Below are 72089 nucleotides of genomic sequence, written 5' to 3' on the forward strand. Positions count from 1 at the left end.
GAGAGAGAGAGGGGGGGCAGCAAGTGAGAGAGGCAAAGAGAGAGGAGGAAAGAAAGTGATAGCGACTGAGGCAGAAAGACAGAGCAAGAGGCAGAGAAAGGGAGAGAGGTAGAGAAGCAGAAAGAAGTGAGGCAGAAAGAGAGGGAGAGGGGCAGACAGAGATAGGGAGCCAGGAGGGAGATGGCAAGAGGGAGAAGGAGATGGCAAGGGTAATAATGAGGGAGAGGGAAAGTAAGAGTGGCGGAAAGAGAGATGGAGAAGCATAAAGGGAGCGGGAGACAGGCAGGAAGTGAGAGAGAGGGAGAAAGAAAGACAGAGGGAGGCAGAAACAGACAAGTAGCAGAAAAAGAGAAAGAGTACCAAAGAGAGAAAGGGATGAGAGGTCAATACGAGAGAGATAGGAATTCGGGGGGGGGGGCAAAAGAGAGAGACACGGAAGGAGAGGGGGAGAATGAGAGGAAAGCATAAAGTGTGAGGAGGAGAGAAACACTGTGAGAGAGTGGAAAACACTGGAGCAAAAAGTGATGGGGGAGAGAGAGAGAGAGAAAGGGTAATAAAGAGAGAGGCATGGGGGGGGAGAATGAGAGAGGCATAACGTATGAGAAAGAGAGAGGCAGAAAAAGAGGGAGATGTCTTGGTCCAGTCCGTGAAGTCTGCATTCCGATTCACGGTCCGGTCCATCGACAGTTGCTCCAGGTTTTCCTGTCTACCCTGTTTCTGTTCTTGTTGAGCTAATTGAGGCAGCTGATGCTCGTTGGGGCTAGCTGCATAAATACCTTCAGAGGCCAGGGCGTGGCTGCTGGATTGTTCTTGTCCTTACTCCTTGTATCCCTTCCCCTGCCTTCTGTTTCCTCACCTGAAGCCCTGCCTTGTCTTGCCAGTAACTCTCACCTCGCCTGAAGTTCTGTCTTGCCTTGCATTGCCTGAAGCCTTGCCTTGTCATACTGTCTTGTCCTGGAGCCACCCTGTACCTAGCTCCCTTCCTGTCCCTTGCCTCCGCCGGGTAAGTCAGGCTGTCTTGCCCTTACCCTGCAGCTGGTTCTGTCCCTTCCTGTCCCTAGCCTCCGTCGGGTAGGCCAGGCCGTCTTGCCGTTACCTGCCGTTGGTTCTGTCCCTTCCTGTCCCTTGCCTCCGTCTGGTGGAGTACCGCGCCCTGCCCAGGAGGAGCCTCCAGCCTCAAGCCTCGCCTCCAGTCTCCAGCCTCATGCCTAGCCTCAAGCCTGAAGACTCCAGCCTCCAGCTTCCTGCCTAGCCTCAAGCCTGAAGACTCCAGCCTCCAGCCTAGCCTCAGCCTGAAGACTCCAGCCTAGCCTCAGCCTGAAGACTCCAGCCTCCTGCCTCCTGTCTAGCCTCAAGCCTGAAGACTCCAGCCTCCTGCCTCCTGCCAAGCCTCACCTCGAGTCTCTAGCCTCTAGCCTCAAGCCTGAAGACTCCAGCCTCCTGCCTCCTGCCAAGCCTCGCCTCGAGTCTCTAGCCTCTAGCCTCAAGCCTTAAGACTCAAGCCTCATCCTTGCCTAGTTCTGGGGTCCGAGCCAGAGGCAAGATCCAGGTACTGGGTCCTTGTCCAGTCTCTGACTCGGAGTCCAAGCCCGGGCTCCTAGCTCTCTTATCCAGTCCTGTTCCGGGTTCCCAGTTTTTGTGTCCATGTCCTTGCTCTCACCCTGTATCCTAGTCCTGTCCCTAGTACTTCAGTGTCTGTGTCTTGCACTTGGGTCCATTCCTAGCCACCGTCCTATGACAGGAGAGGAGAAAAGAGTGGAAGAGGGGCAGGAAGATAGAGGCTGTGAGAGAGGCAGAGAAAGAGAGATTGAGAAAGGCAGAAAGAGAGGCAGGAATAGACAAGGAGAGTGGCAGAAAGTGAGGGGTAGAAAGAGAGAAGGCAGAGAGAGAGAATTCGGCAGAGAGTGATAGAGGCAGAAAGAGAGATAGGTGCTGGAAAGAGAAGAAGAGAAGCTGAAAGACATGGGCAGAAAGGGATAGAGAGTGAGTAGTTGAAAGAGAGAGAAGCAGAGGGGGAGGTAGACTGAGAGAGAGGGGGCAGGCAGAGAGACAGAGAGAGAGAGGGATAGAAGCAGAAAGAGAGATGGGCAGAAAGTGAGAGAGGCAGAAAGGGAGAGAGCGGCAGTGTAAGAGAGAAAGCTGATGGGAGAGAGAATCAGAAAGAGAGAGAGTGGGACAGAGAGTCAGAAAGAGAACAAGAGAGTGAGGCAATTCAGAGAGCAGCACAATGTGAGAGATTGGGCAGAAAGTAAGAGAGCGAGAGGTGGAAAGACAGAGTAAGAGGGATAGTGGAGGAAGCAGATAGAAGCAGAAAGAGAGAGGGGACAAAGAAAGAGAGGCACAAAGTTAGAGAAAGTGAGATGCAGAAAGAGAGATGTAAGGAGAGCGGGAGGCAGAAAGATAGCAGTAGAAAGAAAGAAGCAGAGAGATAGAAAGTGAGAGAGAGAGAGAGAGGAAGACAGATATAGAGGGAGAGATGGGGTCACAGAGAGAGAGAGAGATAGAGAGAGAGAGAGGAAGACAGATATAGAGGGAGAGATGGGGTCACAGAGAGAGAGAGAGATAGAGAGAGAGAGAGGAAGACAGATATAGAGGGAGAGATGGGGTCACAGAGAGAGAGAGAGAGAGAGAGAGAAAGATTAGATTAGATTATGAGGACACTCAGTCCTCATTTATTGTCATTTAGAAATGCATGCATTAAAAAATGATACAATGTTCCTCCAGAATGATATCACAAAAAAAAGACAAACCAAAGACTAACACTGACAGAAACACATAATTATAACATATAGTTACAGCAGTGCAAAGCAATACCATAATTTGATAATGAGCAGACCATGGGCATGGTAAAAAAAAGTCTCAAAGTTCCGATTGACTCCCGATAGTCCGCGATAGCAGGCGGCAAAAGGGAGAAACTCTCCCTGCCATAAACCTCCAGGCGCTGACAACTGCCGATGCATTGGAAGTACCCAACCACAGCCGACACTGAGTCTGTCCGTCTGAAAACTTCAGCCTCCAACCAGCCCCTCTGATACAGCCTCCCAAGCACCACCCTCTGCCGAGCGCTTCGACCCTGCCCCAGCTGCCGAGCAGCAAGCAAAGCCAAGGACTCAGGGCCTTCCCCTCCAGAGATTCTGGATCACACAGTAACAGCAGCGGCGAAGAAGGCATTTCAGAAGTTTCACCAGATGTTCCTCCGTGCTCACATCTGTCTCCATCAAATCAGGATTATGCATGGCACCCTACTTGACAAATAACAGACATGATTCAGCGGAGTGGCCGCTGCGCACTGCATCACGCCGCCATCTTCTCCTCCTCAGAGAGTGAGGCAGAAAGGGAGAGAGGCAGAATAAGAAAGAGAGAAGGCTGAAAAAGAGAGAGATTTGTAGAAAGAGAGGGAGAGAGAGGGACAGAGAGAGAGAGTGGGGCTGATCAAGAGTGGGAGGCAGAGAGAGAGAGAGAGGCAGAAAGAGAATGAGAGAGAGTGAGGCATATCAGAGAGAGGTACAAAGAGAAGGAGAGGCAGAAGGTGTGAGATATTGGGCAGAAAGAAAGAGTGAGAGGAAAAGTAAGAGTGAGAGAGGTGGAAACAAAGTGAGAGGCAGAAAGAAAGAGTTAACGAGAGGAAGAAAGAGAGAAGGGGTGAAGAAAGACTGGCACAAAGTGAAAGGAGGAGAGAGGCTGAAAGAGAGAGACAGAGAGGCAGAAATAGATAGTGGCAGAAAGAGAGAGGTAGAAAGAGAGAGAAGCAAAGAGATATAGGGAGGGAGAGGCAGAGAGAGGGGGGCAGACGGAGACAGAGGAAGACAGGCAGGGCAAATAGAAATGGGGGTGGAAAGGAGAGCACAAGAGAGGGGCAAGAAGAAAGAAAGAGGGAGAGAGAAAGGCAGAAAGAAAGAGTGATGGTGCAGAAAGACGGAGCAAAAGGCAGAGAAAGAGAGCATGAGAGGCAGGAAGTGGGAGGAAGTGGGAAGAGGAAGGGGCAGGAAGAGGCAGAGAGAAATACAGTCAGTAGTAGAAATACAGAGAGACGGGGGGAGAAGCAGAAAGAAAGAGAGAGGGGATGGACTGAGTGAGTGAGGAAGATGGAGAGAGGGAGGAAGCAAAAAGAGAGAGAGTGGGGCAGAGCAAGAAAGAAAGAGATGGGCAGAAAGAGAGAGAGGTGGAAAGAGAAGAAGGCAGAAACAGAAAAATGGGGGCAGAAAGAAAGAGCAAGAGTGAACGAGAGGCACAAAATTTCTGAGTAAATGAGGAGAAAGGGAGAGGCAGAAATAGAGAGACAGAAGGAGATGGGAGAATGAGAGAGAGGCAGAAAGTACAAGAAAGAGAGGCAGAAAAAGAGGGAGAGTGGCAGAAAAGAGTGTCAGAGGCAGAAAAAGAGAACAAAGAGAGAAAGATAGAGGGAGAAATAGATAAGGAGAGTGACAGAAAGAGAAGGTAGAAAAAGAGAGAGAGAAGCATAGAGAGAGAGGAAAACACAGAGGCCGGCAGGGAGTGATAGAGGCAGAAAGAGAGAAGGGGGCAAAAAGAGAGAGCAAGAGAGGCTGAAAGAGAGAGAAAGCTGGGCAGAAGGTGATAGAGAAGCAATGGGAGGCAGACAGGTGGGGGAGCAGACAGAGAAAGGGGGAGAGGGGTAGAGGCATAAAGGGAGATGGGGGAGAAAGAGAGAGACAGAGGGAGAGACAGGAAGAGAGACGGGAAAGATAGAGGGCAGATAGAGAGAGGCAGGCTGAAAGAAAGAGAGAGTGAGAGAGGCAGAAAAAGATAGGGAGCGAGGTGGAAAGAGATCGAGAGAGAGTGACACAAATCAGAGAGAGGCACAAAGAGAAAGGAAGGCAGACAGATAGAATGAAAGAGGCAGAAAGAGAGAGAGAGTCAAAGACACAGAGGCAGAAATAGAGCGGCAGAAAGAGAGAGGGGTAGAAAGAGTGAGAAGCAAAGAGAGATAGAGAGGGAGAGGCAGAGAGAGGGGGCGGACAGACAGAGAGGAAGACAGAGAGACAGGAGGGCAATGAGTGATAGTGGCAGAAAGAGTAAAAGATGGTACAGAAAGAAAGAGTGCAGACACAAGGAAATCTGCAGATGCTGAAAATTCAAGCAACACACATAAAAAATGCTGGTGAACGCAGCAGGCCAGGCAGCATCTCTAGGAAGAGGTATAGTTGACGTTTCGGGCCGGGACCCTTCGTCAGGACTAACCTGAAGAAGAGATAGTAACGGATTTGAAAGTGGGGGGGGGGAGATCTGAAATGATAGGAGAAGGCAGGAGGGGAGGGGTGAATCTAAGAGCTGAAAAGTTGATGGGAAAAGGGATACCAGGCTGGAGAAGGGGGGAGGAGAGCCCGGAGGATGGAGAGCAGGCAAGGAGTTATAGTGAGAGGGACAGAGGGAGAAAAAAGAAAGAGAGAAAAAAAGGGTGAAAAAATATATAAAACTATATATATATATAAATGCCCCTCCTCCCCTTCAAACCCCATCCCTTATTTGTTTATTTAATACATTTTTATATATTTTTTTATTTTTCCCCCTTTTTTCCTCTGTCTCTCTTCTTTCTCCCTCTGTCCCTGTCACTATAACTCCTTGCCTGCTCTCCACCCTCAAGAAGCACATATTACAATGTGGGTTTTATATTACTCAATTATTTTGTTTTTTATTCATTCATTCACTCCTTTCTCCCCACCTAAATGAGAATATATACATGGGAGGAATACACAGGGAAGTCTTTTCTGTGTAATGAACACTGCTTTTTTTCACTTACTTTTATGGGTACTGCAGTGGGGGCCCTCAACTCACAGGTAGAAGAGGCTAACCCCCACGGCTAGACCTTTCCTCTAGCTCAACTCAGGGTTATCTACTAGAGACCTCAGCCTTGGAATCACACCTTTGTTTCCTTTTTCCTCATTCGTGTTTTTTGATTCTTATTTGTTCAGGGAGTAGATTGATTAAGTTTTATTCTGCTGATTTATTCTGCTATAGTTGGCGGGAGGAGAGAGAGCCGCGCGTCTGCAGCCCTCCGGTGAAAAAGGATATCGTATCCGTTAAATAGGGGCCGTGGACAATTCTGGTTTGATGGAGATGGACGTGAAAGCACAGAGGAACATCTGGAGAAATTCCTGAAATGCTCCTTCGCTGCTGTCGTTACTGTGCGGTTGGAAATCTTCCGGAGGGAAGGCCACTAAATCCCTGGCTTTGCCTGCTGTTGGCGACCGAGATTGAGGTCGAATCGTTCGGACAGAGATGGCGCTCAGTACTCGGGGTCGGAGAGCTGATTCGGAGGCTTGAAGTTTTCGGATGACTCAGAGACGGATTGTGGTCGGGCGTGGCAGGGAGAGTTTTTCTTCCTTCTCCCATCTGCGTGAGATGTGGAACATTTGAGAAACTTTGAACTTTTTACTGTGCTCATGGACTTCTTCATCAAGTTATGGTATTGTTGCACTTTTGTAACTATATGTTATAATTATGTGGTTTGTCAGTTTTTTCAGTCTTGGTCTGTCTTGTGTTTTGTGATATCACACCGGAGGAAATATTGTATCACTTCTTAATGCATGCATTACTAAATGACAATAAAAGAGGACTGCGTGTCTTCATAATCTAATCTAATTTCAACGATATACTGACAGATAAATACACATGGCTAGGGACAAAGTAAAATTCATTCTTTTAATGTCAATGGGCTGTTGAATCCAGTCAAACGCAGTAAAATTCTATCAAAAATGAAAAAAGAAGAAGCCCATGTGGTATATTTACAGGAAACTCACTTAGTGATAATGAGCATGGAAAATTAAAGAGAATGGGCTTCACTAATTTGTTTTTCTCCTTATATAAATCAGGACATAGGAGAGGAGTTGCTATTCTCATCTCAAGCAAGCTAAATTTTGAAAATAGATTTGAAATGGGAGATAAGGAGGGCAGATATATTCTGGTAAGGGGGAATATAGACAGAAATTCAGTTACTCTATTGAATATATATATGCACCCCCGGGAAGTGATATTAGTTTCTTCCAGAAAATTACTAATATTATGGTAACGGAAACAGAAGGTCTCTTGATATGTGGGGGAGACTTAAATTTACAATTACAACCAAAGTTAGACTCTTCCAATAGAAAAACCTATGAAACAAAGTCCTTACATAAGAAAGTTAACACACTTTTTGAGGATGTTGGTCTAATTGATATATGGAGGGACCTTTTCCCCGACGGAAGGAATTACACTCATTATTCTACCCCCCATTCTTTATATACAGGAAAAGACTATTTCAAAACATTTGGAAAAGACAAAATAAACACCTGTGGAATTGGGACAATAGATGTAAGTGACCATGTACCTATATATTTATCTGTTGATTTTGACCTACAACCAAAGAATACTATTTGGAAACAATTCAAGTCCACTCAATGATCCCTATTTTAAGGAACAAATTAAAAAAGAAATTGGTCTTTACTTAGAATGCAATGATAATGGAGAGGTTTCACCTCCCATTCTCTGGGATACTCTGAAGGCTGTCTTAAGAGGGAAAATTATAGCAATATCTTCATATAATAAAAAAAAGGAATAAAACATTACAGGAATTACAAAATAAGCTGAAGGAACTAGAAAAAAACACAAATTGAGTTTGGCACAGGATACGTTAGAGGAAATTTAAAAACTTAGGATTGAAATTAATAGTTTGGCTACACAAGAAATCAGGAAAAATCTAATGTTTCTGAAACAGAGACACTATGAAAGAGGATCTAAATCTATGAAAATACTGGCGTGGAAACTGAAAAAAAAGATAGTAGAAAATACAATTCATAGAATTAGGGATCTAAGAACAAAAGTGATAAAAAAAAATAAGCTAAGTGAAATTCAAGAAGCTTTTGAAATGTTTTACAAAACTCTATATTCCAAAGTTCCGGGGGAAGCACAACCCAAATTGACACCTTCCTGATTTCTATAGAGTTACCCACTTTAAGCAAAGAACAAAATAGAAAGATGACTGCTGACATAACTGAAGCTGAACTAAAAACTGCAATTAGTAGGCTTAAATTAAGCAAGTCACCAGGATCAGATGGATATACAACAGAGTGGTATAAAGGGTTTAAAAATGAGTTAATTCCTGTTTTACTCCCCACACTGAACTGGGCTCTAAAAAAGCCGCAAATGCCTCCCAGCTGGAAGGAGGCGATATTCTCAGCCATACCGAAAGAAGGCAAGGATAAAATGGAATGTGGATCACTTAGACCAATATCTGTTCTTAATGTAGACTATAGATTATTTACTTCCATCATGGCAAAACGATCAGAAGAGTTTCTACCCACACTGATATATAACGATCAGACAGGTTTTATACAACAATGCCAAACACAAGACAATATACGAAGGACACTTCACATTATGGATCATATACAAAAAAAATTGAAGCAGTAGTGATAAACGTGGGACGCTGAAAAGGCATTTGATTCGGTTAATTAGAATTTTCCTTACAGAGTTTTACATAGATTTGGTTTACATGATACAATTACTCAAACTATACAGGCACTATAATGACAATCCTACTGCTATGATTAAAATCAATGGATATTTATCAAATAGTTTTACCCTAGAAAGGGGCACGAGACAGGGTTGTGCATGGTCACCGCTATTCTTCGCATTATATCTGGAACCATTAGCTCAATACATCAGACAAAATGAAGATATCAGGGGAATTACTATTAAAGGGACAGGGCATAAATTGGCTTGTTAAGCAGATGATATTTTGATCTATCTATGGCAACCAACACACTCTTTACCTAAATTGATGCAATCCTTTGAACAGTAGGGTCAATTATCAGGATACAAGGTCAACATAGATAAAACCCAATTACTTTCATATAGCTATAGCCCACCAAGAGAAATTGAAAGTAGTTATCCCTGGGCATGGCAAACAGAGTCCGTCAAATATTTGGGCATCATTATGCCAAAAGATTTGGCAAAATTATCAGAATGCAATTATCTGCCTATATATAAAAAATTAAGGAAGAAATAACGAGCTGGAACCTAATTCCTTTTTTTAGTCTCAGTTCAAGGACTGAATCTATTAAAATGAATATACTGCCCAGACTACTATATCTCTTTCAGACCCTACCAACAGAGATTGACCAAAATCAATTCAATGAATGGAACAAGATGCAATCAAGATATATATGGCAAGGTAAAAGGCCTAGAGCTCATCTCAAAACTTTGCAGTTAGCCAAGGAAAAGAGGGGATGGGGCCTACCTTCTCTTCGAGATTATTATTTTGCAGCGCAGATGAGAGCTGTGATATGCTGATGCAACCGATCATATGATGCTCAATGGAAAAACATTGAGGAAAGGATACTTTCCATCCCCATACAGGCAATTTTGGCTGACAACAACCTACAAAGTTACATAAATACTATTGATAACCCATGGGTGAAATGGACTCTTAAAACATGGAAAACTATTATAAAAGAATATAAACTAGAGGGAGATATTGCAATTCTTAAATGGCGTGCATATGACTCAGATTTTACGCTGAATAAACTGGATACTAGATTTAAGGACTGGACAACTAAAGGAATAACAGTTCTTTGCAATTTAATGAAAGAAGGAACACTGTTCAGTTTTGAAATGCTTAAGGAGAAACACATATTAGAAAAACAAGACTTTTATCGGTATTTGCAGATGCGACAGTATGTTCATTGAAGGGTTAAAAATATAACCAAGGCAAGTGGGACAAAAAGCATTATCAAGGATGCATCTCACCCTAACCATGGACTTTTTACTCTCCTCCCATCCAGTAGGTGCTACAGGAGCCTCCACTCCCGCACCAGCAGGCACAGGAAGAGCTTCTTCCCTGAGGCTGTGACCCTGCTGAACCTCACATCACAGCGCTAAGCAGTATTGCACCCATATTGTACTGTCTCAGTACTTTTACATTTGTGTGCTGTAGCACTTACTTTTTATTCACAATTATTTTGTAAATAACACTATTCTTTGCATTTCTGGTTAGCTGCTAACTGCATTTCATTGGCTTTGTATCTGTATTTGGCACAATGACAATGAAGTTGAATCTAATCTAATCTACATGTTTGATAGAGCTATTTAGAAAAGCATATAATTCAGATAATAGTAGTAAAATCGAGCGTGTATAAGGGTTTGTGAAATCTTAAAACATTCGATTTCATACATTAAAACAAAATAGGAGAAGGAAGGAGGGATAATTATATCTGAGGAAGAATGGACAATAATATGGAGGCATCAATGGAAGTCAAGTCAAGTCAAATTTATTCATAAAGCACATTTAAAAACAACCCATGTTGACCAAAGTGCTGTACAATCCATAACAGGTAGCTAAAATCACAAATACAAGAAACACACATATAAACAACAAAGCACACAGCTTATAGGCATAAAATAAACAACACATGAGCCTAAGCACAAGCCAAAATTTGGCCACGTCAGGAAGACTCAAACGCTAGTGAATAAAGGTAAATTTTGAGCCTGGATTTAAAAGAGTCGATGGAGGGGGCAGATCTGATAGGGAGGGGAATGCTGTTCCACAGTCTACGGGCTACAAAAGCAAAGGCACGGTCACCCCTGAACTTAAATTTAGATCGCGGGACAGCCAGGAGCCCCAAGTCAGCTGACCTGAGGGACCTGGAAATAGAATAAAGGGTTAGAAGGTTTGTGATATAAGGGGGGGGCAGCCCATTTAGGGCTTTATAAACAAACAGGAGAACCTTAAAATCAATTCTGAACCGTACTGGCAGCCAGCGGAGGGAGGCCAGGATAGGAGTATATGATCCCTCTTCTGGGCACCTGTCAGGAGCCTGGTTGCGGCGTTCTGGACCAGTTGCAGACGGGACAGGGGCGACTGACTAATCCCAGTATACAGGAAGTTGGAGTAGTCCAAACGGGAGGATATAAGGGCGTGGATGACTTCCTCGAGATCTTTGAAAGAGAGAAACGACTTGATTTTAGCAATAGTACAAAGCTGGAAAAAACTGGCTTTTACTACTGCATTAACTTGCTTGTCAAACCTAAAGGCGGAATCAAATATGACACCAAGGTTTTGACATGGGGTTTGACGAGGGTGGACAGGTTACCAAGACTGTTGGTAATCACTTTGATGGAGTCAGGGGGGCCAAATAGGACAACTTTAGACTTGCCTTCATTCAGCTGCAGGAAATTTTGTGCCATCCAACACTTTATGTCCTCAAGGCAGTTCATGAGGCTGGCTAGAGTTGACTGTTGTTTGGTTTCAAGGGGAGATAAAGCTGTGTGTCGTCAGCATAACAATGGAAGGAAATGTCATGTTTTTGAATGATTTGGCTGAAGGGAAGCATGTATACACATAGAGAAAAGAATGGGACCTAGGTTGGAACCTTGTGGGACCCCACAGGAAAAACTATCTGGAGAAGAGGAAAATTTGCCTATGTTGACAGTGCAGCTTCTATTTTTGAGGTAGGATGTATACCAGTTCACAGAAATGGAGGGAGTTTGGATGGAAAAACTTGCTAAGATATTTTATTACACCCTCCCAGAAATTCCATTATGATGGTAACCTCCCTGTTTGCTGGAGAAATTGTGGAAATCAAAATGCAAACCGTTATCATATTTTCTGGGATTGCCCTGTTATCAAAGACTATTGGAGTGGGATACACAATGTCCTACAAGACATTTTTAAATGTGAAATACCCTTAGAAAGTAAGACCATATATTTTGGGTATATACCTCAAGGATGGTTGAAAAGAGATAAATATTTAACGAATATACTGCTGGTGGCTGGTAAAAAGGCTCTTACCAGGAAATGGTTATCACAAGAGAGCCCAACATTAAACGCATGGATGGAAATTACAATGGACATTTACAAAATGGAGAAGATAACAGCCTCTGCTAATCGTAAGTTGGAACAATTTGATTCATTCTGGGAAAGGTGGATTAACTACATAACACCTCATGGGCCTGATTTTATTCTCACAAATCAATGAATATGTTGTAAAAATAAAAGATCACTCCCTACTTGTACACAGTTTTCTCTTTTTGCTTGTTCTTTCTTTCCTTTCTTTTCTATAAGTATATACCTCAGATAAATATTATGTGGAGATTTGTGACAAATATGAATATATGATATATATGTACAGTGTCTGAAATACATCATATGGAAATGTGTTTGATGATGAACTTCAATAAAAAATAAATTACAAAAAAAAAGGAAGGGCATTCAGCATGGTGTGTCACATTAAGACAGAATTCAGAAGGCAGCTGTCTCATAAAACACTTGTGAATCTGATGTCTTGCAAAATTAACAAATTCATTGATACAGACTGCTATGAGGTTGAGACTTCTAGCAAAATGCTCAAATCTGCCAAGTAAGCCACATCACAGTACAAGGAAAGTTTGCAAAAGAAATAGAAACGCTATTTGCATTGAGACTGCCAACAAAATACTCAACAAGGAATATATATGTGTGTGTGTGTGTAAATAGTTTCAATATGTAATCAAATATATTGTTTGTTCTTTCATAATCAAATGTCCTGTATATATACACCCTTGGAGATCGACTGGGGGAGGGGATATGGGGGTTGCGGGGAGCGGGGGTGGTGGTGCTACCTCCCTGAAATGAGTTTTTGCAGGGTGGGATGTCTACATGAGGCATGAGGAAACCGGTGTTTGCAGAATCCATTAATGGCATCTTGCTTACCCAGGAACCTCCATGCTTCATAATTCGCCGTTAATGACCCAGCGATCAAATGCGCAGGCGCGTCGCCGTAGGTACAGAAATGCGCGTGCGCACCGCGGAAAAAAAGGCTCTGGAGAATCGGCAGTAGGTAGGAGTGGGATTTCGGGTGGCGATTTTTCTTAAATTATAAAATTAACACCCGCTTCCGCACTGTGTTTGAGGGACAATTGCTGCGAGCTTCGCACACACTGTGGTCTGTCAAACCCGGCGTAGTGATGGTCTTTTTTTCTGTCGAAGGCTACGACCCACAGTCGGGCCCCAGGTAGCTTTCTGCGTTGGGCGTAGATGCTGGCGCCATTTGTGGGGCGCATGCGCATCGATGGGTAGCGATTAGATGGGTATCTCCTTCGTGGGGATTTCTGGGTACATAGGCAGCCATGGCTCTTTGCTGTCCTGTTTATAAGGCTTGTTTTGAAGCGCAGGGGGAAGGAATGGGAGTGCTTGTATCTGTCTTCTCCTACCGAGTTTCAGCTACCTAAATCCAAGGATTAGGAACTCGAAACAAAAATACAATTCTGTGTTAATCTCGGATGAAGAAGCTACTTCCAAACAATGCGAATGTCATGAGGGAAAAAAGCCTTTCACCAGCTTTAGTTCTTGAGATAATCATCTTTGTCTTAGCTCCTCTTGTTCTCTCTGATATAATGATATCAACCATCTTTGTCCTGGGTAACAAGTGACCTGCAGCTTTCACATCACCAAAGTGCCACATTCCATTGAAAAACACTGCTGCCCTTCCCTTCAGTTTCATTGGCATTGCCATTGATTAGTTCACTGCCATAAGTCGCCGGAAGCAGAGGTCAGGTAGTTACAAAGTCTCCAGGATGTAATATCAGTCCAGGTGAAAGGTCTTGGCCTGAAACATCGACTGTTTACTCTTTTCCATGGATGCTGCCTGGCCTGCTGAGTTCCTCCAGCATTTTGTGTGTGTTACTTTGATTTCCAGCATCTGCAGATTTTTCCTTAACTAGAAACATAGAAAATCTACAGCACAATACAGGCCCTTCAGCCCACAAAGTTGTGCCGAACATGTCCCCACCTTAGAAATTACTAGGCTTACCCATAGCCCTCTATTTTTCTAAGCTCCATGTACCTATCCAAAAGTCTCTTAAAAGACTCTATCATATCTGCCTCCACCACCGATGCCGGCAGCCCATTCCACGCACTCACCACTCTCTGAGTAAAAAATTTATCCCTGACATTTCCTCTGTACCTACTCCCCAGCACCTTAAACCTGTGTCCTCTTGTGGCAACCATTTCAGACCTGGGAAAAAGGCTCTGACTATCCACACGATCAATGTCTCTCATCATCTTATACACCTCTATCAGGTCAAGTCTCATCCTCTGTCGCTCTTGTATGTAATATGTGCTCTTTTGTAGTGCTGTGGGTCATGAGCAGTACTTGAAACAATATTAATGGTGAGAGACAAACTGAGCCAATGTCACAGTTTGAAGAGGGAAAAAAGGCCCATTCTGATATAGTCAGAAATGTAGATAACTCAATGGTCAGTCTGGATGCCTGTGCTGTGCCCAGTTAGAAGATCAGGAGCAATTCCTCTAACTTGGGTTGAACCTCAGTAAAACAGTGTGATGTCAGAGCACACCACAGAGGCTAAAATGATCTCATCTGAAATGCAATCCTTCACTCATTGATGCCTTTTGTAAATCTTTTTACAGGTTAGAAATGGCAAAGAATTTGCCCATGGGAACATCAAACATCACAGCACATCACTTTTGCTGTCTCCGTCCAGATACTTCCTTTGAAATGCCAATATAAATGTTGTCGATCCTTGGAGAAGAAGAACTACCTCATCCCAGATGGGAAGGTGCTCTGTGTCTGAAATGAAGTTTTATGTTGTAACTCAGTGAAATCCACTGGAACCGGGGTGCTGAGAACACACCAGCACTTGTTCACTGGAGATCGGTTCTTCAACTGCATTGACACTGCAAGGGATTCACTGCATCTGACATCAGACTTGATGAATCACCCGAGAATTGGTAGTAGAGAGATATCAGTTACCTATTCTTTGTATGGGAGGGATCTACTCAGTCATTTGCCGAGAAGACACATCAGCAAGTTCACTCCATAGTGAGATTGTTCACCTGTTCTGACTACGGGAAGCAATTCATTCTGTCATCCAAGCTGAGGATACATCAGAAAATTCACACCGGTGAAAGCTGTTCACTTGTTCCATGTCCGGGAAGAGATTCACTCACTCATTCTACCCACAGACAGACCAGTAAGTTCACAAGGGAGAGGGACTGTTGCGTGTGTGGGAAGGGATTCCTCAGCCATCTGATCTGCTGACGCATTTCACACTGGGAACAGGCCGTACATCTGCTCAGATTGTGGGAAAGGATTCACTCACTAATTCCACCTACAGACACAGCAGTCTGTTCACACTGAGGAGATGCCATTCACCTGCTCAGACTGTGGGAAGGGGTTTCTTCACTCATCTCAACTGAAGGTACATCAGCGAGTTCACACTGGGGAGAGGCCGTTCACCTGCTCAGACTGTGGGAAGGGATTTCCTCATTCATCTCAGCTGAAGGTGCATCAGCGAGTTCACACTGGGGAGAGGCCGTTCACCTGCTCAGACTGTGGGAAGGGATTCACTCAGTCATCCCACCTACAGAGACACCAGCAAGTTCACACTAAGGAGAGACCATTCACCTGTTCCGTGTGTGGGAAGGGATTCACTCAGTTATGCAACCTACATGCACACCAGTCAGTTCACACTGAGGAAAAACCATTCATCTGCTCAGACTGTGGGAAGGGATTCGCTCGGTCATCTCAGCTGAATGTACATCAACGAGTTCACACTGGGGAAAGGCCATTCACCTGCTCAGACTGTGGGAAAGGTTTCTCTCGGTCATCTGACCTATTGGCACACCAGTCAGTTCACACTGGGGAGATGCCGTTCACCTGCTCGGAATGTGGGAAGGGATTTCCTCGGTCATTTCAACTGAAACTACACCAGCGAGTTCACACTGGGGAGAGGCCGTTCACCTGTTCCGAATGTGGAAAGGCATTCAGTCAGTCATCTGACCTATTGGCACACCAGTCAGTTCACACTGGGGAGAGGCCGTTCACCTGCTCAGACTGTGGGAAGGGATTCACTCGCTCATCTGACCTATTGGCACACCAGTCAATTCACACTGGAGAGAGGCCATTCTCCTGCTCAGACTGTGGGAAAGGATTCTCCCGGTCATCTCACCTACAGATACACCAGCGAATTCATACAGGGGAGAGGCCATTCACCTGCTTAGACTGTGGGAAGGGATTCACTCGGTCATCTCACCTGCAGACACACCAGTCAGTTCACACTGGAGAGAGACCATTCATCTGCTCAGAATGTGGGAAGGGATTCACTCGGTCATTTCAACTGAAGGTACATCAACGAGTTCACACTGGAGAGAGGCCGTTCACCTGCTCACACTGTGGTAAGGCATTCACTCAGTCATCCAGCCTGCAGATACACTGGCGAGTTCACACTGGGGAGAGGCCATTCACCTGCTCTGAATGTGGGAAGGGATTCACTCAGTCATCCACCCTTGTGGCGCACTATCGAATTCACACTGGGGAGAAGCCATTCACCTGCTCTGAGTGTGGGAAGGGATTCACTCATTCATCCAACCTTGTGATGCACTATAGAGTTCACACGGGGGCAAAGTTTAAATAAGCTGCACGCTGGATATTTGACCATCACAGTTGCTCAATGGAGAAGCAACTTCAGAAGTGACTGCTGGTGTTGCACTCTGCAATTATTGCTGCTGTTCAACACACCCATTTCTGCACCTTGGCCACTGGGCACAAAACAAGTTTGTTCTGATAATGTTCACCTTCAGTGGGAGTGGAGTTTCTGGATCTGGATCTGTTCCACGATAGTCCTTTTAAATCCTTCCCTACTGTTCACTCCTAGCTATGATGATGCTCACCACTCTGTGGGTGAAGAATTTTAATTTTCCTTTATTTTCCTGCATGTCTTTCTGCGGACTGAAGAAGATGAGCTGACTGCATTTATGCCTGAAATGTTCTTCATCCCTCAAATCTCTGCGCTGAGGCAAAATTACATTGGTAAAGAACCCCATTATTCCCTGCTCTTTTCAATGTTATAGGTCATTCTCTAAGCTTCTAAAGGGTGTATCTCACACTGCTGAGTTGTTAGGATACATCATTGTCCTCTAATGTCTGAAAGCATTAGTTGGGGAACCTTCAGCTGGATATTGAATGGAGCAGGGCCAGAAATCAGAGACGAGTCAGTGCAGGGCAGAGTTTTTGGGCATGTGATGAGGAGTGTGGAAACAGCCAGGGGGTGGGGGAAAAGGTGTGGCAATGAGAGATGGAGTAGCAACATTTGGAGGCTGACAGAGGCAAAAAACTTGGTTAATTTGACTACTGACACACAATGCCTGTTAACAGTGAATATATTAATATAGAAACATAGAAAATAGGTGCAGGAGTAGGCCATTCGGCCCTTCGAGCCTGCACCGCCATTTATTATGATCATGGCTGATCATCCAACTCAGAACCCCGCCCCAGCCTTCCCTCCATACCCCCTGACCCCCGTAGCCACAAGAGCCATATCTAACTACTCCCTCTTAAATATAGCCAATGAACTGGCCTCAACTGTTTCCTGTGGCAGAGAATTCCACAGATTCACCACTTTCTGTGTGAAGAAGTTTTTCCTAATCTCGGTCCTAAAAGGCTTCCCCTCTATCCTCAAACTGTGGCCCCTCGTTCTGGACTTCCCCAACATCGGGAACAATCTTCCTGCATCTAGCCTGTCCAATCCCTTTAGGATCTTATACGTTTCAATCAGATCCCCCCTCAATCTTCTAAATTCCAACGAGTACAAGCCCAGTTCATCCAGTCTTTCTTCATATGAAAGTCCTGCCATCCCAGGAATCAATCTGGTGAACCTTCTTTGTACTCCCTCTATGGCAAGGATGTCTTTCCTCAGATTAGGGGACCAAAACTGCACACAATACTCCAGGTGTGGTCTCACCAAGGCCTTGTACAACTGCAGTAGTACCTCCCTGCTCCTGTACTCGAATGGGTTCTCATAAACATATTGACTGCATTGGTACCATTTGACAAAGGGGAGTCAATGCTTGCAAATGCTTTCAATAGCAATGTTCTTACCCAGAAATCTGAGCTTCAGAATGTACTATCACTGCAAATCGAGTGTGCAGGTGCCGAGAGTCCCAAGTTGTGTCACCCTGCCATAGGAATAGGAGTAGAATTAGGCCATTCAGCCCATTGAGTCTGCTCCATCATTCCATCATAGCTGATCCTGGATCCCACTCAACCCCATACACCTGCCTTCTTGCCATAACCCTTGATGTCCTGACAATCAGGAAATGATCAACTTCCATCTTAAATATACCCACAGAATTGGCTTCAACCACATTCTGTGGCAGAGCATTCCACAGATTCACTACCCTGGCTAAAAAAAAATTACTCATTACCTCAGTTCTAAAAGGTTGAGGCTGTGCATTCTAGTTCTGGATACCTCCACCATAAGAAACATCCTCCCTACATCCACCCTATTAAGTCCTCAACATTTGGTAGGTTTCAATGAAATCCTCACGCATTCTTCTAAATTCCAGTCAGTATGGGACCAAAGATGCCAAACACTCCTCATATGTTAACCCCTTTCCCAGAATCATCCTTGTGAACCTCCTTCGGACTTGCTCCAATGACAACACATTCTTTCTGAGATATGGGGCCCAAAACTGTTGACAATACTCCAAGTGTGGCCTGACTAGTGTCTTAGACTCAGCATTGTCTCCTTGCTTTTATATTCTCTTCCCCTTGAAATAAATGCCAATGTTGCATTTGCCTCCTTACCACAGACTCAACCTGTAAGTTAACCTTTTGGGAGTTTTGCACAATGATGACTCCTAAGACTTCTATCATCCAAATCATTGACAAACAATGTGAAAACTAGGGGTCCCAATACTGACCCGTGAGGAACACCACTAGTCACCAGCAGCCAACAAGAAACTCCCACTTGCTGCCTCCTGCCTGTCAGCCATTCCTCTATCAATGCCAGTATCTTTCCTGTAACACAGTAGGAAAGTCCAGGTAAATGATACCCACTGCCTCTCCTTTGTCCACTCTGCTTGTTACTTCCTCGAAGAACTCTAACGGATTTGTCAGGCAGGAATTCCCTTTACCATGCTGACTTTGACTTATTTTACCATTAGTCTGCAAGTACCTTGAAACCTCATCCTTGATAATAGACTCCAGCACTTTCCCAACCACTGAGGTTCGGCTAACTGGCCTGTAATTTCCTTTCTTTTGCCTTCCTGCCTTCTTAAAGAGTGGAGTGACATTTGCAACCTTCCAGTCCTCAATCAAGTGCCAGAATCAAGAGATTCTTGAAAGATCATAACCATGGCATCTTTTATCTCTTCAGCGACCTCTCTCAGGACTCTGGGATGTAGTCCATCTGGTCCAGGTGACTTATCCACGTTAAGTTTGCCTAGCATGTTTTCCTTTGTAATAGCAATGGCACTCACTCCTACTCCCTGATATTCACGTACCCTGGCTCACTGCTAGTGTCTTCCACAATAAAGAAAGATGCAAAGTATCCATTGTTCACCTGCCATTTCTTTGTTCCCCATTACTACCTCACCAGCATCATTTCCCAGTGGTCTGATACCAACTCTCACCACCCTTTTACTCTTTATATAACTGAAAAAAATTTTGGGCTTCCTGCTTTATATTATTGGCTAGTCTGCCCTCATATTTCACCTTTTCTTAAAATTTCTTTTAGTTTCCTTTTGTTGGATTTTAAAAGCTTCCCAATCATCCAACCTCCCATGCACTTTGCTATATTATATGCCCTTCCCTTGGCTTTTATGAAGTCCTTAATTTACTTGTCAGCCACGGTTGCCCACCCCTGCCATTTGAGAACTACTTGTTCTGTGGGACATATCTATCCTGCATCTTGTGAGCTATTCCCAGAAACTTCAGCCTCCGCTGCTGTGCCATCATTCCTGCCAGTATCCTCCTGCAATCCACCTAGGCAAGCTCCTGTCATGCCTCTGTAATTCCCTTTATTCCATTGTGATATTGACACGTGTGACTAGAGAGAGAGAGAGGCTTCTCCCTCTTAAATTGTAGTATGAATTCAACCATATTATGATCACTACCTCCTAAGGGTTCCTTTACACTAAGCTCCCGTATATAGACAATAGACAGTAGGTGCAGAAGTAGACCATTCGGCCTTTCGAGCCTGCACCGCCATTCTGAGATCATGGCCGATCATCTACTATCAATACCCGGTTCCTGCCTTGTCCCCATAACCCTTGATTCCCCTATCCATAAGATACCTATCTAGCTCCTTCTTGAAAGCATCCAGAGAATTGGCCTCCATTGCCTTCTGAGGCAGCACGTTCCACACCTCCACAACTCTCTGGGAGAAGTTCCTCCTCAACTCTGTCCTAAATGACCTACCCCTTATTCTTAAACCATGCCCTCTGGTACTGGACTCTCCCAGCATCTGGAACATATTTCCTGCCTCTACCTTGTCCAATCCCTTAATAATCTTATATGTCTCAATCAGATCCCCCCTCAATCTCCTTAATTCCAGTGTGTACAAGCCCAGTCTCTCTAACCTCTCTGCATAAGACAGTCCGGACATCCCAGGAATTAACCTAGTGAACCTATCTGCACCTCCTCCACAGCCAGGATGTCCTTCCTTAACCCTGGAGACCAAAACTGCACACAATACTCCAGGTGTGGTCTCACCAGGGCCCTGTACAAATGCAAAAGGGTTTCCTTGCTCTTGTACTCAATTCCCTTTGTAATAAAGGCCAACATTCCATTAGCCTTCTTCACTGCCTGCTGCACTTGCTCATTCACCTTCAGAGACTGGTGAACAAGTACTCCTAGATCTCCTTGTATTTCTCCCTTACCTAACTCCACCCCATTCAGATAATAATCTGCCTTCCTGGTCTTGCTCCCAAAGTGAATAACCTCACACTTATTCACATTAAACGCCATCTGCCAAGTTTCTGCCCACTCACCCGGCCTATCCAAGTCACCTTGAATTCTCCTAACATCCTCATCACATGTCACACTGCCACCCAGCTTAGTATCATCAGCAAACTTGCTGGTGTTACAATGCCTTCCTCTAAATCATTGACGTAAATCGTAAACAGCTGTGGTCCCAATACCGAGCCCTGTGGCACCCCACTAGTCACCACCTGCCATTCCGAGAAACACCCATTCACTGCTACCCTTTGCTTTCTATCTGCCAACCAGTTTTCTATCCATGTCAATATCCTCCCTCCAATGCCATGAGCTCTGATTTTACCCACCAATCTCCTATGTGGTACCTTATCAAATGCCTTCTGAAAGTCAAGGTACACCACATCCCTTGGATCTCCCTCACCTATCTTCCTGGTTACATCCTCGAAAAACTCCAATAGATTAGTCAAGCATGATTTGCCCTTGGTAAATCCATGCTGGCTCGGCCCAATCTTATCACTGCTATCAAGATATACCGCTATTTCATCTTTAATAATGGACTCTAGCATCTTCCCCACTACTGATGTTAGGCTAACAGGGCAATAGTTCTCCATTTTCTCCCTCCCTCCTTTCTTAAAAAGTGGGATAACATTAGCCATTCGCCAATCCTCAGGAACTGATCCTGAATCTAAGGAACATTGGAAAATGATCACCAATGCATCCACAATTTCCAGAGCCACCTCCTTTAGTACCCTAGGATGCAGACTATCTGGACCTGGGGATTTGTTAGCCTTCAGTCCCATCAGTCTACTCATCACCGTTTCCTTCCTAATGTCAATCTGTTTCAGTTCCTCTGTTACCCTATGTCCTTGGCCCATCCATGCATCTGGGAGACTGCTTGTGTCTTCCCTAGTGAAAACAGATCCAAAGTACTTATTAAATTCGTCTGCCATTTCTCTGTTTCCCATAACAATTTCTCCCAATTCATTCTTCAAGGGCCCAACATTGTTCTTAACTATCTTCCTTCTCTTCACATACCTAAAAAAACTTTTGCTATCCTCCTTTATATTCCTAGCTAGCTTGCGTTCATACCTCATTTTTTCTCCCCACATTGCCTTTTTAGTTAAGTTCTGTTGCTCCTTAAAAATTTCCCAATCATCTGTCTTCCCACTCACCTTAGCTCTTTTATATTTCTTCTTTTTTAATGCTATGCTATCTCTGACTTCCTTTGTCAACCACTGTGGCCACTTTCCCCCCTTTGAATCCTTCCTTCTCTGGGGGATGAACTGATTTTGCACCTTGTGCATTATTCCCAAGAATACCTGCCATTTCTGTTCCACTGTCTTTTCTGCTAGGATATCCGACCAGTCAATTTTGGCCAGCTCCTCCCTCATGGCTCCATAGTCTCCTTTGTTCAACTGCAATACTGACAGTTCTGATCTGCCCTTATCCCTCTCAACTTGCGGATAAAAACTTATCATATTATGGTCACTACCTCCTAATGGCTCCTTTACTTCAAGATCACTTATCAAATCATGCGTTCAGTGGACAAAAGGATCCACACATCAGTGTGATGGACCTCCTAGCACAGCTGAGATCTTGCTATCAAAACCTTAGGAATTGGGACTCAGATGAAAGATAATAGTTCTGAGTTTACCTTGCATCCGGAACTCATATTTATCCTTCAGATAAATAGATACATAATTTTCTCCCATTTGAAATGGAACATAGCAATCAGGTCTGTTGTCCAGAAGCAGCTGATGTCCGTACCTCGGTAGATAACTAGAATAGTTAAAACTAAGGCCTGAAAGAAGAACTGCATTCAGCACCTAATGAGGAAGTGGAGGGATGGGTTAGTAGGTTTGCTAATGACACAAAGGTTGGAGGTGTTGTGGATAGTGTGGAGGGCTGTCAGAGGTTACAGCGGGACATTGATGGGATGCAAAACTGGGCTGAGAAGTGGCAGATGGAGTTCAACCCAGACAGGTGTGAAGTGACACACATCAAAGTTGCTGGTGAATGCAGCAGGCCAGACAGCATCTCCAGGAAGAGGTACAGTCGACGTTTTGGGCCGAGACCCTTCGTCGGGACTAACTGAAGGAAGAGTTAGTTAGAGATTTGAAAGTGGGAGGGGGAGATCCAAAATGATAGGAGAAGACAGGAGGGGGAGGGATGGAGCCAAGAGCTGGGAAGTTGATCGACAAAAGGGATGTGAGAGGATCATGGGACAGGAGGCCCAGGGAGAAGGAAAAGGGGGAGGGGGGAACCCAGAGGATGGGCAAGTCAGAGGGAGAAAAAGGAGAGAGAGAGAGAAAGAATGTGTGTATATAAATAAATAACGAATGGGGTACGAGGGGGAGGTGGGGCATTAGCGGAAGTTAGAGAAGTCAATGTTCATGCCATCAGGTTGGAGGCTACCCAGACGGAATATAAGGTGTTGTTCCTCCAACCTGAGTGTGGCTTCATCTTTACGGTAGAGGAGGCCATGGATAGTGTGAAGCGGTTCATTTTGGTAGGTCAAATATGATGGCAGAATATAGTATTAATGGTAAGACTCTTGGCAGTGTGGAGGATCAGAGGGATCTTGGGGTCCAAGTCCGTAGGACGCTCAAAGCAGCTGCACGGGTTGACTCTGTGGTTAAGAAGGCATACGGTGTATTGGCCTTCATCAATTGTGGAATTGAATTTAGGAGCCGAGAGGTAATATTGCAGCTATATAGGACCCTGTTCAGACCCCACTTGGAGTACTGTGTTCAGTTCTGGTTGCCTCACTACAGGAAGGATGTGGAAGCCATAGAAAGGGTGCAGAGGAGATTTACAAGGATGTTGCCTGGATTGGGGAGCATGCCTTATGAGAATAGGTTGAGTGAACTCGGCCTTTTCTCCTTGGGAGCGACGGAGGATGAGAGGTGACCTGAGAAAGGTGTATAGATGATGAGAGGCATTGATTGGGTGGATAGTCAGAGGCTTTTTCCCAGGGCTGAAATGGTTGCCACAAGAGGACACAGGTTTAAGGTGCTGGAGAGTAGGTACAGAGGAGATGTCAGGTGTAAGTTTTTTACTCAGAGAGTGGTGAGTGCGTGGAGTGGGCTGCCAGCGGCAGTGGTGAAGGCGGATACGATAGGGCCTTTTAAGAGACTTTTGGATAGGTACATGGAGCTTAGAAAAATAGAGGGTTATAGGTAGGCCTAGTAATTTCTAAGGTAGGGACATGTTCGGCACAACTTTGTGAGCCGAAGTTCCTGTATTGTGCTGTAGGTTTTCTATGTTTCCATGAGTTAAAATGTCAATTAGAGCTGAAAGGGGAAAATGCAAACTCCTTCCTTCACTTTGGTTCTTTAGCAAAACACTTTTGCTGAATGTCATCTAGTTCTGGATCCTTCTGCCAAGCGAGACTTTTGTTTCACCTATTCTCTCTGGTTGTATAATGATAATCGACCCCTCTGTCTTGTGTAACAAATGACCTGTAATTGATGATCCTTGGAAAAGTGGGCATATCTCATCCCAGCTTGAAACGTGTATCTGCTTTGTGTCTGAAATGAAGTTTTCTCTCACAACTATTCAATGAAACCCATTGGATCCCTGAGAACACTCCAGCATAACTTCATCAGTGATCAGACACTTAACTCCTTGAAGCACTGGGGTAGGAAATTCTTTATGTCATCTTACCTGATGATGTACTAGAGAGTTAATAGCAAGGAAAAATCATTCATCTGTTCAGATTGTGGGAAGGGGTTCAGTGTTCATCCAGCCTGCAGACCTACAGTGAGTTCACAGTGGGAAAAAGTTTGTTCACCTGCTCTGTGGGAAGGGATGTAATTCAGTATTTCGTCTAGCAGAATCACCAGCGAGTTCATGCTGCGGAGAGGCTATTCTATTGCTAGTTGTGTGGCTGGGCATAAACTGAATCATCCTACCTGAAGGTATATCTAGAAGTTCGCACCACCGAGAGAGAGTATGCTGCTGTGACTGCGGGAGGGGGTTAATTTGGTTGTCCAACCTGAAGACACTTCAGAGAGTTCAGACTGGAGGGAAGCCATGATCCTGCTCCATCTGTAGGATGGGATTCACTCAGTTATCTGAGCTGTTGACACATCAGAGTTTACAATGGGAAGAAGCTGTTTGGCTGCTCTTTGTGTGACAGAGTTTCCTTACTTTTCCCACATGCAGATACACTAGCAAGTTCACAATGGGGCATGACTGTTTATCTATTCCGTCTATGGGAAGCGACTCACTCAGTCCTCTGTTGATATGCACTGGGGAGAGACCGTACTCCTGCTCAGACTGTGGGAACAGATTCGCACAGTTATCTCACAGCATGAGGCAGCGAGTTCACACTGAGAGGCTGCACACCTGTCCTTTGTGAGCAAACAGCTTTGCTCAATCATCCCACCTGCTCTAACGCCAACAAATTGAGTTTAAAGAACTCTATGTTAAATATTTAACCATCACGTTCAGTGAATCCATTTGCAAGTTCAAGAGTGACTGTTGGTGCCAGTTATTGCTGCTGTTCATCACACCTGGAACTGAACCCTGGTCACTGAGCACAGGAGGGATTTGTTTTCATGACATGAGCCTTAATTGGACTGGAGTTTAATATTGTGGTTCTGTCATAAATAAATAATTTATATTTTAAACCTCATTCTTTAAATCAGTTCTTTCTGTTGTTTTTAAATTGCATGTAAATCTAAACAAAACTGTGCACAATTTACATGCAAATTGCTGGAGACAGCATATATGGAGGGCGATAAGCAGTTTGACCTTTTGATCTGAGACCCTTCATCACCTGCTCTCTGGGTTTCCTTGTTCTCCCACTTCACCTCAGCCTCTTGGTTACACTTCTTGCCAGTCCATGCCTCACATTTCAGATTTCTTCCCAGCCCTTTCTTCAGGTTGCTTATTTTCCTCTCCCCCACATCTCTGGATGCCCCCCAAGTTCCTGCCTCTGGGCTGCCCCCATTCTTTCTCACCCATCCTCGATTCACTAGATTGCTCAGTTCCAGCATGCCCACTGAATTTGGGACTCCCCAACCACTTCACCACTGCCTTCATCTCTTCGACCACTGGGTTACCCTACCACTTTTAAATCCATGTTTACCCCTGACTATGGGTCACCCCTCCCCATCCCCTTTTAATCAGTCACCCCACTCCCACTCAGTGTTACCCTCTTCACCCCTCCTCCTCTTGGCTCCATCCTGTATCCCACAGCCATATCCTTCAAGCTCTTTTTGGATAGTCACCTCCCTATCCTTTGGTACCCCGCTTCCCACCCCTAACTCACAGTTGCCCTCTCCCTCCATCTGCCCTTACTCCCACCTGACCCACTGCATTTGGATTGCTGCATTCTTCCCCCACCTTTGTGTTGGCCTCTTCCCCAATGTCACTGGGTCACGTCTTTTCTCCCCTTTCTGCTACTCATCCTTCCACACATTACTCATGGTCTCCCATTACTCCCTCCCCTTTCCCCTGTCTCCAAGTCTCCCTCCTTCCACAGTCTCTGAGATGGCCCCTTCACCCCATCCCATTTCCCCACATTCACTCCATGTTCTCTGCACTCCCTCCTTATCTCCAGGTGACCCCTTCCCACTGACAATGGAATGTCCCCTTCCTCCTCCTATTAACCCTAATGCCATCTTTGGACACTGAATCCCTTCCCATCTTAGGAAAGGACCACTCCCACTGTTTTTTTTTGGAACCTCATTCTCTCTTGAGACTACCAAGCACCTTCCTTTTCCAGGACGCAACCCCCTCCCCATCTCTGGGACATTACCATCACTCCTTCCCTGCGTCTCTGTATTTGTCCTTTTCTTTCTCCCCCGCCCGTCTCTGGGACATCCCTTTCTCCCCCCGATCCATGCCTGTGATGCCTATTTCCTCTCCCTTCAGCACCCCCTCCCACCCACCATTTGTATTTCACCCAACCTATAATCATCTTCCACCATTCATAATACCTGGCCGGGGGCGCCCCCATCCCTATACATCATTACTTTCCACATACTGTATGTAGAAGCCCCGTTTCCCACTGCTCCTACCAGTTCCCCATTCTCTGTGACGTACCATTCCCTCATCATCCTACCCTTGAATACCTCCTTACTCACCCCCTTCTCCTGTCTCTGGCTTCAATCACCTGCATTCCCCTCCCCCACTCCCTTTCTACCATCTCTGGATCACTATCTTACCTTTCCTCCAACTAGGGTCCCATCTCTGGGTTGCCCCTGCACCGTCGCCTGTGGTACATAGCTTTCCATCTTCACTTTATCTCTTGTGGCCCTCTATCTATGGGATGCCCACTCCCATTCTTCCGTATCTGGGACACCCTGCCTACACTCATTCCTCCAACTCTGGGAAGTCCTATTACCCAGACTATACCACATCTCAACACACCATCCTCACACCCTCGCCCCCACTGCTGAGATGCCCATCCAGTCGTTTCTGGGTCATCCCCTACCCCTTCATCCGTCTGCTTTCCCCCCTCCTCAGCATGTTCCCTCAACCCCATTTTCCTCTTCCACACTTCCAACCCATCTACCTCCAACTCTGATGCAGCATTTCTCCTCTGCTCCCTGTCTTTAGGACACCCGTTTCTCCCCACTGTTCTCTGTGATGCTCCATTCCACGTCCATCTGTGGGATGCCCCTTTCTCTCTCCCCACTCCATTTCTTGAATTCCCCCTTCTCTCCCCTCCAACACCCATCTCTATGATCCCTCATTCCATCCTCCTTATCCATCCTTTTCACTCTCAGTCTCTGTCATGCCCCTACCTTGTGTGAGATGACCACTTCACCATCACACCTCATTCCCCTGTCTCTTCAATGCCCACACCAAATCAGCTGCCCTATTTCTGGGATGCTATCTTCCCACCTCAGCCCCGTCCTCAGGGACGCCCACTTTCCACAACACTATAATCCCCTGTTCCCCCTTTGTTCTGTACACTCATCTATGTTACACCTCTTTCTCCTTCCTGGCTGAGAAGATCCCACCTTACCGTCCCTGTGATATTCCCTTCCTCCTCTAAAACCTCGCATCTCTGAACATTGTGTACGTCTCCTGTTTCTAGCACATCCCCTAAACCCCCTCCATTCCTGGGATGCACATTCCCACTTTCCCTGTACCCAATGTCGACTGGCAAGTCTTCTTCCCCTACGTTACCTCCACACTGATAAGCACACACATGCATGCATACCCCAACATATCGACACTCGTACACATACACCATGAAGCATGTACAACCACCTGCCACATGTGAACATGCCGACATACACACAGGCGTAAACTTACACAGATGTTGGTGCAGCCTCTCACAACACTCTTAAGTCTGATGGCATTTCTGACCTCAGAGCTGGTTAACTAGGGAAACTTCCCTGAACACATTTGACAAACTTTATCTCACCCAGTCCTTTGACAATATGGGAGTCGCTGTCAATATATGGAAAGTTAAAATTACCTACCATCACAACCTGATGTTTTTGCAACTGTCTGCTAACCTCTACGTATTTCTAAAGGGGCTGGTGAGCAGCCAGAAGTCTTGTTACATATTGGCACCAATGACACAAGTAGGAAAGCAAGAAGGTCCTCAGGAGAGAATTTAGGGAGGTAGAAAGATGGAAAGTAAGACCTCCAGGGTAGCAATCTTTGGATTGCTGCCTGGGTCACGCGCAAGTGAGGGTCAGAATAAAATGATTTCACAGATGAATGTGTCACTTGAGAAAATGGTACTGGGGGCAAGTTTTCATATTTCTGAATTATTGGGATGTCTACTGGGGAAGGCATGACCCGTACAAAGAAGATGGGTTGCATCTGATCTCGAGGAGGACCAATATAATTGCAGGCAGGTTTGCTAGAGCTGTTGGGAGACCTCAACAGCTCTAACAAACTAGGGTTTCCCAACATTTTTTAATGCTGTAGACAAATACCATAAAGCAAGGGATCCATGATTTGGCAGGGTGATGGGGACTAGAAACCATGAATTGTGTTCTTTATTTTCTCTTGTGCATTGGGTATTGGTCTTTTTATTTTTATTCTTTTTTTCTTTAAGTGGGTTATTTTGGGTTTCTTCCTCTGTGACTACCTGTGAACAAACAAATCTCAAGGTTGTGTAATTTATACATTCTTTGACAATAAATGTACTTGAGTCCTGATTATATGGTCATTTAAATTTTTTAATTATTAATTGTACTCTGTTGCTGCTGCAAAACAATAGGTTTCATTACATTTGTCAGTGCTATTAAACCTTATTCTGATCTTTTACCACAACCATTCCACTGTCTGCTCTGGCATTCTGATTCCCATCCCCTTGCAACTCTAGTTTAACCCCTCCCTCCACCTTACATCACTAGCACAACTTCCCACTAGGATATTAGTCCCCTTCAGTTCAGGTGCAAATCGTCCTGTCTATACAGGTTGCACCTTCTCTGATAGAACCCAATGATCCAAAAATCTGTAGTTCTTCCTCCTTTCGCCATCTCCTTAGGGTTGTTATAGCCAGGGGTGGTTATGGGGACAGGTTCTCCATACCTTTTAAATGCTCCCAAGGGCATTCACCTCAAATAGTCTCTGACAACCAAGTCCAGCTCCTGACCTTCACGTACAGCTTAGCTACTAAGTCTGGCGGAACCCTTTCTACTGAGGCAAAGGTAGGTTACTGGTGCCTTAAAATCAGTTGACTTGGCAGGTGGCACTTGTCAGCTGTGGTTGGCAGCTCATCTAGGAAAAGGAAAACTCTGATCTCAAACCTCCGCTGCCTTGATAAGGGCCTAAACCTTCTCCCAATTCTCCAAGTGAGGCCTCACCAGAGCTTTAAAAAGTCTCAACATTAAATCCTTGCTTTTATATTCTCGTCCTCTTGAATTGATTACCTCACACAGACAACCTGCAAATTAATCTTCAGGGAATCCTGTACAAGGACCCCCCATGTACTTTTGTGCCTCCATGCTTTTTATTTTCTCTGCATTTAGAAAATAGTCAACCCTTTCATTTCTTCTACTGAAGTGCAACAGACCATACATTCCCCGACACAGTAATTTAGAATTTTCACCTCTTTGCCCATTCTCCTAATCTTCATATTGCTGCAAGCTTTGCAACAAAGTCATCAATCCAATCATACAAATAATTAACATATAACGTCAAAATAATTGGTCACAATATAGACCCTGTGGAACACCACTAGTCACCGCCAGCCAAACAGCCTTTCTACTTCCTGTCCCTCCACCTGTCTTCGTATCGTTCACAAACTTTGTATCAAAGCCATCAATTCCATCATCCAATTCATTGACATACGATGTTAAAAGAAGCAGTCCCAACAAAGAGCCCTACAGAACACCACTAGTCACCGGCAGCCAATCAGAAAAGGCTCCCTTTATTCAACCAACACACATCAAAGTTGCTGGTGAGCGCAGCAGGCCAGGCAGCATCTCTAGGAAGAGGTACAGTCGACGTTTCAGGCCCAGACCCTTCGTCAGGACTAACTGAAGGAAGAGTTAGTAAGAGATTTGAAAGTGGGAGGGGAGGGGGAGATCCAAAATGATAGGAGAAGACAGGAGGGGGAGAGATGGAGCCAAGAGCTGGACAGATGATTGGCAAAAGGGATATGAGAGGATCATGGGACAGGAGGTCCAGGGAGAAAGACAAGGGGGGGGGAACCAGAGGATGGGCAAGGGGTATAGTCAGAGGGACAGAGGGAGAAACAGGAGAGTGAGAGAAAGAATGTGTGTATAAAAATAAATAACGGATGGGGTACGAGGGGGAGGTGGGACATTAGCGGAAGTTGGAGAAGTCAATGTTCATGCCATCAGGTTGGAGGCTACCCAGACGGAATATAAGGTGTTGTTCCTCCAATCTGAGTGTGGCTTCATCTTTACAGTAGAGGAGGCCGTGGATAGACATGTCAGAATGGGAATGGGATGTGGAATTAAAATGTGTGGCCACTGGGAGATCCTGCTCTCTCTGGTGGACAGAGCGTAGGTGTTCAGCAAAGCGGTCTCCCAGTCTGTGGCGGGTCTCGCCAATATATAGAAGGCCACATCGGGAGCACCAGACGCAGTATATCACCCCAGCCGACTCACAGGTGAAGTGATGCCTCACCTGGAAGGACTGTTTGGGGCCCTGAATGGTGGTAAGGGAAGAAGTGTAAGGGCATGTGTAGCACTTGTTCCGCTTACAAGGATAAGTGCCAGGAGTGAGATCAGTGAGGAGGGATGGGGGGGGACGAATGGACAAGGGAGTCGCGTAGTGAGCGATCCCTGCAGAAAGCGGAGGGGGGGGGAGGGAAAGATGTGCTTAGTGGTGGAATCCCGTTGGAGGTGGCAGAAGTTACGGAGAATAATATGTTGGACCCGGAGGCTGGTGGGGTGGTAGGTGAGGACAAGGGGAACCCTATTCCTAGTGGGGTGGTGGGAGGATGGAGTGAGAGCAGATGTGCGTGAAATGGGGGAGATGCATTTGAGAGCAGAGTTGATAGTGGAGGAAGAGAAGCCCCTTTCTTTTAAAAAGGACATCTCCATCGTCCTTGAATGAAAAGCCTCATCCTGAGAGCAGATGTGGCAGAGACAGAGGAATTGCGAGAAGGGGATGGCATTTTTGCAAGAGACAGGGTGAGTAGAGGAATAGTCCAGATAGCTGTGAGAGTCAGTAGGCTTATAGTAGACATCAGTGGATAAGCTGTCTCCAGAGACAGAGACAGAAAGATCTAGAAAGGGGAGGTCCGTGTCGGAAATGGATCAGGTAAACTTGAGGGCAGGGTGAAAGTTGGAGGCAAAGTTAATAAAGTCAACGAGCTCAGCATGTGTGAAGGAAGCAGCGCCAATGCAGTCGTCGATGTAGCGAAGGAAAAGTGGGGGACAGATATCATAATAGGCACGGAACATAGATTGTTCCACAAAGCCAACAAAAAGGCAGGCATAGCTAGGACCCATACGGGTGCCCATAGCTACACCTTTAGTTTGGAGGAAGTGGGAGGAGCCAAAGGAGAAATTATTAAGAGTAAGGACTAATTCCGCTAGACGGAGCAGAGTGGTAGAGGGAAACTGATTAGGTCTGGAATCCAAAAAGAAGCATAGAGCTTTGAGACTTTCCTGATGAGGGATGGAAGTATATAGGGACTGGACATCCATGGTGAAAATAAAGCGGTGGGGGCCAGGGAACTTAAAATCATCAAAAAGTTTAAGAGCGTGAGAAGTGTCACGAACATAGGTAGGAAGGGATTGAACAAGGGGGGATAAAACCGTGTCGAGGTATGCAGAAACGAGTTCGGTGGGGCAGGAGCAAGCTGAAACAATAGGTCTGCCAGGACAGGCAGGTTTCTGGATCTTGGGTAGGAGGTAGAAACGGGAAGTGCGAGGTGTGGGAACTATAAGGTTGGTAGCAGTGGATAGGAGATCCCCTGAGCGGATAAAGTCGGTGATGGTGTGGGAGACAATGGCCTGGTGCTCCTTCGTGGGGTCACGATCGAGGGGTAAATAAGAGGAGGTATCTGCGAGTTGTCGCTGTGCCCCGGCAAGGTAGAGGTCAGTACGCCAGACCACAACAGCACCCCCCTTATCGGCGGGTTTAATAATAAGGTTAGGATTAGTGCGGAGGGAGTGGAGAGCAGAGCGTTCCGAAGGAGTGAGGTTGGAATGGGAACAAGGTGCGGTGAAGTCGAGACGGTTGATGTCCCATCGGCAGTTAGCGATAAAGAGATCCAGAGCAGGCAGAAGACCAGAGCGGGGTGTCCATGAAGAAGAGGGGGGTTGAAGATGGGAGAAGGGGTCATCGGTGGGGGTGGAAGAGTCCTTGCCGAAGAAGTAGGCTTGGAGGCTCCCTTTATTCCCACTTTTTTCCTTCCCGCCAATCAGCTACTGCTTTATCCATGTTAGAATTGTTCCTGTGATACCATGGGCTTGTAGCTTGTTAAACAGTCTCATGTGTGGCATCTATCAAAGGCCTTCTGAAAATCCAAGTACACAGCATCCAGTAATTCTGCTTTGTCTATCCTGCTTGTTATTTCTTCAAAGAATTGCAACAGATTTGTCAGGCGAGATTTTCCTTTGAGGAAACCATGCTGACTACAGCTTATTTTATCGTGTACCTCCAAGTGGCCTAAGACCTCATCCTTAATAATCAACTCCAACATCTTCCCAACCACGAGACCAGACTAATTGGCCTGTAGTTTCCTATCAGTTTTATTCTACTGCTGTTTAACATAAACCTTTATGATGAATTAATATGTAGGTATTTCTAGGCTAACTGCAAATTAGGTTTTATCTCAGATTACATAAACTGTCAACTCCCCCAAAACACAAAATAAATCCATACTCTCACCAGCACACCGGAGGGCCATTGTCTTTTGCGGACTGGTCTTGAAACCGTCAGCATAGTAAAATGGATTTAGAGTGAGGCTATGTATAAAGCGGGTGTACAAATATTGTGAAAGATCAAGTAGAGAAAAACTAATTTAGAAGTTCAACAAAGAATAAAGTCCTTGCCTGCCCAACCTCTCCCTTTAACTCAGGTCGGCAGCAGAGCCCTCAAAACCCGGCGACGGGAGTGAGGAGCCCAACGAACAATGGTGCTTCTACCACCAGCGGTGCGGCACAGAGGCCCGCCGCTGCAGACCACCTATTGGAAAATGCAAATGCATGCATTGTATTTTCTATGTATTATAGTATTTACTCAAATGCACACATTGTATTTTCTATATTTACTATGTAACCACTGCTAGCTCAATAGAATGTATTCACTATGTAGCCATGACTTTTGACCTGCTCACTATTAATTCATGAAGAAAACTAGAATGAAACCAAGTAGAAAGATAACGGTGGCGAGTAAGGTGATGAAATATGGGGCAGTATGTCAACACAAGACTAATTAAGAAATAACTGTGGTTAGGGATGAGAGGACACATAGTCTAAAATGTAAACTAGGACATAATTAAATTGGGGAGTAAAACAATAGTGGAAAGTCGGGAGTGGATATATTAATGATATGTAATCACAGGCCGACTGGATACCCCGAAACGTCGACTGCACCTCTTCCTACAGATGCTGCCTGGCCTGCTGCGTTCACCAGCAACTTTGTGTGTAGCTTTCTGATTGTCTCAGCTTTGATTTGCAAATTAAAGTTTAAACCGTCTTGACGAGTTTTCTGCGTCTCCTTGTCGTTTGTGAGAAACGAGAAACCACGACACACCCTGAAAATTCTCGGGAAACGCCAGAGCCAGCCGCCGCTGATGGCTACGGTGGCTGGCCATCAGGACAGCCTCCTGTACGTCTGGGACAAGCAGTCTGGACGCCGATTTTTGGTCGACACCGGAGCGGAGATCAGCGTCTTACCTCCAACGAGTTACGACACCCGCAACAGAGAACCGGGACCCACCCTGAGGGCCGCTAATGGCAGCACAATACGAACCTACGGCACCCGCACGGTGCGGCTACAATTCTGCTCCAGCCGGTTCACGTGGGACTTCACACTGGCCGCCGTGGCCCAACCACTCCTGGGGGCGGATTTTCTGCGAGCCCACAGCCTGCTGGTCGACTTGCAAGGGAAGCGATTAGTCCACGCCAAGACTTTTCAAACATTCTCCCTGGGTGAAGCACAGTTGCCAGCCCCACATCTGGACTCCATCACGCTGTCCGACGACGAATTCACCAGGGTCCTAGCAGCTTTCCCATCAGTTCTGACACCGCAGTTCACGGCAGCCATGCCCAGACACGGAGTACAGCACCACATCCAGACCCAGGGCCCACCCCTCCACGCCCGTGCTCGAAGCCTTCCCCCGGACAAGCTCCGACTGGCGAAGGAGAAGTTCTTGAAGATGGAGGAATTGGGGATCATACGACGGTCCGACAGCCCATGGGCCTCCCCCCTGCACATGGTGCCCAAGGCAACGGGGGGCTGGAGACCATGCGGTGACTACCGCAGACTAAACGAGGCTACAACGCCAGACCGCTACCCTATGCCGCACGTTCAAGACTTCGCAGCAAACCTACACAGCGCAAGGATCTTTTCCAAGGTAGACCTCATCCGGGGATACCAGCAAATCCCGGTACATCCGGACGACATCCCCAAAACAGCACTCATCACCCCGTTCGGACTTTTCGAATTCCTCCGAACGCCGTTCGGTCTAAAGAATGCCGCACAGACTTTCCAGCGGCTAATGGACGCGGTGGGACGCGACCTGGACTTTGCATTCATCTATCTGGACGACATCCTCATAGCCAGCAGTAGTCGTCAGGAGCATCTGTCCCACCTCCGCCAGCTCTACTCCCGCCTGAGCGAATTCGGCCTCACAATCAACCTAGCCAAATGCCAGTTCGGACTCGACACCGTCGACTTCCTGGACCACAGGATTACTAAAGACGGGGCAACCCCTCTGCCCCCCAAGGTAGACGCGGTCCGCCACTTCCCCCGACCCAACACAATCAAAGGCCTGCAGGAATTCGTGGGTGTGGTGAATTTCTACCACCGTTTCCTCCCCCCGCCCACCCAGCAGCCCGAACCATGCGCCCCCTGTTCACTCTGATGTCGGGTAAGGGCAAGGACGAAGAGGCCGCAGCCGCTTTTGTTAAAACCAAAGAAGCCTTGGCAAACGCCGCGATGCTAGTGCACCCCAGAACGGACGTTCCTACTGCCCTCACGGTGGACGCATCCAACACAGCGGTCGGTGGAGTGCTGGAACAACTCATCGAGGGTCGCTGGCAACCCCTGGCGTTCTTCAGCAAACACCTACGACCACCCGAACTCAAATACAGTGCTTTCGACCGGGAGCTATTGGCACTATACCTAGCAATCCGACATTTCAGGTAGGCCCTTCACCGCGTTCACAGACCACAAACCGCTTACCTTTGCGTTTACGAAGGTGTCCGACCCCTGGTCGTCCCGCCAGCAGCGACATCTGTCCTACATCTCCGAGTACACGACGGACATCCGGCATGTCTCGGGAAAGGACAACGTCGTGGCGGACGCGCTATCCAGACCTACCATACAGGCCCTGTCCCAGGGGGTGGACTATGCAGCGCTGGCAGAGGCACAGCAGGCAGACGCTGAGATCCCCAGTTACAGGACTGCAGTCTCCGGTTTGCAGCTCCAAGACCTCCCCGTAGGCCCAGGTGAGAGGACCCTACTATGTGACGTAGCTACTGGCCAACCCCGCCCCGTCGTCCCAGCAGCCTGGCGCCGGCGGGTTTTCGAATCCATTCACAACTTAGCGCACCCCTCCATCAGGACAACTGTCCGGCTGGTCTCCAACAGGGTTCGTGTGGCATGGACTTCGTAAACAGGTCAGTGAATGGGCCAAAACGTGTATGCAGTGCCAAACGGCCAAGGTGCAGCGGCACACCAAGGCTCCGACACAGCAGTTCGAACCCACCCGCTGGAGGTTCGACCACATCCATGTGGATATCGTGGGGCCCCTGCCAGTGTCACGAGGAGCGTGGTACCTCCTAACTATGATAGACTGATTCACCAGATGGCTAGAGGCAGTCCCGCTCAGCTACACCACCTCCGAATCCTGCGCCCGAGCACTGATCGCAACCTGGGTAGCCCACTTCGGGGTACCGGCCCACATTACCTCCGACAGGGGCGCCCAGTTCACCTCCAGCCTGTGGTCAGCTATGGCCAACTTTTTAGGATCGCGCAGCTACACCACACAACTGCCTACCACCCACAGTCGAACGGACTAGTGGAGCGTTTCCACCGTCACCTGAAATCGGCTCCCATGGCCCGCCTGGAGGGGCCTAACTGGGTGGACGAACATCCCTGGGTCCTGCTCGGAATCCGCAAGGCACCCAAGGAGGATCTGCACACCTCGTTGGCCGAGTTGGTGTACCGCGCACCCCTGGTCGTCCCAGGAGAGTTCATACCAGCCCCAAGGGGGCAAGAGGAAGAACCCGCAGCAGTCCTGGACAGACTACGTGAGAAGCTCGGTAACCTGGCCCCCATACCCACTTCACAGCACGGACAGAGCCCGACCTGCGTACCCAAAGACCTGCAGAACTGTGTTTCTTTTTGTACGACAGGGCGGACACCGGGCACCGCTACAGCTGGCCTACGAGGGGCCGTTTAAGGTGATCAGGAACAACGGGTCCACGTTCGTGCTGGACATTGGGGGGGGAGAGGAGGTTTTCACGGTGGACCGACTCAAACCGGCCCATGTGGACTTGGCGCAGCCGATCCAGACTCAGGCACCGCGGCGCAGGGGCAGACCTCCCAGACAGAGGCCGATCCAGACTGAGGACATAGGGGGAGGTATCGCCGGTTCTGGGGGGGGGGGTTATGTGGCGACCCACTTTCTGGCACACACGAACCGGCTCACGAAACAGCGCACGCAGGCAGAGGGTCGGCCCCAAAAAGGGCGCCAGGCCATCTTCACCAGCAGGGGGAAAATCCCGCGCGCGGGAAAGGTCTGCGAATAAGCATTCCCCACAGTAGTCCCGCCCGGGGAGGGCGGGAACGGGAAGGCTTTAAAGCAGGCCGCGAAGTTTGAATACATCTCTTTCATTGCAACTCTAACTCACCGACTACGTGTGGTTTTTTTAATTTCAAAATATACTTTATTCAAAAATAAATATATACAATAAACCATTCAATAACTTTCCAGCCTTTACATACGTTTCCATTATAGTCAGTACATATCCGTATTTATAGCCACCCACGTGGCACTCCAGTAGTTCAGCTTATAATCATTGTTGAGGGGTATACTCCCCGACCCCTCCCACTCCCACGGGTGGAGAAGCCTATACTGTGATCCTTCCCCACCGGGCCCTTGCGGTGGCTGCACCGAGTTTCAGTGCGTCCCTCAGCACGTACTCCTGCAACCGAGAATGTGCCAGTCGGCAGCATTCTCCCACGGACATCTCCATGTGCTGGTAGATCATCAAGTTTCTGGCCGATCAAAGAGCGTCTTTCAAAGGCTCCTTAACCGACTATGTGTGGTTATTTTAGCGCTGTGTGTAGCACACCGCTACACTGTACTCAATATTCCAAATACAGACTCAACAATGTTGTATAGAGCTACCACATAAAAGTCCGTACTTCTGTTCTCAATGGTCTGACTGATGATTGGCCTGCCACCTTCACCACCTGTCTACCTGTCACTGCTTTCAAGGATTCATGGACTTGTATTTCCAGGCTCTCCGGAGCTCAACAATTCCCAAAATGCCACACCTTCCACTTACCCCAATTGAATGTCATTTGCCAAACTTTGGCACGTACAACCAGCTGATCTCGAACCTCCTGTAATTAATGATAACGTTCATCAATTTCTTTGGTACATCTATTTTAGTTTTATCTACAAGATTACTAATTATTCATTCTACAATCCCACACTAATCATTGATATCAAAAATCAAAAAGTCACAGGATTCCAGTGCAACAAACAACTTTCACCATCACACTGCTTCCCACGTTGAACCAATTATGAATCCAACTAGTCATCTTTCCCTGCATCCCATGGGATTTAACCTTCCAGGCTAGCCTCCCATGCAGGGCCTTGCTGACATCAAAATAGAGGTTTTTTACATTAATTCTTATCAGAAGACCCAACATCACTTTCTTGATCTCAAAATACCCATTCCCACTCTCTAGCTGCAAAGTACTTGTTTAATACTTCATCAACATGCTCACACTCCAAACATAAATTCCCTCCTTTATCCTTGAACAGTCTGACCCTCTGGCAAGTTAGCCTCTTGTATAAATGCACATAAAATGCCTTGGATTCTTATTTAATGTCCCACTTTTGTCTTCCTAATTCCTTGTTTCTGTTCTTCACAGCATTTATTTATTTTCCTCCAAGGCCCCTCCTAAACCTTATGTGTGTCCTTTGCTGTTCTGACTAAAACATAGAAAACCTACAGCACAATACAGGCCCTTCGGCCCACAAAGTTGTGCCGAACATGTCCCTACCTTAGAAATTACTAGGGTTTCCCACTAAATTCACCATCTCTCTCATCATCTACTCCTTTACCAGCATTGTCCTTCCTCTTCACTGGAACATGTCTGTCCTGAGTTCTCATCAGCTAGTTTCTAAATGCCTCCTATATGTCAGATGTTGACTTACCCAATGCAACTCTTCTCAATTCACTCTACCAAGTTCTTGCTTAAAAATGCTGTAATTTGCATTTCTGTACTCTACCTTCTCCCATTCCAGACTTAATAACAACTATTAGAAAACTTTAATAGATTGTGATCACTCTTTCCTATATGCTCTCCCACTGAAATCTGGTCAGGCTCATTTCCCCATACAGAGTCCAGTGCTGTCCCTCTTCTCATTGGACCATCCTTGTACTGTTTCAAGAAACCCTCTTCGATGTACCCAATAAATTCTGCCATATCTAAGCTTCTTACACTAAGGAAATTCCAGTCAAAACTGAGGGAGTTAAAATCACTCACTACATCAACTTGGTTTTAGATCTTTCTATAATGCAACTATATATCAGTTCCCGCTCCTCTCGTGGTTACTGTAAGGTGTCTCATATAATGCTGTCAGAGTGATTACACCTTTTCTATTTTGAGTTCTACCCATATTGACTGAATGGAAGAGCCCTCCAGTGTGCAGCTCTGACATCCTTCCTGGTGAGGAATGCAACTACTTTACCTCTTTACCTCTCTCTCCATCATGTCTAAAACATGGATGTCTGGAACGCTGAGCTGTCAGTCCTATCCCCCTCACAACCACATCTCTGTAATGCCCGCACCATCATAGACTTGTGCACTGACACAGGTACTAAATTCATCTGCCTGACCTGGAATACTCCTTGGACTGAGATCAACTTCCTTCCACCCATCAGTCCCAACACATTACTGAACCTGTTCCTGACCATACCTGCACTTTATAACTATGAGTCTATGGCTTTATGACTTATCAATAATCCCTCCATCTACTGATCAGCTGTTTGTGTCCCAGCACCTTCTTACACCCTCACGCTCTAGTTTAAACTCTCCCAATTGGGAGGAGCATCAATGAAGCTCCCTGTGAAGATATTTGTTCCTCTCCATTTTAGGTGCAAACCATCCCTCTGGTATAGCTCCCACCTGTCCCAGAGGGAGCCAGCAATCCCTGGCACTCCAGCTCCTTAACCATATATTCACTATCTTTATTTCTTGGTGAAGAGAGCGGCAGGAGGTCCCTCCACCTGCTCCGTCCCATGCTGTGATATGTGGACAAGCTGTAGAAAGGGATGGTTAGGGTCCAAGGAGCAGGACTAGTTTTAAGGAGCAAAGTTTCAGGTTCCCTCCCTCATGCTCTCCCCCATCGTGACCTCACAAAGGTCCCGGTATGTCTCTCATTCTGTGATTTCAAAGTGTTCCCAGCCCTTGCAACCGTGCATCAGATGGAACATCCTCTCCCCCCAGTGGGAATGGGCATTAGGAACACCATTTTCTTACAGTGTTGAAAGCTTTACAAAAATCTGTGTAGACAAAATCCACTGCCCCACTCACGTCAATCAACTTTGTCATCACTGCAGAAGGTAACTAAATCCTATCTCTATTTCCGCCAGTAATTTCCAAGCCACTGATGTTTGGCTTAGCACCTCATATGCATGTCACATCTGTGAAAAGAAAGAGGGCTAAGAATATTTACAAGAAGGCTTGAGTTATCAAGGCAGTTCGGTCAGGCTATCTCTCTGATTCTTAAAATGTGGGAGAATGAGAAGCGACCTTACAGAAGTGTTCAGAATTATGAGAGAGATCGATAAGGTGGCTGGTAACAGACTTTTCCCCAAAACTAAGGGGTACTGCCTTAGGGTAGGAGAAAGATTTAAAAGGGATCTGAGGGGCAATGTTTCCATGCAGATGGTAACGAGTGTATGAAAAGAGATAGACATTGTCTTTATTTGTCACACATACATTAAGATATCGAAACATGCAGTGAACTGCAACCTTTTCAACAAATCAAATCATCGAAGATTGTGCTGGGGGCTCGGCAGCACCCCAGAAGTGTCACCATGCTTGTAGTGCCAAAGTAACATGCCTGCAACTCACTAACCCTAACCATACATCTTTGGAATGTGGGAGGAAACTGGAGCACCCAGAGGGAACCCACGCAATCATGGGGAGAATGTACAAATTTCTTACAGACCATGGCAGTTGAACTCCCATCAATTGCTGGCACTGTAATAGCATTGCACCAACACAGATGTCAGAAGAAGAGGTTGAAGCAGATGCAATAGCATTATTAAAATACATGGACAGGTTAATGGAGGGGAAGTACTGCGAAAAATCTAGGCCAAATGCAGGAAATTGGAACTATCTATGAGGATTGACTGGTTGGGCCAAAAGGTCTGTATCCTTGCTGTATTGTTCTATGACTGTATGGTCTATTTCTAATAGAATTATACACTTCTACCTGGTCTCCTCTCATTCTCTTGTTCTCCAAGGAAAACAAGAACAGCTTATCTAATCACTTCCCAGAACTGAAATTCTACAATCTACGTAATGTCTTGGTGAATTTCATCAGCACTTTTCAGTAGCTCAGCTACATTGCCCAGAACAAATGAGGTGCTTATGCAGTATAAGAAATGCAACAGAACACTTAAGAAAGGCCAAAAGAAGGCACAAGAGTGTCCAATAAGACAAGGTCAAGAAGAATTTTAAGGGATTATACAGATCTGTTAAGAACAAATGAACTGCAAAGAAGAAAATTGGTCCTCTGGAAGATCAGAATGGTAATCCATGTGTAAGCCAAAAGAGGTGGGGGAAATGGTAAATATATTTTTTTGCATCTGTATTTACTCAGGAAACAGACACAGAGCCAATAAAAGTGAGGCATCAACTTCCTGGATCCTGTACTGATTACAGAGGAGGAGGTGTTTGCTGCCCTGAGGCAAATCAGGGTGAATAAATCCCCAGGGTCTTACAAAGTGTTCCCTTGGATCCTATGAGCGGCAAGTGCAGAAATTGCCAGGGTCCTAGCAAAGACATTTAAATCATCCTTAATGACAAGAGAAGTACCAGAGGACTACAGAATAGCCAAAGTTATTCCACTGCGTAAGAAAGGCTCCAAAGATAAAATAGGAAATTATAGGCCGGTGAGTCTGACAACAGTGGTGGGAAAGGTACTGGAAGATATTCTAAGGGACCAGATAGATAAGTTTGGAAGGACATGGACTGATTAAGGATAGTCAGCATGGTTTTGTGGGTGGTAGGTCATGTCTAACCAATCTTTTAGAGTCTTGCGAGGAAGTTACCAGGAAAGTAGATGAAGACAAGGCCATGGGTGTTGTCTACAGGGACTTTAGCAAGGCACTTGACAAGCTCCTACATGGGAGGTTGGTCAATAAGTTTCAGTCGCTCAGCATTCAAGAAGGAGCAGTGAATTAGATTCAATGTTTGGTTTGTGGGAGAAGCCAGAGAGTGGTAGTCAATGGGTGCCCATTTGACTGGAGTCCTGTGACCGGTGCAATGCCGCAGAGGTTGGTGCTGGGCCCTTTGTTGTTTGTCATCTATATCAATGAGCTAGGTAATAATGTGGTTAACTGGTTAGCAACTTTTCAGATTACACCAAGATTGGGGATATAGTGGACGGCGAGGAAGGCTATTGGGCTTGCCGTGGGATCTGGACCAGCAGGAAAAATGGCAGGTGGAAGTTATGCAGACAAGTGTGAGGTGTCTGCCCAGAAGGTGACAGTGGAGGCTGCAGTAAATTACTACCTCAGTTACCACATCATCTGGCGTGATGGTGGCAGTAGAGGTTGCAGTCAATCACTGGTCGGTTAATCTGCATCATCAAACCTGAGGGTGGCAGCAGAGGCTGGAGTAAATTACTGGCTTGGTGATTCTGCACCTTCTGCCTCAGGTTGGCAATACAGGCTGCAGTGAATCAATGGTTCAGTTATTCTACATCCTCTAACCTGAGGGTAGCAGAAAGGCTGCAGTAAAAACACTGGCTTGGTCATTCTACATAATTTGGCATGAGGATGGCAGGAGATGCAATAAATCTCTGGCTCAGTTATTCTGTGTCATCCGGCCTGAGGGTGGCAGTAGAGGCTCCAGTACATTACAGCCCCACTGACTCTGCATTATTTGGCCTGAGGGTGGCAGTAGAGGCTCAAATAAATTACTGGCTCACATATTCTGTACCATTGAAATTGAGTTCAAGGAAGCTTGCAGACCAGACTGATGCTGTCACCTAGCATGGTCACAGGCAGATTTGATCTAAGAATAGTTGGGATGGTTGTGCACCCAGAGAGCCAGCCCTCACAGCATTAATTTTCAAAGACTGAGATCCATTTCTGCAGAAGCTTCAGACCATAGTTGTGAATTACTTAGCCCCAGCAAAGGTGTTTGAAGCAGCACACATAAAAGTTACTGGTGAACACAGTAGACCAGGCAGCATCTCTGGGAAGAGGTACAGTCGACGTTTCGGGCCAAGACCCTTCGTCAGGACTAACTGAAAGAAGAGCTAGTAAGAGATTTGAAAGGTGTTTGAACTTTCAGAGATGACCCGTGTACAGATATACAACTCAATGGACACTTTGTCAGACTCAAGATATTGAAGTAAGTTATGTCATTGTAACCACTGAATCACCTGCTGTTACTTTTGACCTGAAGGGTATATAATCTTGAGTTTGGGAGACTCTACCAGGCTGTGATGAATAAAGACTTTGACATCCCCGGAGTTTTTTGTTTAAGCAGGCCAGGCAGCATCTCTAGGAAGAGGTACAGTCGACGTTTCAGGCCGAGACCGTTCGTCAGTCCTGAAACATCGACCGTACCTCTTCCTAGAGATGCTGCCTGGCCTGCTGCGTTCACCAGCCACTTTGATGTATGTTGCTTGAATTTCCAGCATCTGCAGAATCCCTGTTGTTTTTTGTTTAAGTATAGTTTTTCATAAGGTTTATTGTATTTCTTGATTTTTCTCTAAATGCCTGGAAGAAACCGAATCTCAGAGTAGGATATGGTAAAATGTGTGTACTTCAATAATAAATTTACGTTGACTTTTGACGTTGAGCTTCATTATCTCAACATGGAGGAGGTCAGAAGAGACATGATTGAGATATAATCAGGAGATGAAATCAGAAATCTTTTCCCCAAATCAGAGGGGGAATAGCGATCAAACAAAAAGACCGATTCAGAGTAAAGGGGATCTGAGTGGAAACTATTTCACTCAGAGAGATCAAGATTTAAAGTTCAAAGGAAAATTTATTGTCAGAGTACATACATGTCACCACATGCAACCCCGAGATTCTTTTTCTGTGAGCAAACCCAACAAATCTTTTGATTGACTGTAAAGGTCAGGAACTATTAACTGTAAATGAACTGTGCAAATGCAGATATAAATAAATATCAATAAATAACAAGATGAAATAACAATATCACAGAGTCCTTAACTGAGTGTGGCTATCCTCTTTTGTTCAGGAGCCTGATGGTTGATGGGTAGTAACCGTTAGAAACACAGAAACATAGAAAATCTACTGCACAATACAGGCCCTTCGGCCCACAAAGCTGTACCGAACATGTCCTTACCTTAGTCATAGCCCTCTATTTTTCTAGGCTCCATGTACTTATCCAGGAGTCTCTTAGAAGTCCCCATTGTTTCCACCTCCACCACTGCCGCTGGCAGCCCATTCCACACACTCACCACTCTCCCCCTAAAAAACTTACCCCTGACATCTCCTCTGTACCTACTTCCAAGCACATTAAAACTATGCCCTCTCGTGCTAGCCACTTCAGTCCTGGGAAAAAGCCTCTGACTATCCACACGATCAATGCCTCTCATTATCTTGTGCAGTTCTTGAACCTGGTGGTGTGAGTCCTGAGGCACCTGTACCTTCTACCTGATGGCAGCAGCGAGAAAAGAGCAGGGCCTGGGTGGTGAGAATCTTTGATCATGGTTGATGCTTCTCTACGGCAACATTTCATGTAGCTGTGCTTAATGGTTGGAAGGGTTTTACCTTTGTAGTATTTTCCACTCATTGGTGTCCCTTTACCAGGCTGTAAAGTAGGCAATCAGTGCATGTTCCACCACAGAGTTTTAGAAGTTTGCCAACATTTTCAATGACTTGCTGAACCTCCACAAACTTCTGAGGAAGTAGAGGTGCTGTCGTGCTTTCTTCACATTTATATTTAAATAATGGGTCCAGGACAGGTCCTCTGAGATAGTGACACCCAAGAATTTAAAGTTACTGACCCTCTCCACCTCTGATCCTCTGATTATCAGCTCAAGGACCTCTGGTTTCTCTCTCCTGAAGTCTACAATGATTTCCTAGGTCTTACTGACATTGAGTGAGAGATTGTTGTTATTAAACCACACAGCCAATTCAATCTCCATGCTGATTCATCACCCCCTTTGATACAGCCCACCACAGGGGTGTCATCAGCAAACTTGTACATGGTGTTGGAGCTGTACTTAGCCACACGGTCATAGGTGTAAGGCAAGTAGAACAGGGAGCTAAGTACACATCTCTGTGGTGCTCCTGTGCTGATGGAGATTGTAGAGTTTCAGGTGAACGCAGCAGACCAGGCAGCATCTCTAGGAAGAGGTACAGTCGACGTTTCGGGCCGAGACCCTTCGTCAGGACTAACTGAAAGAAAAGCTAGTAAGAGATTTGAAAGTGGGAGGGGGAGGGGGAGATCCGAAATGATAGGAGAAGACAGGAGGGGGAGGGATGGAGCCAAGAGCTGGACAGTTGATTGACAAAAGGGATATGAGAGGATCATGGGACAGGAGGCCTAGGGAGAAAGAAAAGGGGGAGGGGGAAAACCAGAGGATGGGCAAGGGGAATAGTGAGAGAGACAGAGGGAGAAAAAGGAGAGAGAGAGAAAAAGAATGTGTGTATATAAGTAAATAACGGATGGGGTACGAGGGTGGGGTCCAGACCTAACCAGTTCCCCTCTACCACCACTCTGCTCCGCCTAGCAGAATTAGTCCTTACTCTTAATAATTGCTCCTTTGTCTCCTCCCACTTCCTCCAAACTAAAGGTGTAGCTATGGGCACCTGTATGGGTCCGAGCTATGCCTGTCTTTTTGTTGGCTTTGTGGAACAATCTGTGTTCCGTGCCTATTCTGGTATCTGTCCCCCACTTTTCTTTTGCTACATCAACGACTGCATTGGCACTGCTTCCTGCATGCATGCAGAGCTCGTTGACTTTATTAACTTTGCCTCCAACTTTCACCCTGCCCTCAAGTTTACCTGGTCCATTTCTGACACCTCCCTCCCCTTTCTAGATCTTTTTGTCTCTATCTCTGGAGACAGCTTATCTACTGATGTCTACTATAAGCCTACTGACTCTCACAGCTATCTGGACTATTCCTCTTCTCACCCTGTCTCTTGCAAAAACACCATCCCCTTCTCGCAATTCCTCTGTCTCCGCCGCATCTGCTCTCAGGATGAGGCTTTTCATTCCAAGATGAGGGAGATGTCCTCCTTTTTTAAAGAAAGGGGCTTCCCTTCCTCCACCATCAACTCTGCTCTCAAACGCATCTCCCCCATTTCACGCACATCTGCTCTCACTCCATCCTCCTGCCACCCCACTAGGAATAGGGTTCCCCTTATCCTCGCCTACCACCCCACCCAGCCTCCAGGTCCAACTTATAATTCTCCATAACTCCCACCAACTCCAACAGGATCCCACCACTAAGCACACCTTTCCCTCCCCCCACCCTCGCTTTCCGCAGGGTTCACTCCCTCCACGACTCCCTTGTCCACTCGTCCCACCGATTTCCCTCCTTACACTTATCCTTGTAAGTGGAACAAGTGCTACACATGCCCTTACACTTCCTCCCTTACCACCATTCAGGGCCCCAAACAGTCCTTCCAGGTGAGGCGACACTTCACCTGTGAGCCGGCTGGGGTGATATACTGCTCCCGATGTGGCCTTCTATATATTGGAGAGACCCGACGCAGACTGGGAGATCGTTTTGCCGAACACCTACGCTCTGTCCACCAGAGAAAGCAGGATCTCCCAGTGGCCACACATTTTAATTCCACGTCCCATTCCCATTCTGATATGTCTATCCACGGCCTCCTCTACTGTAAAGATAAAGCCACACTCAGGTTGGAGGAAAAACACCTTATATTCTGTCTGGGTAGCCTCCAACCTGATGGCATGAACATTGACTTCTCTAACTTCTGCTAATGCCCCACCTCTCCTCATACCCCATCTGTTATTTATTTATATACACACATTCTTTTTCTCTCTCTCCTTTTTCTCCCTCTGTCCCTCTCACTATTCCCCTTGCCCATCCTCTAGGCTTTTCCCCCCTTCCCCCTTTCTTTCTTCCCGACCTCCTGTCCTGTGATCCTCTCATATCCCTTTTGCCAATCACCTGTCCAGCTCTTGGCTCCATCCCTCCCCCTCCTGTCTTCTCCGATCACTCTGGATCTCCCCCTCCCCCTCCCCCTTTCAAATCTCTTACTAGCTCTTCCTTCAGTTAGTCCTGACAAAGGGTCTCGGCCCGAAACGTCAACTGTACCTCTTCGTAGAGATGCTACCTGGCCTGCTGCGTTCACCAGCAACTTTGATGTGTGTTGCTTGAATTTCCAGCATCTGCAGATTTCCTCGTTTTTGCGAGATTGTAGAGGAGGTGTTTTTACCAATGCACATTGGCTAGGGTCTACAGTGAGGAAATCCAGGATTCAATTGCACAAGCGGGTATTGAGACCCAGGACTTGGAGTTTACTGATTAGTTTTGAGAAAATGATGGTGTTAAATGCCGAGCTGTAATTGATAAAGAGCATCCTAATGTATGCATCTTTGCTGTCCAGGTGTTCCAGGGTTGTGATAAGAGCCAATGAGATAGCATTTGCTGTAGACCTGTTGCTTCAGTAGGTGAAATGGAGTGGATCCAAGTCACCATTCAGACAGGAGCTTCAACACCAGCCTCTACTTGAAGCAGGTGGGTACAACGTACTGCTGGAGTGAGAGGTTGAAGACATCCGTGAATACACCAGCCAGTTGGTCAGCACAGGTCTTCAGTACTCAGCCAGGTACTCCATCCAGACCAGTTGTTTTCCTTAGATTCACTCTCTTGAAGGCAGCCTGCACATCATCTTCAGATATTAAGACCAAAGGATCACTGGGAGACATGGGGGTGCACGAAGGTTCTACCTTCTTCTGGTGGTCAATGTGAGCATAGAAGGCATTGACAAAATCTGGATGCAAAGCTCTGCTGTCCCCTATGTCGCAAGGTTTACCTTTGTTGAAGGTTATGGCATTCAAATCCTGCTAATACTGTTAAGCATCCCTCGTTGATTCTGGTCTATCTCAGAATCTGTACTTCACCCAAGAGATGGCTTCCCGGAGATCATACCTGCACCTGTTGTAGCAAACAACAGGAATTCTGCAGATGCTGGAAATTCAAGCAACACACATCAAAGTTGCTGGTGAACGCAGCAGGCCAGGCAGTATCTCTAGGAAGAGGTGCAGTCGACGTTTCAGGCCGAGACCCTTCGTCAGGACTAACTGAAGGAAGAGTTAGTAAGAGATTTGAAAGTGGGAGGGGGAGGGGGAGATCCAAAATGATAGGAGAAGACAGGAGGGGGAGGGATGGAGCCAAGAGCTGGACAGGTGATTGGCAAAGGGGATATGAGAGGATCATGGGACAGGAGGCCCGGGGAGAAAGACAAGGGAGGGGGGCACCCAGAGGATGGGCAAGGGGTATAGTCAGAGTGACAGAGGGAGAAAAAAGAGAGTGAGAGAAAGAATGTGTGTATAAAAATTAATAACGGATGGGGTACGAGGGGGAGGTGGGGCATTAGCGGAAGTTAGAGAAGTCAATGTTCATGCCATCAGGTTGGAGGCTACCCAGATGGAATATAAGGTGTTGTTCCTCCAACCTGAGTGTGGCTACACATGCCCTTACATTTCCTCCCTTACCACCATTCAGGGCCCCAGACAGTCCTTACAGGTGAGGTGACACTTCACCTGTGAGTCGGCTGGGGTGATATACTGCGTCTGGTGCTCCCGATGTGGCCTTCTGTATATTGGCGAGACCCAACGCAGACTGGGAGACCGCTTTGCTGAACACCTACGCTCTGTCCGCCAGAGAAAGCAGGATCTCCCAGTGGCCACACATTTTAATTCCACATCCCATTCCCATTCTGACATGTCTATCCACGGCCTCCTCTACTGTAAAGATGAAGCCACACTCAGGTTGGAGGAACAACACCTTATATTCTGTCTGGGTAGCCTCCAACCTGATGGCATGAACATTGACTTCTCTAACTTCTGCTAATGCCCCACCTCCCCCTCGTACTCCATCCGTTATTTATTTTTATACACACATTCTTTCTCTCACTCTCTTTTTTCTCCCTCTGTCCCTCTGACTATACCCCTTGCCCATCCTATGGGTTCCCCCCCCCTTGTCTTTCTCCCCGGACCTCCTGTCCCATGATCCTCTCATATCCCCTTTGGCAATCATCTGTCCAGCTCTTGGCTCCATCCCTCCCCCTCCTGTGTTCTTCTATCATTTTGGATCTCCCCCTCCCCTCCCACTTTCAAATCTCTTACTAACTCTTCCTTCAGTTAGTCCTGACGAAGGGTCTGGGCCTGAAACGTCGACTGTACCTCTTCCTAGAGATGCTGCCTGTCCTGCTGCATTCACCAGCAACCCTGTTGTAGCAAACTTGATTTCCACATGTGCTTTCCTCCAAGTCCTATGGTTTCCACCGGGTGCTATGATTTCCACCCAGTCCTATGGTTTCCACCTGCTCCTATGGTTTCCTACGAGTCCTATGGTTTCCACCATCCTCAGGGCTGTATCGACTCATTGGGCAAGAAGGGACTGTTTCTGATATGTGTTTCTTTAGGAAAAAAACTACTGCCACACCTCCTATTGTTTTATTACTTCAGATTTCACAACGATTCAAGATCTGAATGTTCAAAGCTACCATCGTGTTCCATTGTCACCATCTATTACATTAATTTCATGATTAAAATTACAGTTCATTGTTAAATTCAAGAGCATCAGTGAATCACATTCCACGTTTTCTAAATCATTTTGATTTTCTTTGCTCTGTTTAAGTGTTCTATTAGAAATTGAATATTTTTTCATCATGTTCAATGTAAGGTTTGCTTGTTAATAGTTCTTTGTTTTTGCTCGGTATTCCTTTTAAAAATACAAGGAACTGATCAGCTAGAATTCATGCTCTGGCTTCTCCACCTTTGCACAGAGAACCTTAGTAATCAACAAGCAATGAATCAGCCTTGTCTACTTTATCTGAACATTATGTGTTTTGAGATACGGATGGTTTGGAGCCGTGTAAATGTTGACCTTCCAAATGAACTGTAATTTTCAACACCCGTTGAATTCCTTGCCATATTACACTGCTGAAGGTTACAGTTGAATAGGGAGTTGCTGGGGAGGTGCGGATCAAACAGCCAGAAGGATCTGTTCCATGTTGTATCTCTAAATAAAGTAAAATAAGACAGCGATGCTGTCTGTAATAATTAGTTAAATTGTGCACAGAGATAATTTCCACTTATGGGAGATCTGCATAGTAGTAAGGGTTACGTAATAAAATTAACAGAATGTTCTGTGATCCTGGTAGCATAAAGAGCACGCGTATCTCCTGCCGGAGTTAGTTAATTTCAAGTGTGTGAGGGGATCCTGGAGTGCTGTTTGAAGAGAGACAGAGAGAGACATTCATCATTGATGGTTTGTTTGGAAAGGAGAGAGAGACGAAGATTAACAGTGGACTGTCACTTTAAGGCATTGGAAGTAACTTTAGATTTCTACTGAGTTGGGTTTGGAGACAGCACCGAGCAGCTCGTAAGTTGCTATGGTGACCGACAGCACATTATTGATGTTACTTTCAAGGACTTGTTGCCTGCTTGCACTCCTTTACAGACAAAGGAGGGAGGGACTCTTTGAATGACTGGTGATGCTCAGCCTGGTGAAATAAATGGGAGGTCAGATGATACAGACCTCAGACACATGATCTGGACACTGAATGAGCATTGTTGTACCCGCAGAGAAAGTGGGTTGTGGAGGATCGATCAGCCGGATCGATCCAAATTGTTGACTGGTGGGGAGTTGTCTATGTGTCCACTCTCGCCTGGGTGATAGCTCCACCACAGAAGACCAGTCTCCCGGTTAAAGTCACAGTCGGTGACTTGTAAAGGATTTCGGAGGACGACGAGAAGATTGACGGCATCAGCTCACCTGAAGACTCAACTCACTCTCTCTCTCTCTCCATCACTACTCAACTAAATACCACAAACTGAACTGAACTGAACTTTACTCAACATCGTAAGACTGTATCTTTTTACCCCTAGACTTAAAGAAGCTTGGTTTTTTCATACATATATATTCCACACTTACTTTATTATATAATCTTTACTAACCTGTGTGATTTATTTACTTTGACATTACTGTATTGCGTAGTTACTAATAAATATTATTAGTTTATAGCAATACGAGACTCCAAAGTGGTTTCTATTTCTGCTGGTTCTTTATCCCCGTCACGGGGTACGTGATAAGTGTTTCAAAATGGTCAAGGTGGCCATCGTCATGTATTATTCTTTCTTTTCTTTATTAATACAAACAAGAGGAGAATTATCTCAAATATATATATCAATAACAATACAAACCGAGATTAAGATAGACATTATCAAAATTATATATAGTGTTAAGCTAGTATATAATATATAATAGAAAAAGAAAACAGCAATTCTCCTCTTATGAAGAGGAAAGAAAAAACTTTGAATTTTAAATGAAGAACAAAAACCACTACACCATACAAAAAAAAAGAAACAAAAAAAAAGGGGGTTGGGCAGTCTACTCTGAGGATACGACCAAAAACAAAGAAAGACTTCCTGATCAAATCTAAAACTTCGGAAAAAAAATTGGAAGAGTATTAAATCAAATTAAATGAAAATATTGAATAAAAGTTCGCCAGATTTGCTCAAATTTAAAGGATGTATCAAATGTCCGACCTCTTATTTTCTCTAAAGTTAAACAGGACATAATGATCATGTATTATAAATAACAGAAATGAGGAAAGAGAGGAAAAATTACGCCATGTTACAAGTGTTACAAATAACTAAATGGACTAAATCTTTGAATTTGAATAGGTCTGCCTAACTGTGCGTCAGCATTACTAACCACAGATAAATCAGACTTGTTTCTTGATGTCAACGTGAGGAAGCTTTCACTAGCTGAGATATCGAATCAAATGAGATACAGGTGGTGCTACAACGTTATAAAACATTCTTTAGGTCACAGCTGGCGCGCTGCTTCTAGATGTGCTAGCTAATTGAAATGACAGAAGTGAATCCACTAGAGCGGATGTACAGGGTATTCTGAAAGATAATGATGGGTATAGAGTTTTTCAAAGCAACACACACTGATGAAGGATCACGGCCCGAAACAACAACGATATATCCATTTCTATGGATGTTGCCTGGCCGGTGAGTTCCGTCAGCATTTTGTGCGTGTTGCCTTGGATATCCAACATCCGCAGATTTTCTCGTGCTTGTGATTGAAGTTTTCAGTTATGAGGGATTGTTTGTAGTTTGGATCTGGCTCCTTGCTGGAACAAAACAGTGGTGCACGTCATCTTAGAGACAAAGATACGGTGAGGAGTGGGAAACGTTCTCCAATAACTGTGAGAATAAAGGAATCACTTTCTGATTAGCTGCCGGCAGCTAGCGGTGCCCCACAGGGGTCTGTGTAGAGACCGCTTCTTTTTACGTTATATATCAATGAATTGGATGATGGAATTGATGACGTTGTTGGAAATTTTGCGAACGATATATAGATAGGTGGAGAGATAGGTAGCTCCGAGGAAGTAAAAAGGCTACAGAAGGACTTAGACAGATTAAGTAGAATTGGCAATGAAGTGTCAGGTGGAATAATGTCGGAAGTGTATGGTCAAACACTGTGGTCGAAGAAGTAAAAGGGTAGCCTATTTTCTAAGTGGAGAAAAAAATACAAAACACTGATGTTTGGTTGTCTCTGTTCAGGATTCCTTGAAGTTATTTTACATGTTGAGCCAGTGGTGAGGTACGCGATTGCGAACTTTGCATTCATTTCAAGGGGACTAAAATAGAAAAGAAAGGATGTAATATTGAGGGGTTTAAAAGCACTGGTAAGGCCTCACGTGGAGCATTGCGAGCAGTTTTTGGACCCTTACCTAAGAAGGATGTGTTACCATTGGGACAGGGTTCAAAGGATGTTCACGAAAACGATCCTGGTATTGAAAGGGTTGATATATTGAAAGTATTTCATGCCCCTGGGGCTGTACTCACTGTAATTCATAGAATAAGGGATGAGCTCAGTGAAACCTTTTGAATGTTGAAAGGCTTCTATAGAGTGAAGGTGGAGAGGATGCTTCCTATTCTGGGGTGTCTAAGGCCACTGGGCATAGCCTCAGAATGGCGGACGTCATTTCAGAACAAAGATGAGGAGGAATTACTTCAGCTAGTGTTTGGTAAATCTGTGGAATTCGTTGCCACCGGTGTCCCTGGAGGCTAAATCATTGTGCATATTGAAGGCAGAGTTTGATAGATTCCTGATTAGTCACAGCACGAAGGGGTCCGGGCAGAAAGCAGGAGATTTGGGCTGAGAGGGAGAATGAATCGGCCACGAGGAAATGGCGGAACAGGCTCGATGGGCCAAATGGTCCAATTCTGCTTTTATATATCTTACAGTGAAAGCTACCGAAATCGTCTAGTGCAGAGAATCGATTAAGTGCAAGACGATAACGTAGTTTGTAAATCTCCGTGCTCATCTCATGTAAAAGAGGTACGTTGAGGAGTTTTGGGTGTGTTTTTAGGGTTTCTAATCTTCTGCCCGATAGGAGAAGAGAAAGAAGAGAACATCAGGCACTGGGGGCGCATTTGACTATGGCGGCTTCTTTACTAAGTCAGCGAGACTGAGAAAATGCAAACAACAGGAATTCTGCAGATGCTGGAAATTCAAGCAACACACATCAAAGTTGCTGGTGAACGCAGCAGGCCAGGCAGCATCTCTAGGAAGAGGCGCAGTCGACGTTTCAGGCCGAGACCCTTCCTGACGAAGGGTCGACTGCGCCTCTTCCTAGAGATGCTGCCTGGCCTGCTGCGTTCACCAGCAACTTTGATGTATGGAGACTGAGAAAATATCGCTTTCCAGTGACGTGCTGATCTGAGTCCGCAACTCTTCGCACTTTCTTGTGCTACGGACAGAACCGTCGCCATATCGGCCGTAATGCCCCCAGACAGAAAGCCTAATGTATTCTGCGGCGCATTAACAGCATTTGTTAGATGTCTCCGGTGACATGAGAATTCCTTAGTCTCCTGAGGAATCAGAGGGAATGCTGAGCTCTCTTAGCTATGTTGTTCACATGGCCAGGGAAAGCTATTAGCGATGTTACTGCTGGGAACTTGATACTTTCACCCCTTTCAAACCGACACCTTTGAGGCAGAGAAGAGCGTGCGCACCGCCCCCTCTCTGACTGTATGTTTTGATGTTTTGTTTTGTAAACATTGAGGGGAAGGTTGTTGTCATACAGATACATACGATAACATACAAGGATGACAATGTAAATGGAGATGAAGTTGTATCATGGGCTCTAAACAACAGCCTTGAGCTACTATGCGAGTCAAAGGACACCCCTGCCTTCACAAGTGCCAGATGGAGAAAAGGACACAACCCAGACCTTGCCTTTGTTCCAACCTCTTCACACGAACAGTCCTTCAAAATATACCCAAACCCCAACACCGTCCAGTCCAGATAGAATCCCTTCCAGTTCTGAGACCTGCACCAAGATTTAACTTGAGAAAAGTGAATTGGACATCTTTCGCAGAATCCTTTGATCAACTTATCGATACCATACCACCAGAACCTGATCATTATAATGAATTTGTCCGACTAATCTGGAAAGTAGCACAGCAGAACATACCTAGAGGCTGCAGAACCAGATATATTCAGGGATTGACTAGTAATATCAAGCAAAGTTATGATGAGTATGTCAATTTATATGACCAAGACCCGGTTGGTCAAGACACAATTGAAATGGGAGAATCAGTTCTGTCCATACTGAGCCAAGAGACACAACAGCGTTTGCAGGAATTGATAGAAAACACAGACATGACCAAGAACAGTAAGAAGGAATGGGCAAATGTTCGGAACCTCAACTCAGACAATGGACCACCACAGAGAATTGCTGCCGTAACACCCAATCAGGTTGCCCACCAACTAATACTAAATGGTCGACCAACAAGGAACAGAGGCGAAAGAAAAAGCAACGTCAGGAGATGGAGTCTGCTCTCTCAAACGGGAATCACAACATCCCACCTCTCACCCTAGAAGAATTAAAGGATGAAGTATCACAGCTAAAATTCAACAAAGCTGTTGACATAGATGGGATTCTTAATGAATTCCTTAAACATCTTGGACCTAAAGCATTCCACTGGCTTCTGTCCCTTTTTAACTGTTGCCTAAGATCACTAAAAATATCTAAAAAGTGGAGAAGAGCCAAAGTTGTTGCTCTCCTAAAACCCAATAAAGAGCCCAACTTTCCTAAAAATTACAGACCGATTTCCTTGCTCTGCACCCTGTATAAACTCTATGAGAGACTCATACTGAAATGAATATCCCCTTAGTCGAAGATTTTTTAACACCTGACCAAGCCCGGTTCAGGCCAGGCCGCTCTTGCTGCGGTCAAGTCCTGAACTTAACCCAATATATTAAGGATGACTTTGAAATGCGACAAATTATAGGGGTACCATTCGTTGACTTAACAGTAGCATACGACATGGTAAATCACAGAGGGCTTCTACTGAAATCATCTAAGATGTTAAAGAACGAAACCACAGTCAAAGTTATAAGAAGACTCCTAGAAAATCGTAGACTTTATATAGAAATGAATGGAATTAAGAGTAGGTGGCGTCCACAAAAGAACGGACTACCACAGGGTTCAGCCCAGGCACCTCTACTATTTAATGTTTACACAAACGACCAACCAACCTTTCATAACACATGCAGGTTTATCTATGCAGACGACCTATGCAGAGCAACACAAGCTAACTCCTTCCAAGAACTTGAAGTACGACTAACAGCAGTCCTTGAAGCAATGAAGCGGTAGAACCACAGAACACTACAGCACAGAAAACAGGCCATTCGGCCCCTCTAGTCTGTGCTGAAACTTCATTCCACTAGTCCCATTGACCTGCTCCCAGTCCATAACCCTCCAGACATCTCCCATCTGTATCTATCCAATTTATTCTTAAAACTTAAGAGTGAGCCCGCACTTACCATGTCAGATGGCAGCTCATTCCACACTCCCACCACTCTGAGTGAAGAAGTTCCCCCTAATGTTCCCCCTAAACCTTTCCCCTTTCACCCTAAAGCTATGCTCTCTCGTATTTATCTCTCCTAATCTAAGTGGAAAGAGCCTACTCATATTTACTCTGTCTATACCCCTCATAATTTTGTAAACCCTCTGTCAAATCTCCCCTCATTCTTCTACGCTCCAAGGAATAAAGTCCTAACCTGTTCAATCTTTCCCTGTAACTCAACTCCTGAAGACCCGGCAACATCCTAGTAAATCTTCTCTGCACTCTTTCAATCTTACTGATATTCTTCCTATCTAACTATAGGAAATGACCTGTCATTCTACTCAATTAGGAATTTGAAAAGAACTGCTGGAAAGGTCGATGCTTATGGCTTTTTCCGTCCCTCCGTTCTGATAAGTTATCTACAAGTGTGAAATGTCAGGTATGGATGCTAGTCACTTTCCCAGTCCGTCTTGTGTTCCTGCAAAGGCACTTCTATCGACCCGTAACCGAGGAAATGGAATTGTAAAACACCTGAAAGCTTCGCGTATCGGGCACCGTTAGAGAAAAGAGCTCGGATGTAAGACACTTGGCCGAACAGTCCCAAATATCCTGATAGTTTCCGACATGCACCGTTGTCGCACGGGACAAATACGCCTGCAGGTCGTGTATTATTCACCCCCGCCTCTCTCATTTGTTTATATTTACTGTGACAGCTTCGACAACTGTTCTTTCCCTATCGAACACTCTATTCTTATTTTCGCGCTCTGATACAGAGCAGATACGGAAAGAAACCTCAACTGTCATTAATGCAACCACTGATATTTATTGTTCAGCTGTTCAATCAGTTTTCCTAGAATCTCGCGTGTTAGCAATTCAAATAAAAGGAAGAACGTTTTTCGCAAAGAGTGGAGAGGAATTTGCAATTTTCTAGTCTTCTGCAAGCATTCCAGAATCTAGTGATTCTTGAAAGTTCATTACTAATTCCTCCACAGTCTCCTGAGCCACTTCCTTCTGAACACTGGGGCGTAAACCATTTGGGCCTGTTGACAAATCCTCCTTCAGACCTTTCAGTTTCCCAAGAACCTTCTCCCCAGTAATAGCAAACTCGCAGGCCTTTCGCCCCTGACATTCCCCACACTTCCAGCATACTGCTCGTGTCTTCCACAGTGAAGACTGATGCAATATTCTTGTCCTGACTTTCTGCCATTTTCTTGTCCCCTATTACTACTGGTCCAGCATTATGTCAAGGCTCCAATATCCACACACGCCTCTCTTTTACATTGAGCAACGTTTTGACATCATGTTTCATATTATCGGCTAGCTTACTTCCGTATTCCGTTTTTGAATACTGTACTTAATGACTTTTTAAATTGCCTTCAGTTGGTTTAAAAAGATTCCCAGTCCTCCAACCACACAAATTCTTGCTCTGTTATGTGCACACTTCTTAGCTTTAACGTTGGATTTGACTTCTCTTGTTTGCCAAGGCTCTGGCATCTTGCCTTCAGAATACCTCTTCCTCTTTGTTACGTGTATATCTTGCGTCTTCTAACTTGCTTCCTGAAATTTCATTCATTGTTGCCCTACCGTAAACCCTACTAGTGTTCTTCTTCAATCAACTTTGGCCAGGTGCTCTCACGTGCCTCTGTAATTCCCTTTCCTCCACTGCAATACTAACGAATCGGACTTTAGCTTCTGCTGCCCAAATTTCAGGCTGATTTGTATCATATTATGATCAGTTTGCTTGAAGGGTCCCTTTACTTTAAACTCTCTAATCAATTCTGGTTCATTGGCCAGTATCTAATCCAGAATGCACGAGTGGGCTCAAACACGAGCTGTTCTAAGAAAGTGTTTCAGTGGCATTCGAGAAATTCTCACCCTTGGGTCCTGCACCAACCTGATTTTCCTAATCTGCCTGCATATTGAAATGCAACATTGACCTTCTGGCGTGCATTTTCTATTTCCCGCTGTAATTTGTAGACTACACCCTTGCTTGTGTTTGGGAGTATGTATATAACACCCAAGTTGTGTTGGGCACATGGCCAAGTGCTTAAGGCGTTCGTCTAGTGATCGGAAGGTCGCTGGTTCGAGCCTCAGCTGTGGCAGCGTGTTTGTGTCCTTGAGCAAGGCACTTAACCACACATTGCTCTAGTGTCTGTGCGAGGAGTGGCGCCCCACACAGATTTCCAATCTGCGCCCTGTAAGGCATGAAAATGCCCGACGCGGGCCTCTCAAGGTCTGAGTCGACGTTCCCTCCTCCCTCCCCTCCTATTTAACACCAGGCAAGGGCTTTTTACACTTGCATGTCTGTAGCTCTACCCAGAATGATTCTACACCTTCCGACTCTATCTCATCTTTTTCTAATTACTTGATATTATTTTACCAATAGAGCTTCCCGGCCGCTTCTGCACACTTTCAATACAATCTGTATCCTCGGACGTTACGATCCCAGTTATTATCTCTTCTTTCAGCAATGCTTCAGTGATGCCCAAAACGTACATGCCAACCTGTAACTGTGCCACAAGTTCAACTGCCTTATTTCCTGTACTGTGTACATTCAAGTTTAACACCTTCATCCTTTAATTCAGTCGTTTCGATTTTGCTCACCTTTTACATTACAAATCATCCTGATGACTGCTTGTCTGCCTTACCAAAAGCCTCTCCTTGCTGGGAGTGTCATTACACACTGCTTCTGTTTGTAATCCTATTACTTCACCCTCAGCACCATCACTCCGGTTTCTCTCTCCCTGATAAATTAGGCTAAATACTCCCGAACAACTCCAGCAAAGATGCCGAAATTTGCTTTTTCCGTTGAGAGTGGGGGAGATTCAAACAAGAGGACATGAGTTGAGAGTTAAAGGGCAAAAGTTTAGGGGTAACATGAGGGGGAACTTCTTTACTCGGAGAATGGTAACTGTGTGGAACGAGCTTCCAGAGGAAGTGGTTGAGGCAGGTTCGATGTTGTCGGTTAAAGTTAAATTGGATAGATATATGGACAGGAAAGGAATGGAGGGTTATGGGCTGAGTGCATGTCGATGGGACTAGGTGAGAGTAAGAGTTCGGCACGGACTAGAAGGGCTGAGATGGCCTGTTTCCGTGCCTTAATTGTTATATGGTTATATGGTTAAATTATTTTGGCATATTCTAGATCATCATTGTGTGATGATTTCATTTCAATAAAAGGCACGTATTTCATTATATCTTGGTACATGAGGAAGCAATAAACTAACACCAATTGCAGATAAAATATCTTCATTTTTATCTGCACAGTACGTGTGCTTGTAACACTGTGTGTCCACAGTACGTGTGCTTGCAACACTGTGTGTCCGACAGAGTGATCAGCAGCACTGGGGCTCCACAGGGGACTGTCTTGTCTCCCTTTCTCGTCACCATTTACACCCTGGACTTCAACTACTGCACAGAGTCTTGTCATCTTCAGAAGTTATCTGATGACTCTGCCATAGCTGGATGCATCAGCAAGGGAGATGAGGCTGAGTACAGGGCTACGGTAGGAAACTTTGTCACATGGTGTGAGCAGAATTATCTGCAGCTTAATGTGAAAAAGACTAAGGAGCTGGTGGTAGACCTGAGGAGAGCTAAGGTACCGGTGACCCCTGTTTCCATCCAGGAGGTCAGTGTGGACATGGTGGAGGATTACAAATACGTGGGGATACGAATTGACAATAAACTGGACTGGTCAAAGAACACTGAGGCTGTCGACAAGAAGGGTCAGAGCCATCTCTATTTTCTGAGGAGACTGAAGTCCTTTAACATCTGTCGGACGATGCTGAGGATGTTCTACGGGTCTGTGGTGGCCAGTGCTATCATGTTTGCTGTTCTGTACTGAGGCAGCAGGCTGAGGGTAGCAGACACCAACAGAATCAACAAACTCATTCGTAAGGCCAGTGATGTTCTGGGGATGGAACTGGACTCTTTGACGGTGGTGTCTGAAGCTCGCGTGTTAGCAATTCAAACAAAAGGAAGAGCGTTTTTCGCAAAGAGTGGAGAGGAATTTGCAATTTTCTAGTCTTCTGCAAGCATTCCAGAATCTAGTGATTCTTGAAAGATCATTACTAATTCCTCCACAGTCTCCTGAGCCACTTCCTTCTGAAAAGAGGATGCTGTCCAAGTTGCATGCCATCTTGGACAATGTCTCCCATCCACTACATAATGGACTGGTTGGGCACAGGAGTACATTCAGCCAGAGACTCATTCCACTGAGATGCAACACTGAGCGTCATAGGAAGTCATTCCTGCCTGTGGCCATCAAACTTTACAACTCCTCCCTTGGACGATCAGACACCCTGAGCCAATAGGCTGGTCCTGGACTTATTTCCTGGCATAATTTACATATTACTATTTAATTATTTATGGTTTATTACTATTTAATTATTTATGGTGCAACTGTAACGAAAACCAATTTCCCTCGGGATCAATAAAGTATGACTATGACTATGACTTCCTTCATACCAACTCATCATAGGTTAGCCTTCAGCGAATATGCGCTGGGACGCTCAAGTCCCTTTGCTCCCCGGATTTCTGAATTCGCTGTCCGTTTATGAAACAATCTACGACTTTTTTGTTCGGTATAAACTGCATACTGTGCGTACCAGCACGTCTTATCCAATACAGAGTTCATTCACATGATTTGCAAGATGTCTTTGGTGACATGAAAATTCCATGTGTGTGTGTGTGTGTGTGTGTGTGTGTGTGTGTGTGTGTGTGTGTTTTTGTGTGTGTGTGTGTGTGTGTGTGTGTGTGTTTTTGTGTGTGTGTGTGTGTGTTTGTGTGTGTGTGTGTGTGTGTGTGTGTGTGTGTGTGTGTGTGTGTGTGTGTGTGTGTGTGTGTGTGTGTGTGTGTGTGTGTGTGTGTGTGTGTGTGTGTGTGTGTGTGTATGCAATTCCGTTTTTCTGATTGTTTAATTTTTGTGAAGAAAGCGCAGGGTCAATGTTTATGGCGAGTTCATCCCTCCATTCTGTTAAGTTATCTCTAGGTATGAAATGTCAGGTAAGAATGAAGTTTTGCCAGTCACTTTGCCAGTCTTTTTGTGTGCTTGCAACGCCAGTTTTACCGTCCCGTAAAGGAGGAAATGAAATGGTAAAACGCCGGAGAGCTTCGCGTGTCAGGCACATTTGCAGAAAGGATCTCGGATGTAAGACACTTGGACAGGTAGTCCCAAGTATCCTGATTGTTTCCGACGTGCAGCGTTGTCGCACGGGACGAATGCGCCTGCAGGTCGTGTGTTATTCATCTCTGCCTGTTTCATCTGTGTGTATTTGCGGTGGGCGGTGTTACAGCTGCATCAGTGGCGAGGCCGCGCTTGTGGCGGTGACATATGAATCACTTTTGCACCATGTATAAAGTTTCTCAAATCTGATCTTCAATGAGAAGATCAGAAATCTGGACAGTTCTAAGTATGCCGCCTCACGGGATGGAATAATGACTCCGTACGCCGTGCCCCAGCGGTTAGATATTCATTTCTTTCATAGAATTGTGCATTTGTCTTTATTTATTGTTTAATTTTTCTCAAACTGTACTCAGTGAAACAGTATTAGCGCAACAGAGCCACTGATGCACATCGCACCAAAATAGCCTCATTGGTTATGATCCTATTGCCGACCGCTAAAGGCATATCGACACCAATTTTACTGGTAGCTGGTCCACAGTTTTCTGCGTGTCAATGATTCTTGTCTAAGTTCTCCTTAAATGTTCAGAGCACCTCGTCTCCATCACACCCTCAGACAGTGCTTTCTAGACCCAACGAAGACTCAGATGGAAAAAGTTCTTGAGTTTTGGAGACAAATTGATTAATACGATGTCTGCTGTCCACCTCATAAATGTAACTCCAGTTTAACCAGAGCTGGAGTAAGTGTACAAATCTAGTCGTCACGTTCGAGGAAAGGAGAGCTTGCACTGAAGGAATTGCGGGGGATATTCACCGGAATGTCAGCCGAGATGAAGTGTTGTAGCTACAGGAATACACTGGGTAGATAAGGTTTGGATCTACTGTACTTCCAACATTCTGTTTAGCGTGTCTGCTTTCCTCAGAAATCCCCTGACCCTTTACTTATTTACATATGGGGCCTCTGATGATGGATATCTCCAGTATTGGAGAATGTTTCCCACTCCTCACTGTATCTCTGTCTCTGAGTTGAGTGTGCCATTATTTATTTTTGCTTCCACTCGGAGACAGACACACACTATACGATCATTCCTCATAAATGAAAAATTCAATCACAAGCACAAGAACATCTGCAGATGCTGGAAATCCTTGGCAACACGAACAAAATGCTGAAGGAACTCAACGCCAGCCGGCATCCATGGAAATGAATATGTAGTTGACGTCTTGCGCTGTGACCACTTATGTGTGGTTTTGAAAAACTTTATACCCATCATTATCTTTCAGAATACCCTGTACATCCGCTCGAGTGGATTCGATTAGCTAGCACATTTACGTGAAGCTGGGACCTAAAGGATGTTTTATAAAGTTGTAGCACGACCTGTACGTCACTTGATTCGATATCCCAGCTAATCAAAGCTTCCCCTCTCTGTGGTCCGTGTACTGCCGGTATCCGCTGCATTCATATCGGCTGCCGGCATGCGCTGCCCTGATATCTTGTGACACATGGTCGGCGGATTGCCTGTTGTGCCCGTGGTGTGCGTTACCGATGAAAACGCCTGTACGTTCCGCCAGTCGGATCTCATGCTGCCGTCATGAAACAAGTCCGATTTATCTGCGGTTTGTGGTGCTGACGCACAGTTAGGCAGGAGCTACTTTAATTCTCAGATTTAGTCTATTTAGTTATTTGTGGCACTTACAACATGGCGTCATTTTTCTCTCTTTCCTCGTGTCTGTTATTTATAATACGTGACGATGGCCATGTTGACCATTTTGAAACACTTGAAATTACTAACTCCGGCAGGAGAAACGCGCACTCTTTGTGCTACCAGGATCACAGAACATTCTGGTAATTTTATTATGTAACACTTACTCGTATGCACATCTCCCAAGAGTGGAAGTTAACTTTGTTCAGCATTTAACTAATTATTACAGACAGCATCGCCGTCTAATTTTATTTATTTAGAGATACAACATGGAACAGATCCGCTCCTCCCCAGCATCTCCCTATTCAACTGTAACCTTCAGCAGTGTAACGTGTCAAGGAATTCAACCGGGGGTGGAAGGCCAATATTTACGCGGCTCCAGCCCATCCGTATCTCAAAACACATGATGTTCAGATGAATTTACACAACGCAGATACATTGCTTGTTGATTACTAGAGTTCTATGTGCAAAGGTGAATTCTAGATGATCAAATCCTTGTATTTTTAAAAGGAATTCCAAGCGAAAACAAAGAACTATTAACGAACAAACCTTACATTGAACATAATGAAAATATATTCATATTTCTAATAGAAGAACACTTAAATAGCGGCAGAGAAAATCAAGACGATTTAGAAAACGGGGAACGCGAATCAGTAATGCTCTTCAATTTAACAACGAACTGTTAAATCATGAAATTAACGTAATAGAAGATGTTGATCGAACACAAAGGAACAAGATGGTATCTTTGAACATTGAGAAGATTTTGATTTGATACCATGTAAACGTTGTGAAATCTGAATACCTGTCCACAAACCGATTAATTCCATCATGCAAAGCGTTAAAATATAGTGTGAAAAGAATTGGTCCGAAACCGACCCCCGCTGAACGATACAGTCACCTACAGCCCACCAGGATATCTCCCCGCCACCACCCACCAACCACACCCCCTCCCTCACTTCCACTTTTTCCGACTTTGTGCCTGCCGGTATTCATAACTCGCTGGTGTGTTTCCTTCTCATACCATGGGCTCCTGTCTTGTTAAGCATCCTCACGAGCGGCACTTGTCAAATGCCTTCCAAATAAACAACACCCAGACTCTCTTTTGCCCATGCTACCTATTATTCCCCAAGCGAACCCCAGCAGGTTTGTCCGGTAATATTTTCCCTTTAGGAAACCATGCTGACTTTTGTGTACTTAAGCATGCGCCTGCAAGTATCCCCAAAACCTCATCAGTAATAATGGACCCCAACATTTTCCAACCACTGAAGTCAGGCAAAAATTGTGGTCGGTCTATAATTTCCTTACTTCTGCCTCTCGGCATTCGTAAAAGATGTGAAAGGTTTGACATTTTCCAGTCTTCCTAAAGCAGTGATACTTCAAAGATCATTACGAATTTGTCCAAAATCTCTTAAACTATTTCTTTTCCGAATGGTGCGTAATTGATCTGACCAGATGACTCAACGCCCTTCAAAACTTCCACTTCACAAACACCCTTTTAATTAGTAATAGCAACCACAACTTGCAAATTCCTGCTGTACTGCCTGTGTCCTGTACATTGAAGACTGATGCCAAATACTTATTTTTGTCTGCCATTTTTTTTCTATCCGATTAGTACTTCCCCAGCATAATTTTCCAGCGGTGCTATATCCACTGTTGCCTGTCTTATACTTATATCTGAAGTAAACCATTGTTAGTCCATTAATATTTTTGGCTAGCTTACCTTTGTATGTTACCTTTTCTCTCTTTAAGTCTTATTTTTCCTTCTGTTGGTGTGTACCAGTTCCCCATTCTCTGATTTCCCATCCCAATATTTATTGCCATATTTTATGCCATCCATTTTAGTGTAACAGACTTCCTCTGTCAGCCACGGCTGCCTCATCTCCTTTAGAATATTTCTTCATCATTCTTGGTATCTATTCTGTACCTTTCGAATTCCTCACTTTAACTCCAGGTACTGGGGCCAGAGAAGAGCAGATCTGTCTCTCTGCATGCATACCAGAAGACAAAGATCAAGACACTCTGCCACAAACAAAAATATCAAAACCGACAGACAATGCAGGCTGTCTACATTGTACAGACCAGTACGGACTTGTGTAGACCAGACCTGAAGGAGACAATCCACTGTGTGTATCGCAAACTATTGGTAGTGGTTGCTTTGCGGATTCGAGAGAGGAGATTGAACACCATATTAACTCATTTGGAGGACTATCATTCTTGGGATTGGTGGAAAAGTTTGCATGCGGTAGGGATACGTAAAAAAACACAAGTGATTTCAGTACCGCTTGTGTTTGAGAGTCGTGTAAGAAACCAGATTTGATTAAGACATAGGAGCAAAATTAGGCCATCTGGCCCATCAGCTCTGCTCCGCCATTCAATCATGGCTAATACTTTTTCTCCCTCCTTCTCAACCCCAGTTCCCGGCCTTCTCCCTGTGACCTTTAATGGCATGTCCAATCAAAAACCTATCAATCTCTGCCTTATATACACCCAACGACCGGGCCTCCACAGCTGCATGTGGCAACAAACTTCACAAATTCATAACCCTTTGGCTAAGGTTATCTCTCCACAACACTGTTTTAAAAGGGTGCCCCTCCATCCTGAGGCTGTGTCCTCATGTCCTAGACTCTCTCACCATGGGAAACATTCTTTCCACCTGACGAAGGGTCTCGGCCTGAAACGTCGACTGCACCTCTTCCTACAGATGCTGCTTGGCCTGCTGCGTTCACCAGCAACTTTGACGTGTGTTGCTTGAATTTCCAGCATCTGCAGAATTCCTGTTATTTGCGTTTAAATTCTTTCCACCTACTCTGTCTAGGCCTTTCAACATTCGAAAGATACCCCTCGTCCTTCTGAATTCCAGCGAGTACAGACCCAGACCAGCAAACATTTCTCGTATGATAACCCTTTCATTATTGGAACCATCCTGGTTAATCTCCTCTGGACTCTTTCCAATGGCAGCTCATCTTTTCTGAGAACAGAGATAAGGAGGATATTTTTTTTCCCAGAAAGTAGTTAATCTGTGGAATACATTGCCACAGATAGCTGTGGAGGCCAAAGCCATGTATATATTTAAAGTGAAAAATGATAGTTTCCTGATTGGTCAGGGCATCAAACAATATGGCGAGAAGGCAGGTGTATGGGGTTGAGTGTGAGCTGGGATTAGCCATGATAGAATGGTGAAGTGGACTCAATGGGTTGAATGGCCTAATTCTGCTCCTGTGCCTTATGGTCTTTATGTCTTTTTTTAAAACTGTGTTTATGGTACTGTTAGAGCCTGTAATCTACAGTTTGAAGGTGTGTTTTCAGGGTGATTGAGCAATCTGCTGCTTTGCTGTCTCTGAGGAGGTTCCAGGAGTGAGCAACTTGAAGATCAAGAAGCTTAGAAACAGGGTGTGAGCCCATGATTGACTCCATTTCTCACCGATCTCACTGATCTGAACGGAATATGGACTCCTTGGATTTGGGGCTTTATATTAGGCTTTTCAGCTTGTTCTTCTTGTTGCTGTTTCTGCAGTTTGTTTCTTTGCACGTGGGGTGGGGCTTGATGTTCCTTTTGCCATTTGTGGGATTTGGTTATTTACACATGGGGGAAGTTGACGTTCTGTCTGCTGTTTACACAATTTGTTTTTTGTATGAGGGGGACAGGGTTGATGCTTTTGTTGCTGTTTGTGCGATTTGGTTATTTTTTTGCGCGTCAGCAGGTGGATGTTCATTTTGAGATTTGCGTGAGGGGAATTGATGTTCTTGTCGTCAAGATTCAAATTCAAGATTCAAAAAACTTTATTGTCATTCTAACCATACATCAGCTCTGCAGGGCAGAATGAGACAGCATTTCCCAGGAGCAGAGCAATCATAACATAACAAACGCAACACTAAATAATAAACATAACAATAAATAGTAAAACACAACAGCCACATGTCAGTTAAAATCAGTTATAAGTGTCCAGTGCAAGTTAAAAGTGTCCAAAGCAGAGTCAGGTGGAGCAGCTATTTAGCAATCTGACTGCCTGTGGGAGGAAGCTGTTTAATAGCCTGGTGGTTTTAGTTTTGATGCTCCTGTAGCGTTTGCCTGATGGCAGAAGAACAAACAGTTCATGGAGAGGGTGTGAGGGGTCTTTAATGATGTACCGTGTCTTCTGGAGGCATCGACTCTGAAAGAGGTCTTGGACAGAAGGTAGGGAGACCCCAATAACCTTCTCTGCTCCCCTAACCACCCTCTGCAAGGCTTTTTTGTCGACAGCACTGCAGCTGGAGTACCAGGTTGTGATGCAAAAGGTCAGCACGCTCTCAACCACGCCTCTGCAGAATGTAGTTAAGATATTAGTGAGGAGTGATGCTTGTTTAAGCTTTCTCAGAAACTGCAATCAGAAAGTCGTTTGCATAATTTTTTTGTGCTGCGGGGTGATACTCTTGCTGCCAGTTTTGCAATTTGTTTTTTGTGTGTGGGGGTGGGGTTGATGTTTTTCTTTGAATGGATTCCATTGTTTATTTTTGTTTTGTGGCTGACTGTGAGGAAGATGAATCTCAGGGTGTATACAGCATACATACTTTGATGATAAAAGCACTTTGAGTCTTTGAAATTTCCAGAAAGCCATCTCAAGTGGAAAGTGGCAACTCCAGACCAGGTTCAAGTCAATGAAGGATGTCTGACAGATGTGATAAGGCTTGAATATGAATACCATCCCACTTCTTATAAAGTTAAATCAAGCAACATAGGTGACAACAGAGCTTTTCTTCCAGATGAGCTCAATGCCTCCTATGCTCAGTTTGATCATCAAAACCTGGAAGAACCATCATGGACTCCCACAGCTCCCAATGAGCCTGTGATTTCAGTCCATGAGGCCAATGTGCAGACAGCCTCCAGGAGAGACAACCCACGAAGAGCATCTGGTCCAAAGGGCCACCTGGTCAACTACTAAAAAGCTGCGCTGATCAACTGTCAACTGTCTGGAGTGTTCACTTTGAGATCTTTAACCTCTTGCTTTGGCACTCTGAGGTACCCACCTGTTCCAATTGTTTCAAGTGGATTTCAATTATACCAGTGCCACAGAAGAAGGTGGTAACTTGCCTCATTGACAACTGTCCGGTAGCATTTACATCCACAGTGACGAAATGTTTTGAGAGGTTGGTGATGAAACATATTAACTCCTGTCTGAGGAGTGACTTGGATCCACTCCAATCTGCCTACCAGCGCAACAGGTCCACAGCAGATGCCACCTCACTGGCTCTTCACTCAACCCTGGCACAACTGGACAGCAAAAGTGCATACATCAGGATGCTCTTTATCAACTACAACTCGGCATTCAATACCATCATACCCTTAAAGCTCATCAATATGCTTCAAGACCTTGGCCTCAATACCTCCTTGTGCAATTAGATCCTCGATTTTCTCTCCTGCGGACCCCAGTCAGTAATGATTGCGGTCAACAGGGTGAATTGCGGCATAAAAGGCAGACAAAGTCGAGGAGGATAAATACAGTCCTGAAAGCATTATGTTTGAATGTGCACAGTATACGGAATAAGGTAGATGAACTTGAGCATGGTTAAATATTGGCATGTATGATATTGTAGGCATCACTGAATAATGGCTGCAAGAAGATTGTAGTTGGGAGCTTGATGTCCATGGATACACATTGTAGTGAAAGGACAGACAAGAAGGCAGACAAAGGCAGCATGGCTGTGTTGGTAAAAATGAAATCAAATCATCAGAAAGATGTGAATAGGGTCAGAGGGTATTGAATCATTCTGAATAGAACTAATGAACTGCAAGGGTAAAAGGCCCTGATGGGAGTTGTATGCAGACCCCAAACAGTAGTAAGGATGTGGTCTATAAATTACAAAGAGAGATAGAAAATGCATGCCAAAAGGGAAATGTTACAATAGTCATGGGGAATTTTAATATGCAGGTAGATTAGGAACTTCAGGTTGGAGCTGGATTCCAAGAGCGGGATTTTCTAGAATGCCTATGAGATGGCTTTTTAGAGCAGCTTGTGATTGAGCCCACTGGAGGATCAGCTATTCTGGATTGGGTGTGGTGCAATGGCAGAATCGATTAGAGAGCTCAAGGCAAAAGAACCCTTAGGGGCAAGTAACCATATGTGATTGAATTCACTCTGAAATTTGAGAAGGAGAAGCTAAAGTTAGATGTATTAGTATTCAGTAGAGTAAAGGGAATTACAAAGGCATGAGAGGGGAGTTGTCCAGAAATGATTGGAAAAGAACACTGGCAGGGATGATGACAGAGCAACAATGGCTGGAATTTCTGAAAGCAATTCGGCAGGCACAGACTATGTAAATCCCAAAGAGGAAGAGATATTCTGAGGGCAAATGACGTGAGTGTGGCTAACAAGAGGAGTCAAAGCCAAACAGAGGGCATATAGTAGAGCAAAAATTGGTGGGAAGTTAAGAGGATTGGGAAGCTTTTAAAAATTAACAGTAGGCAACTAAAAAAGCCTTTACAAAGGGTAAAGATGGAATACAAAAGTAAGCTAGCCAATAATATTAAAGAGGATACATAGAGTGTAAAAGAGAGGCGAAAGTGGATATGAAACAGCTAGAAAATGATGCTGGAGAGGTAGTAATGGGGGACAAGGAAATGGCAGATGAACTGAGTAAGTATTTTGCATCAGTCTTCACTGTGGAAGACACTAGCAGTATGGAGGAAGTTCCAGATGTCATGCATCATGAGGTGTGTGAAGTTACCATTACTAGAGAGAAGGTTCTTGGGAAATTGGAAGGTCTAAAGGTGGATAAGTCACCTGGACCAGATGGTGTACAGCCCTGAGTTCTGAAAGAGGTGGCTGAAAAGGTTGTGGAGGCATTAGTGATGATTTTTCAAGATCACTAGATACTGGAATGGTTCTGGAAGACCAGAAAATTGCAAATCACTGCACTCTTCAAGAAAGGAGAGAAGCAGAAGAAAGGAAACTATAGGCCAGTTAATCTGATGTCAGTGGTCAAGAAGATGTTGGAGTCAAGGATGGGGTCTCAGTGTACTTGGAGGTACATTATAAAATAGGCCATAGTCAGCATGGTTTCTTCAAGGGAAAATCTTACCTGATAAACCTCTTGGAATTCTTTGAAGAAATGACAAGCAGGATAGACAAAGGAGAATCAGTTGATGCTGCATACTTGGATTTTCAGAAGGTCTTTGACAAGGTGCCACACATGAGGCTGCTTAATAAGTTATGAGCCCATTCTATCACAGGAATGATTCTAGCGTGGATTAAGCAGTGGCTGATTGGCAGGAAGTGAAGAGTTGGAATAAAGGGTATCTTTTATAGTTGGCGGCCGGTGACTAGTGGTGTTCCACGGGGTTTGTATTGGGACCAATTCTTTTTATGTTATATGTCAATGACTTGGATGATGGAACTGATGGCATTGTTTCAAAGTTTGCAGATGATATGAAGACAGGTGGAGGGGCAAGGTGGTTTTGTATCTTCTGCCTAGTGGGAGTGGGAAATGGGTCAATGGAGGGCATCAAGAAAACCAGCCTCCCCTCCATTAGCCCAGTCTATACTTCTTGCTTCCTAAGTAAAGCAGCCAACATAATCAAAGACTCCACCCGCCCCAGACCTTCTCTATTGTCCCCAGTCCCACCAGGCAGAAGATACAAAAGTTTGAAAACAGCACCCACCAGGCTCAAGAACAGCTTTTACCCTACTGTCATGACCTTGGCCAAGTCACTGGGTATATTTAAAGCAGAGCAACACACATCAAAGTTGCTGGTGAATGCAGCAGGCCAGGCAGCATCTCTAGGAAGAGGTACAGTCGATGTTTCAGGCCCAGACCCTTTGTCAGGACTAACTGAAGGAAGAGTGAGTAAGGGATTTGAAAGTTGGAGGGGGAGGGGGAGGGGGTGATCCGAAATGATAGGAGAAGACAGGAGGGGGAGGGATAGAGCCAAGAGCTGGACAGGTGATAGGCAAAAGGGGATACGAGAGGATCATGGGACAGGAGGTCCGGGAAGAAAGACAAGGTGGGGGGGGGGAACTCAGAGGATGGGCAAGAGGTATATTCAGAGGGGCAGCGGGAGAAAAAGGAGAGTGAGAGAAAGAATGTGTGTATAATAGTAAGATGCCGTGGATAGACATGTCAGAATGGGAATGGGATGTGGAATTAAAATGTGTGGCCACTGGGAGATCCTGCTTTCTCTGGCGGACAGAGCATAGGTGTTCAGCAAAGCGGTCTCCCAGTCTGCGTCGGGTCTCGTCAATATATAGAAGGCCACATTGAGAGCACCGGATGCAGTATATCACCCCAGTCGACTCACAGGTGAAGTGTCACCTCACCTGGAAAGTCTGTTTGGGGCCCAGAATGGTGGTAAGGGAGGAAGTGTAAGGGCATGGTTAGCACTTGTTCCACTTACAAGGATAAGTGCCAGGAGGGAGATCAGTGGGGAGGGATGGGGGGGACGAATGGACAAGGGAATCGCGTAGGGAGCAATCCCTGCGGAAAGCGGGGGGGGGGAGGGAAAGATGTGCTTAGTGGTGGGATCCCATTGGAGATGGCGGAAGTTACGGAGAATAATATGTTGGACCCGGAGGCTGGTGGGGTGGTAGGTGAGGACCAGGGGAACCCTATTCCTAGTGTGGTGGCGGGAGGATGGAGTGAGAGCAGATGTACGTGAAATAGGGGAGATGCATTTGAGAGCAGAGTTGATAGTGGAGGAAAGGAAGTCCCTTTCTTTAAAAAAGGAAGACATCTCCCTCGTCCTAGAATGAAAAGCCTCATCCTGAGAGCAGATGCGGCGGAGATGGAGGAATTGCGAGAAGGGGACGGCGTTTTTGCAAGAGACAGGGTAAGAAGAGGAATAGTCCAGATAGCTGTGAGAGTCAGTAGGCTTACATTAGACATCAGTGGATAAGCTGTCTCCAGAGACAGAGACAGAAAGATCTAGAAAGGGGAGGGAGGTGTCGGAAATGGACCAGATAAACTTGAGGGCAGGGTGGAAGTTGGAGGCAAAGTTAATAAAGTCAACGAGCTCAGCATGCGTGCAGGAAGCAGCGCCAATGCAGTCATCGATGTAGCGAAGGAAAAGTGGGGGACAGATACCAGAACAGGCACGGAACATAGATTGTTCCACAAAGCCAACAAAAAGGCAGGCATAGCTAGGACCCATACGGGTGCCCATAGCTACACCTTTAGTTTGGAGGAAGTGGGAGGAGCCAAAGGAGAAATTATTAAGAGTAAGGACTAATTCCGCTAGACGGAGCAGAGTGGTGGTAGAGGGGAACTGATTAGGTCTGGAATCCAAAAAGAAGCGGAGAGCTTTGAGACCTTCCTGATGGGGGATGGAAGTATATAGGGACTGGACATCCATGGTGAAAATAAAGCGGTGGGGGCCAGGGAACTTAAAATCATCAAAAAGTTTAAGAGCAT

General features: G+C 45.4%; 1 protein-coding gene across 4 annotated transcripts; it reads left to right on the plus strand.

The window, feature by feature from the left end:
• Window positions 1–12773: 12773 nt before the first annotated feature.
• Window positions 12774–28837, plus strand: LOC134352838 (zinc finger protein 229-like). 4 transcript variants are annotated; one of them, XM_063060333.1, is made up of 4 exons: window positions 12774–12812; window positions 14402–16168; window positions 16728–16802; window positions 24879–28837. In XM_063060333.1, exons 2-4 carry the CDS (start codon window positions 15136–15138, stop codon window positions 24956–24958), a joined length of 1188 nt encoding a protein of 395 aa, XP_062916403.1. In that variant the 5' UTR covers window positions 12774–12812; window positions 14402–15135; the 3' UTR covers window positions 24959–28837. The 4 variants fall into 4 exon arrangements, 3 of the variants coding, with proteins under 3 accessions (XP_062916403.1, XP_062916402.1, XP_062916401.1); XR_010019480.1 differs by having other exon boundaries at window positions 14402–16802; window positions 24879–24950; XM_063060332.1 differs by lacking the exon at window positions 24879–28837 and having other exon boundaries at window positions 12799–12808; window positions 14402–16858.
• The last annotated feature ends 43252 nt before the right edge of the window (window positions 28838–72089 follow it).

Source organism: Mobula hypostoma, chromosome 10 (genome assembly GCF_963921235.1).
Source record: "Mobula hypostoma chromosome 10, sMobHyp1.1, whole genome shotgun sequence".
NCBI lineage: Eukaryota > Metazoa > Chordata > Chondrichthyes > Myliobatiformes > Myliobatidae > Mobula > Mobula hypostoma.

Bases quoted from the DNA above. Each gene is read 5' to 3' on its own strand.
- LOC134352838 (XM_063060332.1), top strand. From the start codon at position 15,136: ATGCCATTCACCTGCTCAGACTGTGGGAAGGGGTTTCTTCACTCATCT.